This window comes from Miscanthus floridulus, chromosome 19 (assembly GCF_019320115.1).
Source record: "Miscanthus floridulus cultivar M001 chromosome 19, ASM1932011v1, whole genome shotgun sequence".
Taxonomy (NCBI): Eukaryota; Viridiplantae; Streptophyta; class Magnoliopsida; order Poales; family Poaceae; genus Miscanthus; species Miscanthus floridulus.
Window position 1 is genome coordinate 33,855,511 of NC_089598.1, and position 72,089 is coordinate 33,927,599.

General features: G+C 44.2%; 1 protein-coding gene and 2 pseudogenes across 1 annotated transcript; 2 read left to right on the top strand and 1 right to left on the bottom strand.

Moving 5' to 3' along the window:
* Positions 1-11,250: 11,250 nt before the first annotated feature.
* Positions 11,251-11,981, bottom strand: LOC136525856 (probable glutathione S-transferase GSTU6; annotated as a pseudogene).
* A 12,585-nt stretch (positions 11,982-24,566) lies between these two features.
* On the top strand, positions 24,567-28,578 carry LOC136525289 (probable galacturonosyltransferase 9; annotated as a pseudogene).
* Positions 28,579-28,735: 157 nt separating this feature from the next.
* Positions 28,736-34,578, top strand: LOC136527238 (uncharacterized). The gene is made up of 5 exons (XM_066519883.1): positions 28,736-28,890; positions 29,212-30,176; positions 33,068-33,184; positions 33,297-33,745; positions 33,986-34,578. The coding sequence occupies exons 2-5, from the start codon at positions 29,217-29,219 to the stop codon at positions 34,386-34,388; spliced, it is 1,929 nt and encodes a 642-aa protein (XP_066375980.1). The 5' UTR covers positions 28,736-28,890; positions 29,212-29,216; the 3' UTR covers positions 34,389-34,578.
* Positions 34,579-72,089: the final 37,511 nt, after the last annotated feature.

A 72,089-nucleotide genomic window follows, 5' to 3' on the forward strand; every position in this document is an offset into this window, starting at 1 on the left:
GCACCTTGAAAGATCCTTAATGGCTAAAGGGGGTGAATAGCCTAATTAAAAATCTATAAATCACTAGAGCAAAATGATTAGTACAACAAATGGCGATAGCAAGTTTTGCTCTAGCTCAACCGAGTGAAGCAAGCCACCTATCCAATCAATTTTAGTGAATTATAATCTCTATGGCACACAAAGGTCTAAGTTGCTAATTCTACACTAGTGAGAATTACTACCTAATTGACTCTAGCTACTCAACTAAGCAATTCTAGCTACTTCTACCACTACACAAGTATATCAAAGAGTAAATACAAGAGATAGAGGTAGATATACCACACATGGCAAGAGATGATCAATCATTATATGAATACCAAGGGAGAAATCCAATGCACAAGAGACAACCAATTTTTCTCCCGAGGTTCACGTGCTTGCCAGCACATTAGTCCCCGTTGTGTCGACCAACACTTGGTGGTTCGGCGGCTAATAGGTGTTTCACAAACCTAGCCCAACAATTGGGCGCCACAAGAACCTAGCAACAAGTGATGTAGCTCAATGACACGCGCAATCCAATAGAGTACCTTTTGCCTCTTCGCTGGGAGAAGGTCAAGAACCCGCACAAGCAACCGATCGGAGCTGCAGATAATCACCAACTCTGCTCAATGATCCTCCAATCATCGGGCCATCTAGATGTCGGCAAACACCAAGAGTGACAAGATCACGACCAGCCCAAATCACCCAACTAGTTCCATAAGATGATGCAACTCAATGCAATGCACTAGAGGCTCACCAATCTCACTCAAATGATGAAATCAATTGTGCAAGTGAGTGGATTATGTTTGCTCAGCTCCCAAAGAGTGTGCACAAGTGTATGAGGTGCCAAGAGAGTGGCAAAGGCTGGCCACCTCCTCTATTTATAGCCACACAAGCAAATAGAGTTGTTACCCCTTTGGAGCGGTGTACACCGTCACGTCCGGTGACACCCCAACTATCGTTGCTCGGCCAAGGCCAGGTGGGCACTGCCCTAGGGGTGGCGGTGCCATCGGACAGGGCATGGTGGTGCCACCCAGGCACCAACACTTGCTCTCCAAGTTGCAAACTAAGTCATGTTTCGATCCACGGCAACTCGAGCAACTCTCCACAAGCGATGCTAACTCTCAAAGTGTTTTTTCAAAAACATGTTAGAGCCATGTTAGCATTTCTCAAAAATATTTTCATTAAATATTTTTGCTCGCTCTCCGAAGTGCACTAGACCTAAATGCAATGCATGAAGTCCAACACCTAGTGGCACTAGATGACCGAAATGTCTAGAAGAGATCCTCTCTTAATAGTACGACCATCTATTCTAAACGTGATCACACTCTTTATAGTGTCTTGATCACCGAAATAAAATCCCTATTTATACATTTGCCTTGATCTCTATAGGGTTTTATTTTTCTCATTCTTCTTTTTAAGTTGGCGCACTTGGTCTATCACATGTGGCCATCTCATCGTTTCATGTGACCGTCACCATCACTTGAGTGCCATCATGCTCCACAACTTGGGTGTAACAACCTATCTCACACATCACTTAGATAGCAAGGTTAGTACACATAGGTTTCATCAATTATCTAAAACCAAACAAGGGCTTTCACACCTCCCAGTGGAAGCATTGCACCAGTGCGGCGTGGAAGGCCGGCACGACCTACATTGTCATTATCACTCGTGTTACTACACCTTCAGCAAGGCATGAGCCTTGATTTTTAGTTTCCATTTGGGTTATTTCCTTCAACTTTCAAGCACTTATGGCAGCTCTAGTGTCGGTGTCGAACCATGTGATCCTATAAAGCTGAACAAGAGCAGAGTTCGCTATCTCCATCGTGAGCATCGTCTCATGGGACCCAGATATAATTAATGGTAATGCTCTATTCGGGCATCCGATCGTTCGGATGGCTACATTCGGGGGCTGCGGCACCAGCCCAATGGCCCAACTAGCGTATCCTCATGTCCACTTGCCTCTAACCTTACCCTGCTGCTCCATTCTCCAGAAGGCTCTCCACTGCAGCATCGCAATCGTGCTCCACCATGAACACGCTCGTAGCACCGCAACTGTGGGGTTCTTGGCCGCTGGCCTCGCCAGCGCCCCCGGAGTCCGTAATCCATGGTGCCCCGAGACTAGCCACCGCCCTATCGTGGCCCCATGGCTAGTCCGCAACTGGCCCCTGCTTGGTCCACGCTAAAGCTATTGTGCCCCCTAGCCGGTCCACCGATAATGCGAAGCTCCATTGCTAGGCTCGAAGAAATGGAGGACGGCTCTGCTCCAGCCGCTGCCCCATCGCGCCCCTTGGCTGATCCGCAGCTGCCCCCTTCCCTGTCCGCTCCAAGGTTGTGGTGTCCCATAGCCGGTCTACTGACGATGCAAAGCGCGCTCGACGGCTATTGCGCCCCTTGGCCGGTCACTCTGCGCTATGTGAGCTCTACACCGATGAACTTTACACGCCGATGAGCCTCCATTTCTCCCAAGCAGCAAAGAGTTGTTGCGCTGAAAGTGCATGTTGCAAGCGCACATTTCAAATGTCTCAGATGTTTTAGAGGTATGTTGCAAAAGTATATCGGAATGTTGTATTTGTTACATTGGCTTGTACACGTATGTTGCAAGCATTTATTCCCAATGTTTCATCTGTTTTTCTAGACGTATGTTGCAAGTGTATTTATCTGGATGTTACATATGTTTCACACATATATTGCAAGTGTTTTATGCGGATGTTGCGTATGTTTTGCAGTGGGTTTCAAGTGTTTTTCATGGATTTTTTGCAAGTGTTTCATGTGTCTTTTTTTTTTGTACGTTCTAAGTGTTGTATCTGGATGTTTCAAAAGTAGATCTAGTGTTGTACATGTTGCTATAGCTATACACACATATTTTAAGTGTTTTTATTTGTTTCAACATACATTGTAAAGTTTTTTATTTGAATATTTTAAAAGTATATCTCAGAAAAACACATGCTGCTGCTACCGGTGCGCCGCCATAGGTCACCATTGAGCCGCCGCTGTCTGCTGTCCGACTAGCAAGTCCGTTGAATTAAAGAATCGATTTTTATCCAAGTGATGCTGGGCTGTTCGCATGCGTAGATGAGCGGTTGCTGCGCGAAAAGAACTTTTAGGGCCTTTTTGGATGAAAGGAATTTCAAAAGAAAATTTGCAGGAACTGAAAACGGAGGAAAGGAAGTACGTGTGAGCGTTTGGAACGGAGGAATTTGGAAGTTCCTTTCCTTTGGAATACTGTAGCGCTGCTGTGATTTCGTAGGAAATAAAACATCTGCTCAAAGCTCTGGTTTTTGCTTTCTTCGTGTGTGCCCGAGGCAGCAGCGCCTGCGTTGGAGAGAGAGACGAAATAGTGCAATCCAAACAGCTCAAAGTATTTATTCCTGTGTTTTCGAATCCTATAGGTTTTCCCTTTTCACTCTACCATATTCCTACGTTTTTTTTCTTTCCTCTGTTTTGTATTTCTGTATTCCAAACAGGCCCTTAACCCCTCAATGTGAACCGTCTGCATAGTGAGTTTTTTTTTTATACTAGGCTCATAGGCCTTTCACATTACTGATTGCTCAACAGAAACGATAGCCAACAAGTTTTGTACAAAGTTCTCAGTTCGCTTTTTTCCTTCCCCGGGTTCGATTCTAGCAGACGCTAGAGCTACTCTTATAGGCGGTTAGGCCCAGATTGCATTAATTTCTTAGCACGGCCCTAAATGGGCTTTAGGCCTCGTTTAGATTGCGAAAAAATTTCAATCCGATGAATAGTACTACTTTCGTCTTATTTGATAAATATTGTCCAATCGTGGACCAACTAGGCTCAAAAGATTCATCTCGTGATTTCCAACTAAACTGTGTAATTAGTTATTTTTTTTACCTACATTTAATACTCCATGCAAGCGGCTAAAAATTGATGTGATGGAAAGAGAGTGAAAAAATTTAGAATTTAGGTGGCATCTAAACAAGGCCTTAGTCGAGTCGCTTTGAAACTCTCCTACTCTCTCCCCACTTTAGCTGATCACGGCACGGTAGTTCCAATAAAAAAGCTAATCAACTCTTCTGTGCTGTCTCATTTGCTTGCTGAGTTCTGTCCGCTAATTGTCCAGTACTTGTCAAACAAGAACAAGCTAGAAGACTTGCAAGATTTGGCAAAGCACAGCTACACCTACATCCACGTATGTTGAGAGATTAGAGAACAAAATTCCGCCTTGAAGGGCAAGAAGGTACAGTCAGCTAGTACTAATAGTAATAGGTCACTGACTAATAAGCAGACACCCCACACGCATTCCTCAGGGTCATAGCTCAACTGCTGATGCCCGCAATGTCGGAAACGACGGAGGTGAGACTGCACGGCGCATGGGGCAGCGCGCACGCCACCATGGCCCGGAACCGGAACGCGCTGGCACTCAAGGGCGTGCAGTACGACTATGTGGAGGTATTCTGCAGCTCTATGCTTGTGATCGGACTCTGGAGGAGCAGCGTCATGTCATTTGCACGTGCATGTCCTGTCGCAACTGTGTTCGTGAGATCTGTTTCAAAATCCGACTAACGTGTGGGGACTCACCCTCTTCCTTTTCTCTTAACCGTGCCCGTCCTTCTCTCTACATACGTAGCGCCACCACCGCTCTAACCCTAACCACCGTCGCCGTTGTGCCTCTCTAGCCGCCGCGCCACTCATCGGCCACCGCGCCTCCCTCGCCGTGCCCGCGCCTCTCTCGCCGCTCATTGCGCCACCACTCTCGCACGTCGTGCCCTCTCCGGCCGCCGCGCCTCCCTCGCCGCGCCCACACTTGTCGTGCCCGTCTTCACCACCGTCGGAGGCTCTTCCACCGACCTCGCTGTCGTTTTTCTTGACTCCGGTGACCATGCACGCCCTTCCTCGGCTTTCGGTGTTGCACATCAACGATCTCTTTGGCCGGCAGTGCTCGATCTCTTGACTCCTTGTTGTGATATCGTTGGCGCCCCTATGCCGTCAGTGACTTACCTTTTCGCAGGGTTTCCTTCTTTCTTCCTCAGGTAGCAAGCCATTACTCATTCCTTTCTTATCCAATTGCTTGCTTCAATAGGACCTTGCTTGCCTCTAGAATATAATGTTGCTTATGTATACTTCCTATTCTATCTTGTCCAACGAGTTGGGCAGTGAGGCAGTGGAAGTTGAGCAGTGACAGATAAACTCGGGGCCAAGCACGCGAGTAAGGATTGAGGCCAAGCCTCAGCAAGTGTTAGTTGGGCAGTGATTCTCAATGCTAGGGGGAGTCAGTGACAGTTGTCCTTTGTCAGTGGCAGTGGCCCGTTGCTAGTCAGTTGAGTTCTTTGCAATATCAGTTATGGCTCATTGCAAGAATGCCGGGGGTGGCCCCGGCGATGATGAGAGGCGTCCGCCTCGCCTGATAGATCAGGAAAAGGGAAAGGGGCCAAAGAGGACCACCACAAAGAAGAAGCGCAAGAGAGGTGACATAGAGCCAGAGAGCAGCAGCAGTGGCCGTCGCCGCATATCGTGCTGAGAGAGGTGGCAGAGGAAGTGGTATTCGCATTGGCGATCAATTGTCACTAGCTCAGAGGACCATAGTCGAGTATCTAGAGGCCAGTCTTGGCATTCCACGTGGTACTATCATGCTTGGAGGTCAGCGTGTATCTCTAGAGGATGCACCAGAGGGTGCTATGGTGGAGGAGATTGAGCCTCAGGAGGAGTCCAAGCAGCACCAGGAGCAGGCAGAGCACCCAGAGCAAGTAGAGTAGACAGAGCAGGCAGAGGAGCCATGGCTTCGACGTTCCTGTCGTACTCACACCTAGGTGTCACCGAGGCCTGAGACACAAAGACGTGGTTCTCGTCCACCTCCTAGACCATAGGGTCTGCCTCTAGTGGTACACTTGGACTTGCGGGCAGCCACAGCTAGACAGATGCAGCAGCTCCATTTTGTGGAGTTTGAGCAATGGTTTCTACCGAGGCAGGATGAGCGTGCTTCAGAGCAGTTCTACACAGTGCTACAGGAGGACTTCTACAATGCCTACCTCAATAGTGGTGTGGCATTGAGATCTCAGAGAGTATGCTCCTTAGAGGCTATAGTTGCAGTTGTAGGAGAGCCGATCCGTCCCTACCTCAGCTACCTGCTAGGTCTGACAGATCTCCTAGGATGGACTAGTCGGTACGTTCCGCCATGGGTTAGAGAGTTCTATGCTTCTTTATGGATTGACCCGAGGCACATGTACATTCACTTTGCCTTCAGAGGCCATGACTATAGGCTACAAAGCTCGAGGGTTAGAGAGATATTGAGGATTCTGGAGTCTCCTATTCGGATTCACGATATCTTTTATGGAGAGACAGAGCCACCGAGATGCCCTCACGGTGGACTGATACCACCCACAGACATGGTCAGAGCTTGCTTCATTGAGCCGCTTGGAGAGGGATCGAGCCGCACACCGCGTGACCTTATACCTACAGCTCATATCCTTGATGCAGTCATGAGGAGGTCTTTGCTCTCGAGGAGTGGCTATCGTGAGGGGTTGACACGTATTCATCTTTGGCTAGTCCACCACTTGATCACTTAGACTGTGTTTGATATTTGGGATGTGATGCTCTCAGATATGGAGGACACCTTAGCAGAGGGTTCCAGAGGCCATCGTCAGTTGCCATATGCTCACTAGATCACATTTCTTATCTTACAGGTAGTTTCACAGATGTCCCCAGAGACAGTGGCTGAGTGAAGTGGTGTTACTACAGAGTTCCCATAGTACGACATGAGCCAGCTATTACGTAATAGTCGTGGGAGGACTCCTATCCAGCCAAGCCATACACCAGAGGTGCCAGAGATTGTAGCTGAGCAGGACAAAGCCATTAGGGCCATTGCTAAGATCGAGTTAGAGCATCTAGAGTCACAACAGGAGGACATGGTTGAGAGCGACCCGACTGATAGCTTAGATGAGGACTACCAGCCCATCCCGCATATGCCACCACATGCACACGACAGAGAGGTCGGTGGCTCCAGCTTAGCTCCACCACAACCACAGCCACCGTAGACAGACCCCGCCTTGATAGTTATACTTGAGCGCATGCGGCAAGACCAGGCTCTTCAACATAGGAGACATCAGCTGCCATTGCTCAGGTGTAGGCATGTCAGGATCAGTTCCAGTAGCAGTAACAGGCCATGCAGCAGCAGCAGGTAGTCATTCAGCAGCAGCTTCTTGGTTTCATGTAGCATGTCTTTTTGGCTATAGGGATTACTCCTCACCAGCCATGTTGTAGCTCGGTCAGCCTGCTACTACTACCCCAGTGACTCTAGCTATACATCCCAGTGGGCTTCAGAGTCAGAGACAGCCGGTGGCATAGTTTGTCTCGCCTACCGAGCAAGTGTCTTCGTGGTTTCCTTCATCAAGGATAGAGTAGGCTCAGCACTTCACTCCTATTGTTATGGGCTTCACTCCTACTCAGTCCACGTCAATGCTAGTGATGGACACCCCTGTCTCCAAGAGTCTGGGTGCTACTTTCTGTGAGCTCACAGGACAGCCTATACCACCTGAGTTTCGAGTCCTTGCTCCTACCACAGCCACTCCGATCATAGGGACTACTAAGACGATTCCATCTTCTGTTGCTTCGTCCAAGCCGTCTCTGACAGTCACTCCCACCCTTGAGGTTTTAGTGATAGCAACAGCGGCAGTTATGGCTCCACTTCCTATAGTGACACCTTCTGAGCCACAGGGTCAGGATACTACCATAGCTTCAGCGTTACCACAGATCGACCAAGCTATTGAGTCCATCGAGTAGGCCTAGACCGCTTCACCTCCACTTCCAGTGACAGAGGGTCTGACCGCTCAGAGTTCAGGGTCCGAGGATGATGCAGCTCAGTTTTAGATCTCTCATCGCACCTCATCGCCCGACTTGTCTGCTTCTACCTCACCGTCCGACTCTTAGGTTTTGGTGCTTGACGCCAAAGGGGGAGAGGGAGCGAGTATGTTAGATTTAGGGGGAGCTTGTGAGATGGACTCGATCTTTTGTGTGTGATACTTCATGCATTCACGTTTACTCTCATGCATTGTGTTATATGTGATATATGTGTGATTGTGAAACTTATGTGACATGTGTGCTCTCTACTTTGATATATATGTCATATCACTTTGTTATGCTCATTTGCTTTGCTTCCGCGTTTTACTCCGATACAAATGAGCTTTACTTTGTGTACTCATACATATTTCATATCTTGTAAGTACATTGCGTTAACTTGGATCATATAAGCATGCCTAACCCCCTTTGTTCTTATTGCCAATTGCTTATATGAACCAAGCATGTTGAAAACCTCACTCATCTCTTATACATACTCGAGATTGTGTTGTCATCAATCACCAAAAAAGGGGAGATTGAAAGCATCTAGACCCCTAGTTGGATTTTGGTGATTAATGATGACCAGTGTTCGCCTAAACAGATTCAACGACCGTTTAAACGGCCAGTAAACGGTAAACGGTGGTAAACTATTTTGTTTAGGGGGTAAACAGAAATTAAACGGTTGACCGTTTAAACGGTAAAAAAACGGTCTAAATGGCCTAAATGGAACGGAGATAAACACCATTAAACGGGCTAAACAGCTGTTTAAACGACTGTTTAGACGAACACGAGGTAAATCTAGTTCAATTTTGTATGAATAAATTTGTATACTTGAGTTTATTATATTTATAAATGTGTACACTTGATATGTTACATGCATAAATATCTATATTTGGTTCTTTTCACATGCATAAATATATATGCATACCAAAAGAATTGATTTTTACTCGGATAAATATGTATAAATGCTAGAATACTTGATTTTTTACATACACATATATAATTATATGTATTTTTAAAAAGTACAAAACTGTTTAGACTGTTTAATTTCGTTTAAACACCGTGTAAACAGTTTAAACGCTAAACGAAGGGCGACCGTGTAAAGACCGTTTACCGTTTAGGAAAACATTCATGATGACACGAGATTACTGTGACTAATGGGTGTTTTATAGAGGCAACTTGAGTTAGGTCATGGTAATGATGATTGTTTGGGCAATTACGGTTTTCATGCCCCTATCGATGAAAATCGTTTTGATTTTCAAAGGATGGACGACAAGGTTAAGGACAGATTAGTTCTAAGTGTCGTTTGGCGTTGGAGATACACTTAGAGTAGTTTAGGACGTTGTTTTTCATTTGGCCATACTATTAAGGGGGGTATGAACTAGTAGCTTGACCTAGGTGAGTCTAATGGGTTAGGTGTGCTACACACTTATCAAACTTAGCACTAGGTAGCTCAGGAATAGCTCAAAGATCAATTGGAGTCAACCTCATTCACAAAGGATTTTGAATTAGAAGTGAATGGAGGGTCAAATATTGACCGAACGCCATTTTAGTGATGACCGGACTCACAGGTGCTGCGTCTGGTCAGTGATCAAGGCGCACAGCAGAAGCCGAGGAGCGACGGGATGCTGCACAGTGATTGGAACCGGACGCGCCTCTAGTCGTATCTGTAGCAGTAGGGCCTCTCTGTCAGGGAGGACTGGACACTGAACAGTAAACGACCGGACACTGAGTTTCCAGCATCAGGTCAACATCAGAGAGGGTCTAGAGACCAAAATTCCTGACCGGACGCTAGCCAGCGTCAGGTCACTCCAACAGCCTTCTCTAACAGGTTGACACCACGTAGCCATTGGCTACTGACGGGACGCGTCCGGTCACTTCGACTGGTGTGTCCGGTCACCCCGAAAACTGCTGAGTTGGACAATAATGGTAATGTTTTAAAGTGGCGAGTATATATACTTCTTCTGCTCGTCTAACTTAGCTCTCTTGCCCATTTGTTCAGCTAAGAAACACTTTTGGAGTGCAAGGGAGAGCAAGAGCCTAGTAGGGTGATTGAGATTTGATAATCCAAGATTAAGGACCTCATTAGTGCATAGGAAGTAGCAAGTGTGCATCCACCTTTCTTATTAGGCTTGTCTTGGTCAAGTGAGAGTCTGTGCTTGTTACTCTTGGAGATCGCCATCACCTAGATGGCTCGATGGTGATTGGAAACTTGGTGATTATCCGACGGAGCTTGTGGATGACCCAAGTCATGGTGTGAGCGGTTGTGGGCAATTCACCGTGATAGAGTGTCAAAGAATCAGCCCATAGAGAGCACTTGATCCTTGCGCGAATCAAGGGGAGCTACACCCTTACGTGGGTGCTCCAACGAGGAATAGTGGGGAGTGACGACTCTCTGATACCTCGAAAAAACATCGCCGCGTTCCTATCCTTCTCTTTACTTTGAGCATTTACATTGGAGCAATTCAATTCATGTCTTTACATTATTAGAATTATCATGCTAGAGTAAGATTGGAACCTAGGGTGCAAAACTTTTGTGCGGTAGAACAATAGAAACACTTCTAGGCAAAAGGGGGTGAAATGGGCTAAGTGTAGGGCTCAATTATTGAAAGAAATTTAGAATTAGCTCAATTCACCCTCCCTCTTGGGCATCTTGATCATTTCACTCAACTCATAGCTTCGTGGAGAGATTCATCAGCGAGCTAGAGTTGATAATGCCTAGCAAGGAGAAGCAGGCGGTCAAAGGCCCAGCTGTGCGCTCGATTAAGCCAGTGAGGGGATTTGTGAAGGTCAACGTGGATGCGCCGACCTCCTGACCTCTAAAAACTCGAGCAAGGCGTCTGCAACTGCTATGGCCCGGGACGAAGATGACAGCTTCTTGGGTACATTTGCGTTGGTTCTTGAGAGCTACACCGACATGGAGGCGGTTGAGGTGGTAGCCTGACGCGATAGTCTGACCCTTGCTATTGATCTTGGCCTTCAAACCTTCAGGGTGGCAAGCGACCGTGTCAATGCAGTGAGAAGCATCCATGGAGAGGGTTGTTGAAGGTATGGTCCCTTAGTTTTGGAGATCAAGTCTAGGAGGAAGAGCTTCACAAGAGCGGAGTTCGTTCATGAAGGAAGACGCTCCAATTTTAATGCTCATTGTCTAACTATGAGGTCTGTTAATTTATCATTAGGAAGAACTTGTTGCTCCTATGGAGTTTGTACTTCATATCTTTTTTTTTGAAAGGACTGTACTTCATATCTTGTTGAATAAAGAAGGGCAACTCTTTCTCTAAAAAAATCTAATAAATCCTCTAAAAAACTAAAAAAACTATAAGCAAGAGCAAGGGTCCTTGACTCCTTGTTATTTGAGAAACCACACACACAAGTGACACGACTGACACATTCGTGACGAACAACAGTCTACAACACGGAGATAAATCAAGTGTGCACACGTCACGCGGGTGCACCGCGAGGCCTCGCCTTCCGCGGGAGGAGCCGGGCCTGAAGGTGCTCGTGCGGCACGGCGGTCCCGAACCCAGCGGCGAGCTGGTCAAACGCGGCCACGCTAGCATGCACGCGCGGCATCGTCCAGGGATCCACGATCTCCTCCCCGGAGACGGCGGAGAGCACACGGGTCCCCGCGGCGCACGAGCCCAGTATGACGTCGAGCAGCCCGGGGCTTCGCCCTCACCCGTGCACGAACGGGCCCTCGCCTCTTGGGCAGTCCTCCGCTATCCCGGCCTCCATGACGGCCATCCGCGCCTTCATCTCCCTCACCAGCTCCACGCGCTCCGCCTCCCCGTCCGGCGTCCGCGAACACCAGCGGGCGCGACAGCGGCGACACCTCGTCGTGGAAGAACCGCGCCCAGAACCTGGCCGCGGCGCACGCGCGGGGCCTCCCGCGGGAGCAGCGCGGGCGGGTACCCGCGGCTCTCGGGCCACGTCTCGTCGACGTACTCGATGATGACGAGCGACTCGGCGAGCAGCCGGCCCTCGACGACGAGGACGGGGACCTTCCCGTGGACCGGGTTCTGGCGCAGCAGGGCCTCGCTCTTGTTGTCCAGGTCCTCCTCCACATATTCGTACTGCACGCCCTTGAGTGCCAGCGCGTTCCGGTTCCGGGCCATGGTGGCGTGCGCGCTGCCCCATGCGCCGTGCAGTCTCACCTCCGTCGTTTCCGACATTGCGGGCATCAGCAGTTGAGCTATGACCCTGAGGAATGCGTGTGGGGTGTCTGCTTATTAGTCAGTGACCTATTACTATTAGTACTAGCTGACTGTACCTTCTTGCCCTTCAAGGCGGAATTTTGTTCTCTAATCTCTCAACATACGTGGATGTAGGTGTAGCTGTGCTTTGCCAAATCTTGCAGGTCTTCTAGCTTGTTCTTGTTTGACAAGTACTAGACAATTAGCGGACAGAACTCAGCAAGCAAATGAGACAGCACAGAAGAGTTGATTAGCTTTTTTATTGGAACTACCGTGCCGTGATCAGCTAAAGTGGGGAGAGAGTAGGAGAGTTTCAGAGCGACTCGACTAAAGCCCATTTGGGGCCTTGCTAAGAAATTAATGCAATCTGGGCCTAACCGCCTATAAGAGTACCACGTGGAATGCCAAGACTGGCCTCTACATACACGACTATGGTCCTCTGAGCTAGTGACAATTGATCGCCAATGCGAATACCACTTCCTCTGCCACCTCTCTCAGCACGATATGCGGCGACGGCCACTGCTGCTGCTCTCTGGCTCTATGTCACCTCTCTTGCGCTTCTTCTTTGTGGTGGTCCTCTTTGGCCCCTTTCCCTTTTCCTGATCTATCAGGCGAGGCGGACGCCTCTCATCATCGCCGGGGCCACCCCCGGCATTCTTGCAATGAGCCATAACTGATATTGCAAAGAACTCAACTGACTAGCAACGGGCCACTGCCACTGACAAAGGACAACTGTCACTGACTCCCCCTAGCATTGAGAATCACTGCCCAACTAACACTTGCTGAGGCTTGGCCTCAATCCTTACTCGCGTGCTTGGCCCCGAGTTTATCTGTCACTACTCAACTTCCACTGCCTCACTGCCCAACTCGTTGGACAAGATAGAATAGGAAGTATACATAAGCAACATTATATTCTAGAGGCAAGCAAGGTCCTATTGAAGCAAGCAATTGGATAAGAAAGGAATGAGTAATGGCTTGCTACCTGAGGAAGAAAGAAGGAAACCCTGCGAAAAGGTAAGTCACTGACGGCATAGGGGCGCCAACGATATCACAACAAGGAGTCAAGAGATCGAGCACTGCCGGCCAAAGAGATCGTTGATGTGCAACACCGAAAGCCGAGGAGGGGCGTGCATGGTCACCGGAGTCAAGAAAAACGACAGCGAGGTCGGTGGAAGAGCCTCCGACGGTGGTGAAGACAGGCACGACGAGTGTGGGCGCGGCGAGGGAGGCGCGGCGGCCGGAGAGGGCATGACGTGCGAGAGTGGTGGCGCAATGCGCGGCGAGAGAGGCGCGGGCACGGCGAGGGAGGCGCGGTGGCCGATGAGTGGCGCGGCTGCTAGAGAGGCACAACGGCGACGGCGGTTAGGGTTAGAGCGGTGGTGGCGCTACGTATGTAGAGAGAAGGACGGGCACGGTTAAGAGAAAAGGAAGAGGGTGAGTCCCCACACGTTAGTCGGATTTTGAAACAGATCTCACGAACACAGTTGCGACAGGACATGCACATGCAAATGACATGACGCTGCTCCTCCAGAGTCCGATCACAAGCATAGAGCTCCAGAATACCTCCACATAGTCGTACTGCACGCCCTTGAGTGCCAGCGCGTTCCGGTTCCGGGCCATGGTGGCGTGCGCGCTGCCCCATGCGCCGTGCAGTCTCACCTCCGTCGTTTCCGACATTGCGGGCATCAGCAGTTGAGCTATGACCCTGAGGAATGCGTGTGGGGTGTCTGCTTATTAGTCAGTGACCTATTACTATTAGTACTAGCTGACTGTACCTTCTTGCCCTTCAAGGCGGAATTTTGTTCTCTAATCTCTCAACATACGTGGATGTAGGTGTAGCTGTGCTTTGCCAAATCTTGCAGGTCTTCTAGCTTGTTCTTGTTTGACAAGTACTAGACAATTAGCGGACAGAACTCAGCAAGCAAATGAGACAGCACAGAAGAGTTGATTAGCTTTTTTATTGGAACTACCGTGCCGTGATCAGCTAAAGTGGGGAGAGAGTAGGAGAGTTTCAGAGCGACTCGACTAAAGCCCATTTGGGGCCGTGCTAAGAAATTAATGCAATCTGGGCCTAACCGCCTATAAGAGTAGCTCCAGCGACTGCTAGAATCGAAACCGGGGAAGGAAAAAAGCGAACTGAGCACTTTGTACAAAACTTGTTGGCTCTCGTTTCTATTGAGCAATCAGTAATGTGAAAGGCCTATGAGCCTAGTATCAAAAAAAAAAAAAAAAACTCACTATGCAGACGGTTCACATTGAGGGGTTAAAAGTTCTTTTCGCGCACCAACCGCTCATCTACGCTTGCGAACAGCCCAACATCACTTGGATAAAAATCGATTCTTTAATTCTACGGACTTGCTAGTCGGACAGCAGAAGCGGCGGCTCAATGGTGAGCTACGGCGGCGTACCGGCAGCAGCAGCATGTGTTTTTCTGAGACCTGCTTTTAAAACATCCGAATAAAACACTTTACATGAAATAAAAACACTTAAAATATGTGTATAGTTATAACAACATGCACAACACCAGATCTACTTTTGAAACATCCAGATGCAACACTTGTAACGTAAAAAAAAGACATACGAAACACTTGCAAAAAATCCATGAAAAACACTTGAAACCTACTGTAAAACATACGCAACATCCACATAAAACACTTGTAATATATGTGTGAAACATATGTAACATCCAGATAAACACACTTGCAACATGCGTGTGAAAAAACATTGGGAATAGATGCTTGCAACATACGTGTACAAACCACTGTAACAAATACAACATTCTGATATACTTTTACAACATCCATACAAAACACTTGCAACATACCTCTGAAACATCTAAGACATTTGAAATATACGCTTGCAACATGTACTTTCAGCGCAACAACTCTTTGCTGCTTGGGAGAAATGGAAGCTCATCAGCGTGTGAAGTTCATCGGTGTAGAGCTCACATAGCGTAGAGTGACTAGCCAGGGGGCGCAATAGCCGTCGAGCGCACTTTGCGTTGTCAGTAGACCGGCTATGGGACACCACAACCTTGGAGCGGACAGCGAAGGGGGCAGCTGCGGATCAGCCAAGGGGCGCGATGGGGCAGCGGCCGGAGCAGAGCCGCACTCCATTTCTTCGAGCCTAGCAATGGAGCTTCGTGTTATCGGCGGACCGGCTAGGGGGCACCGTAGCTTTAGCGTGGACCAAGCAGGGGGCAGTTGCAGACTAGCCATGGGGCCACGATAGGGAGGCGGCTAGCCTCGGGGCACCATGGATTACGGACTCCGGGGGCGCTGGCGAGGCCAGCGGCCAAGAACCCCACAGTTGCGGTGCTGCGAGCGCGTTCATGGAGGAGCACGATTGCGATGCTGCAGTGGAGAGCCTTTCAGGAGAATGGAGCAGCAGGATAAGGTTAGAGGGAAGTGGACATGAGGATACGCTAGTTGGGCCATTGGGCTGGTGCCGCAGCCCCCGAATGCAGCCATCCGAACGATCGGATGCCCGAATAGAGCATTACCGTTAATTATATCTGGGTCCCATGAGACGATGCTCACGATGGAGATAGCAAACTCTGCTCTTGTTCAGCTTTATAGGATCACATGGTTCGACACCGACACTGGAGCTGCCATAAGTGCTTGAAAGTTGAAGGAAATAACCCAAATGGAAACTGAAAATCAAGGCTCATGCCTTGCTGAAGGTGTAGTAACACGAGTGATAATGACAATGTAGGTCGTGCCGGCCTTCCTCGCTGCACTGGTGCGATGCTTCCACTGGGAGGTGTGAAAGCCCTAGTTTGGTTTTAGATAATTGATGAAACCTATGTGTACTAACATTGCTATCTAAGTGATGTGTGAGATAGGTTGGTACACCCAAGTTGTGGAGCATGATGGCACTCAAGTGATGGTGACGGTCACATGAAACGATGAGATGGCCACATGTGATAATGACCAAGTGCTCCAACTTGAAAAGAAGAAAGAGAAAAACAAAACCCTATAGAGATCAAGACAAATGTATAAATATGAATTTTATTTCAGTGATCAAGACACTATAAAGAGTGTGATCACGTTTAGGATAGATGGTCGTACTATTAAGAGAGGATCTCTTCTAGACAATTCGGTCATCTAGTGCCACTAGGTGTTGGACTTCATGCATTGCATTTAGGCCTAGTGCACTTCAGAGAGCAAGCAAAAATATTTATCGAAAATATTTTTGAGAAATGCTAACATGGCTCTAACATGTTTTAAAAAAACACTTTGAGAGTTAGCATCGCTTGCGGAGATTTGCTCGAGTTGTTGTGGATCGAAACGTGACTTAGTTTGCAACTTAGAGAGCAAGTGTTGGTGCCTGGGTGGCACCGCCATGCCCTGTCCAGTGGCACCGCCACCCCTAGGGCAGTGCCCACCTAGCCTTGGCCGAGCTACAATAGTCGGGGTGTCACCAAACGTGACGGTGTACACCGCTCCAAAGGGGTAACGGCTCTATTTGCTTGTGTGGCTATAAATAGAGGAGGTGGCCAGCCTTTGCCACTCTCTTGGCACCTCATACACTTGTGCACACTCTTTGGGAGCTGAGCAAACATAATACACTCACTTGCACAATTGATTTCATCATTTGAGTGAGATTGGTGAGCCTCTAGTGCATTGCATTGAGTTGCATCATCTTGTGGCACTAGTTGGGTGATTTGGGCTGGTCGTGATCTTGTCACTCTTGGTGTTTGCCGACACCTAGACGGCCCGGTGATTGGAGGATCATTGAGCAGAGTTGGTGATTATCTACAGCTCTGATCAGTTGCTTGTGCAGGTTCTTGACCTTCTCCCAGCGAAGAGGCAAAATGTACTCTATTGGATTACGCGTGTCATTGAGCTACCTCACTTGTGGGTAGGTTCTTGTGTCCCCCAATTGTTGGGCTAGGTTTGTGAAACGCCTTTTAGCCGCCGAACCACCAAGTGTTTGTCAACACAACGGGGACTACTGTGTTGGCAAGCACGTGAACCTCAGGAGAAAAATTGGTTGTCTCTTGTGCATTGGATTTCTCCCTTGGTATTCATATAGTGATTGATCATCTCTTGCCACATGCGGTATATCTACCTCTATCTCTTGTATTTACTCTTTGATATACTTGTGTAGTGGTAGAAGTAGCTAGAATTGCTTAGTTGAGTAGCTAGAGTTAATTAGGTAGTAATTCTTGTGCTAGCTAGCTCACTAGTGTAGAATTAGCAACTTAGACATTTGTGTGCCATAGATATTATAATTCACTAGATTTGATTGGATAGGTGGCTTGCTTCACTCGGTAGAGCTAGAGCAAAACTTGTTATCGCCATTTGTTGTACTAATCATTTTGCTCTAGTGATTTATAGATTTTTAATTAGGCTATTCACCCCCTTTAGCCATTGAGGATCTTTCAAGGTGCCCATCCTGCCAAGCCAATCCAAGGCTGCCTTCGGTGTGGAGGAGGAAGCGGGGCTCGTCATCGCTTTGAAAGCACCATCTCGTCCTCATTGTCACACCGCGCCTCAATCCACTGCCGGCAAGACTACTGCCGGTGACATCGTTGAGCCCTAGATTCAATGTTGGCATGCACGTGGCCATAAGATTGAGCATGGTGAACAGGGGCAGATCTAGTGGTGGGGCAAGGGGGGCTCAAGCCCTCCTACCGCCGCTGATCCCATAGAGTCCCTCTAGAGCCCCTCCAAGATTTTTTTATCATGGCTGCTTTGAGGAGGAGAGGCTGGAGGTTGAAGATGATGATAAACTCGCAACTTAAGCCCCCTAAACTTTTATCCTAGATCTCTGGCACTACCGGTGAAGCTCATATCAAACCTGCAATTCAATTTCAGCAATCTTGAAGTGCTTAGTCTAGTAAGCCAGTTACAGGGAACACGTACTATTCTATTGGCGTGCATGCATGAGGACCCTGGATGGTTTTGATGTGGTTTTGTGGTAGCCTTCGCAGCACTAACCCAGTGTTCCCGACGGAATCATCGCCTATGTCTACCACTCTCGGAGTTCAGTATTTTGACTTTATGGCCGTGTTTTGTTTTGGGCCTTGAGTGTGTAATTTTAGGGTCTATTTCCTTTTGCGGCAATGCTGCCACAACCAAGTTACCCAGAAAACGCTTTCCAGATCCTTCTACTATGCTTTCAATGATAATATAAATCTGAGTCCTTATAAAAAACAACATTGAACCATGCAAAAGCTCACATCAATCATCAATGCTAGCATCTCTACCTTTAGTCACAAACATTCCACAATTGATATAGAACTCATTATTGTTTAGTAGCAATGGATGTAACAAGGTACAGTACTTAGACAAGGTTAGAAATATGGGAAAGTCGTCTTCAGTCTATGACGCGAAAAACTAAAAACCACAACACAAAACAACACACTGGAGGCTCGTGAGCATCATTGAGAAGCTCCAAACTGAAAAACCACAACACAAAACAACATACCGGAGAAATCGCCTTCACATTATGATTCCACTCACCGGCTGAGTGGACTTTGAAGGGGTTTAGTATCTGCAATTTTGGGTAAGTATCTATATTTTTTGTTGTAGAAGGGATTTTCACCCCATGATGCTCTTTCAGCCTTAGCTCTATTTTCAGCATCCGCCTCCTCCAGAATTGATCCCATTGTGTTTCTTGACTTTGAAGACTCCGTAGACTGCTATTAAGTAATTATCAAGTGGCTGTGGTGGTGATTAAACCAAGGGACGAAGAACAACTATTTGACATACTAGGTTTGTGCCCGTACGTTGCTACGGAACAACTAAACTTTATACTAAAAGCACACGGATCACACGATAAGATAACAATATTGTGAAATTAAATATCAACATTAAAGTGGCATTTAATCCAAAAAGCAAAGTTCATGAAATTAACATAGTCTCAGAGAGGACGACGTTGCAAGCTCACCAACTCTATTGTACAGACCTTCCGTGCGTTGCAACGGGAGCTTCTGTGGGCCTTTGAGAGTCCTTTGTGCGTACAGAACACATCTCTGTCTTTGTGTTGACCCTTCTCTCCGTCACCTAAATCCTCTATCATTTTTAAAAGAAAATAATAAATCCTCTATCGGTTTCATTAAGGTCACTACAACGGTGGAGGAAAACCACAACTGAAACTATGCCATGGAATTCAAAAATTTGCAAGTCGAAGAAAATTAAAAGAAAAGTAAGAATTAGACCATAGAACAACGATTATTCTTTTAAGAGAAAGATATATATTTGTTTGAATAATTAGAACTTAGTACACATGATTTGTTTACAGGATGAGAACGATCGTAACAGAGATGCAAATCTTACATGGCTACAGACCTATTATTTACACAAGAAATGAAGAATACTAGCCAACAGGAGACATAAATCACGAAAGGATCCCTTTCTATATTATGTATATTTAATATCCTAGAGTAGTTAAATTGAATATAGGTTCGTGCCCCTGCGTTGCTACGGGACAGCTAAACTATTGTACTACAAACACACGGATCGCATGATAAGGGTGAAATTGAAGAAACTGATGGCACCACACAATGCCGCATAATGAGTATTCTGATTTTCTCCAATCGATGTATATATCAAAATCAAGAGATAAAGAAATGAAGCATAGGAGCACGGTAGCCACCAGCAAAAGAAAAATAAAAATTGAATCTGTTTGATATATTTTTCTTTCTTTAATATTTCCTTTTTACTAACTGGTCTTTTGTGCACCTGCATTTGATATACCACATCAAAACTATGAGAGGTAAACTGGTATGCTAAATCAGTAGGGGAAAAACTATATATCAGAAAAGTGGCCCAAAATGAAATGCACACTGAAGGTATTTGAAAAACAATTGGCATGTCGAAGCCTATTTGAAAAACTCAGATCTTTCCATTGTGCCGACTAAAGGTTCACTCCAAATGATTGTTGTGAAGATAACATGTATAGTTGCCAACTAAATTAATTCATGTTCTTGTGCTAATTATCAGATGCTTAGTCTAGTAAGCCAGTTACAGGAAACACGTACTATTCTATTGGCGTGCATGCATGAGGACCCTGGATGGTTTTGATGTGGTTTTGTGGTAGCCTTCGAAGCACTAACCCAGTGTTCCCAACGGAATCATCGCCTGTGTCTACCTCTCTCGGAGTTCAGTATTTTGACTTTATGGCCGTGTTTTGTTTTGGGCCTTGAGTATGTAATTTTAGGGTCTGTTTCCTTTTGCGGCAATGCTGCCACAACCAAGTTACCCAGAAAACGCTTTCCAGATCCTTCTACTATGCTTTCAATGATAATATAAATCTGAGTCCTTATAAAAAACAACATTGAACCATGCAAAAGCTCACATCAATCATCAATGCTAGCATCTCTACCTTTATTCACAAACATTCCACAATTGCTCTAGAACTCATTATTGTTTAGTAGCAATGGATGTAACAAGGTACAGTACTTAGACAAGGTTAGAAATATGGGAAAGTCGTCTTCAGTCTATGACGCGAATAACTAAAAACCACAACACAAAACAACACACTGGAGGCTCGTGAGCATCATTGAGAAGCTCCAAACTGAAAAACCACAACACAAAACAACATACCGGAGAAATCACCTTCACATTATGATTCCACTCACCAGCTGAGTGGACTTTGAAGGGGTTTAGTATCTGCAATTTTGGGTAAGTATCTATATTTTTTTGTTATAGAAGGGATTTTCACCCCATGATGCTCTTTCAGCCTTAGCTCTATTTTCAGCATCTGCCTCCTCCAGGATTGATCCCATTGTGTTTCTTGACTTTGAAGACTCCGTAGACTGCTATTAAGTAATTATCAAGTGGCTGTGGTGGTGATTAAACCAAGGGACGAAGAACAACTATTTGACATATAGCATGCTAATGCATTTGGGGAAGTTCCATTCACATTCCCCGCCAATTCCCAACAATGGTACAAGGGAATGGGCAAAACCACTCAGGGATTATTTGGTTGCACTCAAATTCACCTTAATCCACATGGGTTGAGATGGATTAGAGAGGAAAATGAACCAATTTTTTGTTTCAGTCCCTTCCAAGCCACTCTACTGTAGGGTCTAGATGGCGAACTAGAGGGGGGTGAATAGTCCTTTCTTAAACTTAATCGCGCCGGCTAACCGAAACAAATACGGAATTACAACTATCAGTCTAGCTAAGACTTCACCCCTCTATCGAAGTTCACAATCACATTATATAGATCCTAATTAGGCAACAAAGGTGCCGGCTAGCTAGAGCTCACCTAACCAATTCTAGAAGCAAGGTCACACAAACCTGTGCCACTAGTACTTTAAGCAACGAGGGAGCTCCTACACATGCTAGTAAGCAAAAGCACAAAGCCACCTAAGCTCACTAGCAAAGCTCAATAACAAGGCAACCAATGCCAAATTAGAGAGCACAAATACTTAGCTACACAAACTAAGCAATGCGACTAACAAGGTTACACAAACCAAATTAGCCACGCAAGGAAGCTACTTCTATGCTACGCAAGCAAGAAGGTAACTAGTGAGCTACACAAGCTAACCAATTACAAGAGCAACTACACAAGCACAATGTATATGAAAGTAATTACAAGCTTGTGTAAGGGGACTGTAAACCAACGGGAAGAACAATGTTGACACGGTGATTTTTCTCCTGAGGTTCACGTGCTTGCCAACACGCTATGTCCCCGTTGTGTCGGCCACTCACTTGATGGTTCGACGGCTAATTGGCATCACCCGCCAAGGCCGCACGTCAGGCACCGCAAGAACCTAGCCCGAAAGTGAGGGTAGCTCAATGACACACTCAACTAGAGTTGTTCTTCGCTGCTCCCACGGGGTGAGCACAATGCCCCTCACAAAGCTCTTCTCCGGAGCACCGTACAAGCTTCTTGTAGGCTTCGATGGAGACCACCACCAAGCTGTCTAGGAGGTGGCAACCTCCAAGAGTAATAAGCACCATCGGCTTACAACTCAATCATCTAGTGCCACTCGATGCAACCTCATGATGCAATCGCACTAGAATCGCTTTTTCACATAATGGAATGATCACTATCAAGCATATGTGAGATGGAGGGCTCCCAAGCACTACCACATAAGCCACCAAGGCTCTAGTGTGCTTAGTTCTACTAAGCTCATGGCCAAAGGCCGACCAACACTTCTATTTATAGTCCCACGGGCTAAAATAGCCGTTACCCCTTCACTGGGCATTTTTCGGGACGACCGGACGCGTCGGTCAGATCGACCGGATGCACCCTGTCAGCGTTCGGTCAATGGATGGCTGCCACATTATCCCTGGCTTCAAATACTGAGTGCCCAATCTCAATGGTTAAGTTGTGACCGGACGCACCGCGAGGATGACCAGACGCTGCTATGCCTGAGTCCGATCATTTCCAAAGAGCTCCCCGAGCCTCTATTTTGCGACCGGACGCGTTCGGTGCTGCACGACCAGACGCACACCAGCATCCGATTAGCTCAGTGCCCGTGCACCAACTCCAGCATTGCCTACGTCACCATACGTCACCGCGACCGGATGTAGGCCCAATGCGTCTGATCACTTTTACCATGTAGCGTTCGGTCATTTGACCGAAACCGCACCCAACTGCTATCACTGACCGGACGCGCCGGTCCTGCTGAGCCCAGCGTCCGATCAATCACAGTGACCTCCTTTCGCCTTCGTTTCTTCACCGAGTTGATCCATTTCAACTCCAACTCCTTTGCAAATGTGTCAACACCACCAAGTGTACACCACCATGTGTATGTGTGTTAGATTTTCACAAACATTTCCCAAAGGATTAGCCACTCAACTTGCCACGCCACTTGATCCTAGCGATGATGCAAAGTTAGATCACTCAAGTGGCACTAGATGAACAATATGCAAACAAGTTTGCTCCTCTTGATAGTACGGCCATCTATCCTAAACCCGGTCATAAACTTCTCTACACACCTATGACCGGTGAAATGAAATGCCCTAGGTTATACCTTTGCCTTGTGCATTCCATTCCATCTCCTCCAATGTCGATGCAACACATACACCAACACGATCAACAATGATATGATTCACTCCATATCATCACGTGACCGTATTGGTTCATCGATCTTGACTCCACTTGCTTTTCACCGTTGCATTTGTCCATCGGTGCCAAGTTTTGCTCAAGCTTCACCGCCATGCGGTCCATCACTCCAAAGCCTCCGACTTGCCCTTCATGCTTGTAATCGGTCCATCAAGCTAAGTCATGTCTTGATCTTCTCCACCTTGATCACATGACTTCATGTCATGTCTCATGTGCAATAAGCTCCTTCATCATCACATGTGTGAGTTTTGCAGCATCTTTGAGCCATCATCACCGTCATGGTATATGTTGCTCACACATATGTACCTATGGACTAATCACTCATGTATCTCACTTAAACACATTAGTCCACCTAAGGTTGTCACTAAATTACCAAAACCAAACAAGGACCTTTCAATCTTCCCCTTTTTGGTAATTGATGACAGCTTTACAAAGATATGGAAATTAAGCTCATTTCAAGCTAGCACTTCACACAAGTGTAAATTGCCAACTTGATTTGGATTTTATGCCACTTATCCAACATTTAAGCTCTATGTTAAGATTTAGATAAGCATCATAAAATCCAACTTGGTAGTGATAGCTCCCCCTACATGTGTGCTCAAATGATTTGATTTCAAGTTTGCACACATGCATAAATACAAAATTTGTGGGAATGTTATCACAACTAAGTGATGCTAAGGTGTATAGAATAACCTTTGAAGCGTGATACCAATCGAAGTTGCACTTTTAACACCATCCTTAGTATCATGAGTAGCTGGACAACAAAAACACTAGAAACCCCATGAGATCAATATTATAAGCAAGGTTCTAGTACCACGTGTAAAAATATGAGTCTAGCTACCATCCTATGTATGCTAATTATCAAATCATCATTCAAATTCTACAACTAGCATACACCACACAAGCATGCATATTTAATTTTAAAAGCTTATGCAATGCAAGCAAGCACATGAATATGCACATATCAAATGCAATCAATCAAAGTTCATGAGCTTACTCCCTCTACTTGTGTGCTTCTCTTGTCCAAGAATTTTGATCCTTCTCAATTCCTCAATGTTGCTCCCTCTTTGTCCATGTCCATATCCAACCTCTACTTCTTTGTCTCAATCTCTCCCGAAGCTTTCATATCTTTATACAATCTCTACCCCTTTGTCATCAATTTACATAAAAGGTGTGCTTCTCATTGATGCAAAGGTTTGCATTTGGGGTAGATGGTTGATGCTTGAATCTTGCATTTTTTATGAACATCACTTGATTGTTGAAATGACACCACTTGTATAGCTTCTTGAGATACCACACATAGGATCTTTGACTTGATACTAATTTGTGGGACACCTCCCCCTATGTCATAGCCATGCCAACCCCTCCGCATTCACCGATGACCCTGACCCGTCCCCCGAGTTCAATGACCCCGTGTTGTACCATTACGCCATCTTCTCCGACAATGTGCTCGCCGTCTCCGTCGTGGTGGCCTTTGCTGCGCGCGCCGTGGCCAACCCCTCACGCCACGTCTTCCACATGGTCACTGCGCCCATGTACCTACCTGCATTCTGGGTCTGGTTCGCGTGGTGCCTGCGGCCGCTTGGCGTGCACGTCTAGCTCGTTGCTTACTCTGACTTTCCATTCCTTAATGCCACCAACTCGTCGGTGGTCAGGCAGATCGATGCCGGCAACAAAGACGTCGAGTTGCTAGATTGCTGAAAGGTCCTAATATGGCTAGAGGGGGGTGAATAGCCTATTTAAAATTCTATAAATCAACTAGAGCACTTTGATTAGTATGACAAATAGCGAAGTGCAAACTTGCTCTAGCTCTACAAGGGTTGCAAGCCACCTATCCAACAATTCTAGTTGCAATGATTACTAAGCACACAACTTGCAAAGTTACTACACACTAAGAGCTCTCAATCTTGCTACTCTAAAGAGCTCCACTAGATGAACTTAAAATAACAAAGCAAGCTCTCAATTCTAATTACACTAAAGAGCTTGCCACAACTAGTTTGCAAGAATATAAATGAGTGAGTAGGGTGATTATACCGCCGTGTAGAGGAGTGAACCAATCACAAGGTGAATATTAAATCAATCACCAGGAGAATACCAAATGGCAAGAGACAACCAATTTTCTCCTGAGGTTCACGTGCTTGCCAACACACTATGTCCCCGTTGTGTCGACCAACACTTGGTGGTTCGACGGCTAAGAGGTGTTGCACAAACCTCATCCACACAATTTGGACACCGCAAGAACCTACCCACAAGTGAGGTAACTTAATGACACGATCAATCCACTAGACTTACCTTTTAGCGCTCTGCCGGGGAAGGTACAAATCCCCTCACAATCACCGGAGATGGCCACGAACAATCACCGACTCATGCCAATCCTCCTCCGCTGCACCAAGCCATCTAGGTGGTGGCAACCACCAAAAGCAATAAGTGAATCCCGCAACAAAACACGAACACCAAGTGCCTCTAGATGCAATCACTCAAGCAATGCACTTGGATTCTCTCCCAATCTCACAATGATGATGAAACAATGATGGAGATGAGTGGGAGGGCTTTGGCTAAGCTCACAAGGTTGCTATGTCAATGCAAATGGCCAAGAGAGTGAGCTTGAGCCGGCCATGAGGCTTAAATAGAAGCCCCCATAAAATAGAGCCGTTGTACCCCCTCACTGGGCACAACACGGGGTGACCGGACGCTCCGGTCAGTTTGATCGGACGCAGGACCCCAGTGTCCGGTCACCCGATGCTTGCCACGTGTCATCGGCTTGAAATGCCGATCGGCTGATCTCAACGGTCAAGTGATGACCGAACGCGTCAGTTAGAAAGTGACCGGACGTAGGACCCCAGCGTCCGGTCGTTTCCAGTAAGGTTCCAAACGTGAAATTTTACGATCGGACGCGTCCGGTCATGCTCGATCGGACTCACTCGGTGCCCGGTCACTCAACGTTTCCTCTATGCGCCTCACGTCAGCGTACGTCAGCACTGACCGGACTCAGACCATGAGCGTCCGGTTAGTTTACACGCCAGCGTTCGGTCACAAGACCGAGACTGTGTGCTTGCTGTTGTCACTCACCGAACTCTGAACCCAGCGTCCGGTCACTTCACCATCAGCGTCCGGTCACTCTGTGAACCCCTATCTTTTCTGTATAGGGCGCTGGTGTCACCATCGGACTATCCGCACTCTATGGGCAGACACTCCGCCGGTGAAGCTTCTAACCCTTGCTCAAATGTGCCAACCACCAAGTGTATCACCTTGTGCACATGTGTTAGCATATTTTCACAAGCATTTTCAAGGGTGTTAGCACTCCGCTAGATCCTAAATGCATATGCAATGAGTTAGAGCATCTAGTGGCACTTTGATAACTGCATTTCAATACGAGTTTCACCCCTCTTAATAGTACGGCTATCTAACCTAAATGTGATCACACTCGCTAAGTGTCTTGATCACCAAAACAAAATGGCTCCTACTATTTATACCTTTGCCTTGAGCCTTTTGTTTTTCTCTTTCTTCTTTTTAAGTTCAAGCATTTGATCATCACCATGCCATCACCATCGCCATGATCTTCGCCATTGCTTCATCACTTGGAGTAGTGCTACCTATCTCATAATCACTTTGATAAACAAGGTTAGCACTTAGGGTTTCATCAATTAACCAAAACCAAACTAGAGCTTTCAATTGCCTAAGGTTCTACCTCCCAGATATGTTCCCGTCGCTGCGGAGGGTGGTCCTTTTGGAGGACGATGTGGTGGTGCAGAAGGATTTGGCAGCGCTTTGGCAGGTCGACTTGGACGGGAAGGTGAATGGCGCAGTGGAGACGTGCTTCGGGGGGTTTAGGAGGTACAGGAAGTATCTCAACTTCACACAGCCCATTGTGCGGGATCGATTCAATCCTAGTGCTTGTGCATGGGCATATGGGGTAAACGTGTTTGATCTTGAGACATGGCGGCGGGATGGTTGCACAGAATTGTTCCATCAGTATATGGAAATGGTGAGCTGCTCTGAACTCTATTCACAACTTACATGTGGCATTGTAGTATATTGGGGTTGATAAGTGGCTATATATGTAGTTTAGGTCATGTGTGCTTCAACTTCACCTTTTCACTAGCTTGATGTGGATTCTGTTTAATTTTTTTTTTCCATTACCAATATTCATGTGTTGGATTTAAGTACAGGGTGCTTCAGCTTGTAACGTTTGCTATTGCAACGAAGAAATTTGTCTCTAGGCTAATGATTCCAGTAACTTGTGTTATTCATGGCTGTGTACAGATGATTGGATAGCAAATCATTTGTAAAATTTTTAATATTAATGTCTTGATGGATTGGCCCAAACAATTGCATGGTTCAGTCTTATGCACTCAACTACTCAGCTCCTATGTCTTATTGTTTAACTTAAATCATATCTTAGCAAGCCTTGCTTTGATTGTTAGAGTGTTTTCTTTTCTTTTGAGTTTTAATGAGTTTCCTAGTGACCGTCTCAATTTTGTTTTAAATCTTATCTTAATGTGGGTTGTTTTATAGTGTTATGATTACTTCCTCTTAGTTTAATTTGGTTGTTGTACTCCCTCCATTCCAAATTATGTCGTTTTGGCTTTTCTAGATACATAGCTTTTACTCTGCATCTAGATATATGCTATGTCTAGATACATATCTAAAAAAACCAAAATGACTTGTAATTTGGAATGGAGGGAGTATTTAGGATCACCAAATTGAGCTAGTGTTGTGATGTTTACTTCCTCTTAGTTCAATTTGGTTGCAGGTAGGTAACTTCTAATTGCTGGGGTTCAAATGTGATGACGGCCACAAAATTGAGTGTGTTTGTTTTTTCATTCCTTTTTAACAGGAACTAGAAGTGTTTTTCCAGTTTCTGAGAACATGTAAGCCATGCCTTGTCATTTTTTTTTCTGTTCTGGGTCCAGCTGAACCAAAGTCTATAGTTTTTCATGTTTTCTCCTTTTTATCGGGAATGTTAAAGTCCTAACATGGCATATTAATTTTTAGTATATAGTGGATTGGTGCACATTGGGGTCTTGGCAACTTTCTGGAAGAGTTCCTATCTGAGAGTAGGGTTCATGTGCTCTAGTAATGCTTTGCTCTGAAGCCTAAACTTGTTTACTTCATAATCTAACTAACAATATGTTCTGCATTAGTCTCTGATGTGTAATATCTGTATGCAATTATGCGAATGATGCCAATAGTTGCCCACTCTTATCAGAATAAAATTCACCTGATTTTGACCCAAGGGACTGATGTTTGTATATTGTTATGGCAGAACGAGGATGGCGAGCTGTGGGATCCTACATCCATTCTAACAGCTGGGTTGATGTCCTTTTATGGCAATACCAAGCCACTGGATAAGTCATGGCATGTAATGGGTCTTGGCTATAATCCAAGCATCAGCCCTGAGGCAATCCGTAGTGCTGCAGTGATACACTTCGATGGGAACACGAAGCCCTGGCTTGATGTTGCTTTGAACAAATACAAGGCCCTGTGGACAAAGTACGTGGACACTGAAGTGGAGTTCCTAACACTGTGTAACTTTGGTCTTTGAAGAGATTCTAGAGAGCTTCTAAGGACCGTACAACGGTACAAGAGGAATCAGAGAAAATCGGACGATCTTTTATCTCTCTCTCTCTCTCATCAGTAGCTCGCTTGCTCGTTTCAGAACTAGTTAATCCGGTCTTCTCTCGTTATCCCCAGCTACGCACACAGTACTCAGCCTCTGTCGTCTCCCCCAGCCAGTTTCAGCCGAAGAGAACACTTCTGTGCGCAGTTCTCTACACACGCCGCTTCCGCTCGCCGTCTCAAGTCCGGGTCAGAAAAAATCCTCCTTTCCCCCCTATCGCGGCCACTCCACCTCCAGGTATGTCGCCCCCTTCCTCGGCCGCTCCGCATAGGTAGAGTCGACCATAAGTTAGGTTTTTCCCGAATACTTCTCTCGAATCGGTTAGAATCGTAGAATTTTCCCCCAAAAATCCCTTGTTAGGGGCACGATTAATTGCCCTAAAATTCTTGTTCTTCTCTGATCCGATAAAATCGTAGACCCCCTCCCCGAAAAATTCGTTTATATGCTGTGCGATCGATCCACCCGTGCGCAATAACTGTCGATTACTCGGTTGTGGTGGATCCAATTCTGCTTTTGTGGTAATACTTCTCGTTTCCTCCACAAATCTGCACCGAGCAGCGGCCATGGTGAAGAAGCCCAACGGCGTTGCCAAGGCCACGGCGACCTCTGCCGACGCGGCAGCCCGGCCATCCAAGGCGAATCCGTCCACCCCTGGGTCGGTCAAGGCCTCGAAGTTTAAGAAGCTGAAGATGGTCAAGGCCAACCGCGAGAAGCCAGCGGTCGCTGCCGCAGCTGTTGACGAGGTCGCCCCCTTAGGCGCAGGCACTGGTGATGGCAATGCATCTGCATCGGCGGTTTTACCGCAGCCATCCAATGTTGCTGAGGCGTCACCTGTGGTGCAAAAGCAGCCATCCAATGTTGCTGCTGAGGCATCACCTGTGGTGCAAACACAGCCATCCAATGTTGCTGCACCTGTGGTGCAAACGCCAAAGTCAGCCACTTTTGCTGAGGCATCAGCTGTGGCACAGACGCAGAAGCCAGCCACTGATGCTGAAGGTTCAGTGCCTGCACCAATGCCAGCCACTGCTGAAGCATCAGCTTCGTCACCAAAGCCAAAGCCAAAGCCAAAGCCAAAACCAGCTCATGCTAATGCTGATGCTGCAGTGGCAATTTCTGCCAGCAAGGGCGAGGGCGAGGGTGCTGGTAATAGCGGGGGTGATGGCAGGATGAAGAGCAGAAGAAGGAGGTCTAGGAGTGGCAAGGGGAAGGAGGTTGTGGAGGATGGAGGAAGTAAGGGAAAGGAGAAGGGGAAGAAGTCTGTGGGCAAGAAGGAAGAAAGGGGTGACCGTAAGGTTGCAGGGTTTATATTCATGTGCAATGCAAAGACTAAGAAGGAGTGCTACCAGAACCGCTTGTTCGGGATGCCCAGTGGGAAGATTGAAATGGTCAAGAAGATAAGGCCAGGGGTGAAGCTGTTCCTGTATGATTTTGACTTGAAGCTTCTGTATGGTGTGTACAAGGCAGCATCACACGGTGGGCTGAACCTTGTCCACGATGCATTTAATGGCAAGTTCCCTGCACAGGTAATTCTGCTCTTCCATTTCATCGATTCGTTTGCACCAAATGCAGTAGTCAGGCCATGTATTTTGTTTTGATCGGTTGTATGTGGGAGGAACGTGTGAGAATAGGGTTCACATGTGGTTTAAAGAATAGTGGACATGAATAGATATGTTGTTCTGCTGGGGCTATGACATGTATGGATTATAGGTATTGGTAAATTTAGTTCTAAATCTGTGCTGGTAAAGCTTTAGAAATGGCAGTAGTGAGAGGTGTGTACCCTTATTAGAAAAATAGGTGTTTTTAAATGTCATAGACGGATTTCACTATTTATTAAAAATAGTATGTTGCTATGCACTCATGTCCATATACATTGAGAAAATTTGTTGTGTGCCTGGTGTATGTAGTTACAGGGGTTAATTGTGGTTCTGCCTGGCCATTATCAAATAACACTTGGTTCTGCCAATCTGATGGCAATATTATATATATCTATCTCTCTCTCTCTCTCTCTCTATATATATATATATATATATATATATATATATATATATATATAAACAAATTCCTCCCCTTTTGAATTTAGTGCCCCTTGTACCTCTCTAGGCTGTCAGGTTTTTGAATCGAGAATTGAGCAAGGCCTTTATTGCTTTGCTGTTTGCAACTGGTGAATTTCCGTGTCTTTCATGTTTAGCTTTTCTGCATTGGATCAAAATGCTCTAGTTCTAGAGATAGAGATATTTTGGGCTATTCTTTTTTTTTTCAATTGATGAAGGCTGTGGATTTTCTCTCTCTCTCTAGCTTTTCTCATTTTGTCGTTTATTGTACCAAAAATAGAAGGCTATCATACTTTGTGCATTCTTTTAAGCTTTTTTGGATAATTGTACCCAATATGAGCTAGCCCACCTTCATTCTTCTTTTGGGTTATTTTAACCTCATACCAGTGGTATCTGCACCGTGAATTAATGTATTTTGATTGTCTGTAGATACGACAGCTTTTGGCATTGATGTATCCCATTTTAAACATGTTAGGAGCTTTCAGTTTATTAACATCATTGCCTTATGCTGATAGACATTAGCCTGTTGATGCTTTTTTGGAGTTTACATATTGTCCTAGTCTAGTATTGATGCATATGCCCTTACGAGCAACTTATAAAGAGGGGTTGATACGTATCTGGTGTAAACTCTTTTTTGGATGCTTGGGAGGGGTCTTTTCATAGGTATATTTGGTGTCAACTCATTTTTGGGTGACAACATGCTAATGGTCGAGTCAGTTTGGTAAGGCAGCTAATTCCTTATAACAAGGCCTCATAAATTAGCTACCTTTCAAATATGATTCCAATGTTCATGCCAAATTAGCATCTTTAGTGACATCAACCACTAGTAATGTTAGCGGACATTGGAATGTAGTTGTTGGTGAACACAACATTGTTAGGATCAAGATCCTAGGTAGGCTGTATGATAGTGGTAGGATGAACCCAAAAAACTATCATCCTAACAACCTGAAATCTGATTGTAGGCACCTAAAATATGAATTGAATTCTTGAGCAATCATCAATGGAATTGAATATGTTGGGATATGATAGTTGAGTCGGTATGTTATATGGTTGAATGCTTGTAATTCATCTTTAATACTAACTGGCTTTTTGGTAATTTGGCCCTTAATAATTTTCAAAATTGCTTGAATATGAGAAGTTTATTTTTCAGCTTGGTTGCTTTTCACTAGATTTTAGACAAAAAAAATCAGATTTTGAATTCCACTTCTTGGTCATGTCCATACGGTAACCACTTTTACTCAATTCAAACTGGAACTCTTTTTTTAGTTTGAGAACCATTATGCAATACTTAGTTTTTTTACACAATAATGCTCATACCAACTTGTTTTTTTGCATTCCTAATTTGATGATTGGAAGGTTGCCATGAGTAAGATTGTAAAGCGGGCCAAAGGCTTTTCAAGTTTTTTTGGGGGAAATTACCGAGCTGTCTTAAGTCCTTATGGTCTAGCACCTGCAGTATGCCATTCCATATTTGCTCCATGCCCGCTGACCGAGAAATATTGCTATCGTGTAGCTTTCACCATTACTCGGATCATCCCACGTATTATCGGGACGTGTAAGAGATTCTCCAGGTGTGAACATGAGTGGAGAATAGCAGAGGTGTTATGATCCTAGATCATAGGGGTACACTGCCAGGCTAAATTGGCTTGGAGGGAGACTAGACTATTGGGGAACTTTGGATTAATTCCTCTACATTGCTTGATTGAAAGTTCACCATTACTCGGATCATCCCACGTATTATCGGGACGTGTAAGAGATTCTCCAGGTGTGAACATGAGGTCATGAGTGGAGAATAGCAGAGGTGTTATGATCCTAGATCATAGGGGTACACTGCCAGGCTAAATCGGCTTTGAGGGAGACTAGACTATTGGGGAACTTTGGATTAATTCCTCTACATTGCTTGATTGAAAGTAAATACTGTCCCATTCCTATCCTTACATAGATGACGAGACTTGACCCTTAAGAAACTAATCTCTAGGATTAAGGAACAACCTGATCTCTCTCCTGATCTTTATCTCTACATTGCTTGATTGAAAGTAAACCTTTTGACACAGAATTGGATGCTTGGCTGTGGCATCTTTAAATTTTTCCTTTTAGAGTTTTCATGATCAAGAGCGATGTTGTCCCCACTTTGGCCTACCTTCAGCTTTTGTAAAAGCCAACTCATAGGGTTTCTCAGTTCAATCCCAGCTTCCGCTTCCCCACAAGACTGCGGATAGTCTTAGTGCTCGGCAGTAGTTGCCTCTTTTTCATATGGAGAAGCTAAAGCGGAAGATGTTCTAAAGAGGGCTCCTTAAAAGATCATTCTGTTGAATATTCATCATTATTCTTGTATTAAAAACTATGTTATATGTGTAATGCAGGTTAAGTTTAAGATTGATAAAGATTGCCGTCCTCTCCCTGAGAGTAGTCTCAAGCAAGCTATCAAGGAAAATTATAGTGCAAGGAGCAAATTTGACCCAGAGCTCACCGCAAGACAAGTGAGTGTTTTGAACTCATGCTACAAATATTATTTAAATAGTGGTTCAGGGATTTCAAACATAATGCTAGTTTATATCCTATATAATACTATGAATATGTGATATTATGCAGGTCCAAAGGTTACTTTTGCTGTTTAAGCCTGTTAGTGCACCACAATCTGTTCCAAATAATCACCTTGAAGAAAGGCGTCACTATGAAGAACGAAGGAAGCCATATCATCATTTTGAAGAAAGGTTGCCTATTGAAGAAGTGCGTCAGCAACGGTTTGATGAGGAAAGGCTCCCTGCAGTTAGACATGTTCCTCTTGAGGGTCCATATAGGGCACCACGCTTTGCTCCAGTTCAGGGTGATCACCACAGATATTATCAACCACCAGCACTTGCGCCTGAGCCTCGGCACATTCCTCTTGTTCTAGAGCCTCGCTATGTTCCGCTGGCCCTAGATCATCACCTTGGGCATACTGTGCCAGAGCTTCGACATGTCCCCGCTGCATATTATCGCACTTTGGCTCCATCTGGTGATTCATACTATCGGTCTGTTGAGAATCTGGTGCCTGAGCGGTAAGTTATGAACCAACTTACTCTCTTTTTGTTTCAGTTTGCATACACCATAATGTTCTATCAGTTATTCAGTTGTCAATGTATCATCTAGGTTATATGATACTTGCACTATGTGTGTCATGGTGTGTTGGAAGTGAGGCTTCAAAATTTTACATGGTGTTATGGTTCACAAAACGCATTGTATATGCTGACTAGAAGTATATGATATGCTCTTGACTAATTAAAATTCTTTACTTTCAGATATGCAGACAGAACTGTGGCTGATGTAACCACTAGAGATCCAATCATTAGGGATCACACAGCACTGCCAGGGGAGGCATCTGCTCGAGCAGACCGCTTGGATGATCTCTACCGGACTCGTGGTGCTCATGTGGAGGAGCTGTACCGTCCAGGGGAAATTGCTGCTCATGCTGATCGTGTGGGGATCACCACTAGAGCTGATCGTGTGGAGGAACTCTACCGTTCTGATCGACTTGTTAACCGTGCTGTGGACCCTCCTCATTCAGCCTACCGTACAGCTGGTTATGAGACTAACCCTGCTTATGCTGAAACGAGCATCAGGCCTGTCTCTGCAAGGGTTAGTGGACCTGGTGCGCCGGTTTCGTCACACTATTCCTTCACTGGTGGTCCAGTATATCTGTAATGCGTGATCATGGCTCTGTTGAAAGCCTTAGCCAGACTATGAAGACAGGATGTTCGCCTCTATAACTGCAACTGTTTTTTTTTTACCTTAGCTTGAATTCTATATTTTCTTAAATATCCTTCCCTGGATGAATGGCATTCGTTATTAAGACTTGCTGGTCTAAACTGTTGAATTATGTATTTATGCTGCATATCTCTTGCCATGCTTGAAGCTCATTTCTTTCTGTGAATGGATCGGTGCACATATTGGTAGCATCATGGGCTTGTTCTGCACTGCAGATTAGTTGCTACTTGCAAGATTGAAGTAGCGCTACTTCATGCAATGATCATTCCTTAGGATTTGTTTTTACGTTGATCGTAATATACAGGATGTTCAAGGGACGACATCTGACGATTTGCATTTGTGGTCATGAGTTTTTCTGGGAATGGTTTCACCGCCATACGCCAGTTCAAATTTCTCTCACGGGCAGTGTGTTGCTGATCTTGCACCGCATCTGTTTTGTCATGTATCAAACCGGAGAGCTAGTAAGAGGACTGTCCAAGAGGCACTTACAAAGCTCTGGGACGTTTACGAGCTCTGGACGTGCTTGGTGAGGTGATTTTGCAGCATGAAGTAGAGAACTACATCTGGTGTGCCTCTCGACTTCCCGCAAATGTTCTGCAAGTTGTCCTATGAACGACCATGGGAGAGACGTTGGAAGTCATGGAAGAACGTGAAATCCATGGAAGAACGCGAAATGTTTGTTTTTCATGTGGTTGTTGGCTCAGATGTTGGACTGCGGACCGCTATCATTTAGCATGGCGAGGCCTACCCTGCCCTTCTTGACGTCCACTGTGCGATTAAGAGGAGGAATCGAGTAATCACTTGCTCCGTGCTTGTTCCTTCTCACAGGAATTTTGGTTTCTATTGCTGCAAAAGTTTGGCCTACAGACTCTATTCCTAAGAATTGATGATGGCTGCTTTCATGATTGGTGGGTGAGCGCCGAATCCTTGGTTAAATAATCAAATCCGAACAACTCTGTTATAATTCTATAGGAACTTGGATTATTTGGAAACATCGAAATTGGTATCTGTGATGGGGCATCACCAAATTAGCTAGAGCATTATTGCTCTCTAAAGAGGACCTGGACTAGACTTTGGCTGGGGGCTAAAGGAATTTCTCGCATTCTTACCTTTGTGTCAGATGGGGAACAGTAGCAGGTTTAGTTTGGTTGGGTCATGGTTGTTTTTGTGGGCAATCTGTAAAATCCTAGTTGAAATAAGATGTTTTTTTGGTTTTGTCAGTGATCTGTGTAATCTTGTGTTGAAGTAAAGCTCTTTTTCTGGATTGGTGTGTTAGTCTGCAGGGGTGGGCTCTTCGAGAACAGTTTGTTTGAGCAACATTGACTGTCCTCATGCCGGTCTCTCTCGTATATGCACTCGTTCATGTGGTTGTTCCTGTTGTAAAATATATTAACTGTTCCGTAGAAGAAAAAGAGAATGATGAATCATAATCCTAGTCCGTTTGTACGTGGGCTCTTACCAAACTCTTAGACCTTAACAGGACTATATATACGTGGGATAAAGAATAGTCTCCCTATCTCTTGTGTCTATATTATTCTATTTTCATTTACTATGTTGATCATAAGAGACGAAGAGGGAAAGGTCCTAACCGCTGGCAACATGTTTTAAAACACGTTATCATTACGACAAGCTCTACATCGACATCGCCGTTGAAGTTGTCGCCGATCTTCAACACCGACGCTCATGCTGACGTCCCCGTCGCGACTGCTTCAACGACGTCGACATCATGACGTTGTTAACGTAACGGATCTGCTACCTCTACCTGCTACTAATCTGCACAGCATCGACATGTACCATCGCTGTCAAGCAGGCGATTTTATAGCTATGTCAAATACCCTACGCGATATGTATCTACTAATCACTGCCCTACGTGGCATGAGAGGTAGATCAAATTGGCATCCTATATCAAGTACGAAAGAATTGCATCTCGCAGATTGCTTTGGTCCCTATTATCGAACGGGGCTAATATGTACATGAAAGTACATACGCATCTAATATGTACATGCACATTATCTGTACTTGAATCACATACGTACATGTTCTGCCGTTCTGGGCCTTGCATGCCATCCGAACTCGTAGTGCAAGCTCGAAATCGTTCCGAACTACCAGGAACCCACCCACAGCACAGCAAAGCTGAGGCTACACCATCTGCAATAGGCAACTCATCTTTTGCGTTGATTTTGTCTTTGATCTGTAGTCATTGGATCTTGCATTAATTGCAGATTTGGTTTTACGTACATGTAATCCATCATCGATTAGTAAGGCTGCATCTTGCACTCTGGTTAAGATCTCGACCATGAAAAAAATTTGAATCGAGTTGAATTCGAATTGATCCGCACCCAATTGTCATCCCCACGAGTAAAAACAGGCAAGAAGCCAATATCGTGTTTTAACATGCAGTCTGTTCGGCTGGGGCTAAAACGATCGTATACGATCGTGGATTATTACCGCTAGCTGGTTTGATGTGAGAGAAAAATACTATTCTAGCTGGAAATTTACGATCATGTTCTGACTATAAATTTACGATCATTTACGACCCAGCGAACAGCCCGCATCTGCCGCCGCCGTGTTCTACTGTTGTCTACGTCGGTGGGTTAGCCACTTCGTGCACACCGCGTGTGGCCCGCACGCCACCACGTGACAGTAACTTGCACGCTGCTGCTCTCTCGCTTGGAGTCTCGGACAGCATCGGTACGAAGCTGCCGCCGCCGTGTCCTCCGTTGCCTGCATGCCACGGGGCCAGCCGCGGCTCATACACAATCTGGCCTGAATGCCGCTGACTCGTTTGCCCATACATGGCCTGCTCCTCCCCTTGCAGCTGATCAGCGATTATACATAATAGCCTTGAAGGATTTTGTATGAAAGAAAGCAAAATGGCATGAACCTATACTAAATATTACTCCCTCCGTCCTGTAAAATAACGCATTCTAGCATTCAAAATTTATCCTCAAATATAAAGCATTCTAGAAGACAGAAACCCATTTTGCATGAAATACTTTTTATTTATCAGCCAATCACCACTAATCGTGTTGATGATAGCGTCTTATTAGGAAATAAAGTGAGGACACATGCGTCTTTTGTGTTCTCTCTTAATCTGTCCTAAAATTTCTAGAATGTACTGTATTGCATGACAGAGAGAGTATCTAATACTATCAAATAGATTGATTCTGACGGTCATACATCTGTTAGATCAAGCAACTACTAGATTAATTTAGGAACATGTAGTTTCCAGCATGCTAATCTACTATATATTCTTGTCTTTGTCTGGCTTTGGAAATCTTGTAACCAGCGGTTTCAACATGCATGCCGAATTGTTAATCTGATGCTAGCATGCAGCTCATCACCGTGGCTAACCAGCAAGCTTACAGCTACATGTACACAAGTTACCTGAATTTCTGGAAGAAAATTATTTTGACATAAAATCCTTCTATTTGTATACATTTATAGTATTTTATTTATGTTCATGTATACGTACTACGTGTTGTTTGAATGCATTCATTTATATATCACACATCATGAATCATATACCATGTATTTGCAATTGTAAAATTTTGAATTAATATTGAAAGGATCAAGATGTCCAAGAGGGGAGGTGAATTGGGCTAATTCTAAATTTTTGCAATAATTAAGCTCTACACTTAGCCCATTTCACCCCTTGTGTCTAGAATGTATTTCTATTGTTCTCCCGTACAAAAGTTTTACACCCTATGTTCCAATCCTACTCTAGCATGGTAATTTTAGGAATATAAAGACATGAAATGAATTGCTCAAATATAAATGCTCAAAATAAAGAGAGAGAAATGAACACGGCAATGTTTTCCTGAGGTATCGAAGAGTCGCGACTCCCCACTAGTACTCGTTGGGGCACCCACGCAAGGGTGTAGCTCCCCCTTGATCCACGCAAGGATCAAGTGCTCTCTATGGGCTGATTCTTTGACACTCCGTCGCGGTGAATCGCCCACAACCGCTCACAAGATGACTTGGGTCATCCACAAGTTTTGTCGGATGATCACCAAGCTTTCAATCACAACCGAACCGTCTAGGTGATGGCGATCACCAAGAGTAACAAGCACAAACTCTCACTTGACCAAGACAAGCCTAATGAGTAAGGTGGATGCACACTTACTACTCCCTATGCACTAATGAGGTCTTTAATATTGGATTATCAAATCTCAATCACCCCACTAGGCTCTTGCTCTCCCTTGCACTCTAAAGGTGTTTCTTAGCTGAAAAAATAGGCAAGAGAGCTCAAATGGACGAGTGGGATATGTATTTATACCCCTATTCAAAACATAACGGTTGAGGTCCAACTCAGCAAGTATCGAAATGACCGGACGCTCCCAATCAAGGTGACCGAACGCACCGTTTAGTGTAATACGTTAGCGTGTCACAAAGAGCCGTTTGCTCTGACCGGACTTTGGCCTGCGTCCGGCCAGCACCCACCGTACGCGTCCGGTCATCAAAAACTCTCTCTGGAACCTTACTGTTGTTGACTGGATGCTGGCACCCAGAGTCTGGTCATTTCTCTGTTCAGCGTCTGGTCCGTGGTCAACAGCCTGTCCACGCTGCTATAGATACGACTAGCGTCGTGTCCGGTGAGCACTGGTGTCCAGCGTTCTGTTGCACTCTGACTGCTGCTGCCGATCAAATGAATTGACCGGACTCTCCAAGCTGCATCCAGTCACAACCAAACCAGCGTTCAGTCAGTCATTTGACTCTCCATTTACTTCCAATTCAAAATTCTTTGTGAATGAAGTTGACTTGTATCGATCTTAGGGCTATTCCTGAGCTACCTAGTGCTAAGTTTGATAAGTGTGCACCACATCTAATCTAATAGACTCACCTAGGTTAAGCTACTAGTCCATACCCCTCTTAATAGTATGGCCAAAGGAAAAACAAAGTCCTAAACTACTTTAAGTGTCTCTCCAACACCAAACGGCACTTAGAACTAGTCCATCCTTAACCTTGTCGTCCATCCTTTAAAAACCAAAATGATTTCCATCGATAGGGGAAGGACAACCATGATTGCCCAATCAATTTTTATTACCATAACCTAACTTAAATTGTCTCTGCAAAACACACGTTAGTCATAGTAATCTCATGTCATCATTAATCACCGAAACCCAATTGGGGGCCTAGATGCTTTCAATCTCCCCCTTTTTGGTGATTGATGACAATACAACCTCGAGTATATAAAAGAGACGAGTGAGGTTTTCAACATGCTTGGTTCATATAAGCTTTTGACAATAAGAACAAAAGGATTAGGCATGCTTATATGACTCAAACCAACATGGTGTACTCAAAAGATATGAATTAAGCATGAGTACATGAAGTAAAGCTCATTTGAAACGGAGTAAAACGTGGAAGCAAAGCCAATGATCATAACCAAGTGACATGACATATATAAAACAATGTAGAGAGCACACATGTCACATAAGTCTCATCATCACATGTATATAATACAATGCATGAAAGTAAAAGTGAATGCACAAAGTATCACACACGAAAGACCAAAGGAATCGAGTCCATCTCACACGCTCCTCCTAAATCTAACATACTCGATCCCTAACATACTTAGTCCCTCTCCCCTTTGGCGTCAAGCACCAAAACCTAAAGGTCGGATGGTGGGACAGGAGTAGTCGAGTCGGGCGCTGAGGTGCGGTGAGAGACCTAGAACTGAGCTGCATCATCCTCGGACCCTGAACTCTGAAGGGTCTGACCCTCTATAGCTGGAAGTGAAGGTGAAGCGGTCTGGGTCTGGTCAGTAATTGGCGCGGCCTATAACTCTATAGGTGTCACTGTAGGAAGGAGAGCCACATCTACCGCTGTCGCTGTCGTTGAAGCCTCAAGTGTAGGAGTGACTGTCTGAGGTGGCTCGGATGATGCAACAGATGACGGAATCATCTCGGTAGTCATAATAACTAGAACAACTGTGGTAGGGACAGAGACTCAGAACACTAGAGGTATAGGCTACCCTATAAGCTCACTGAAGGTAGCACCGAGACTCCAAGAGACTAGGGTGTCCGTCACTAACGCCGAAGAAGTTTGAGTCGGAGTGAAGCCCGTAACAATAGGGGTAAAGTGCAGACCCTGAGTTGTCCCTGGTGAAGCAAACCACTGAGACACCTGCTCTATAGGTGAGGCAAACTGAGGAGCTAGCTGTCTCTGGCTCAGAAGCCCACTGGGCTGTATAGCTAGAGTCATTGAAGTGGTGGTGGTAGGCTAGCCTATCTGAAATGTAGACTGCTGAGGATCAACCCCAATAGCAGTGAATACATGCTGCATGAAAGCCAAGTAACTATTGCTGAATCATAAGCTGCTGCTGCTACATGGCCTGCTGCTGTCGCTGAAACTCATCCTGTCATGCCTGAACCTGAGCAAGTGCAGCTGCGGTCTCCTGTTCCTGGCGTGCCTAGTCCTATCTCATCTGCTCAAATACAGCTAGAAGTGCTAGGTCTGTGTGTGGTGGCTATGGTGGAGCTAAGCTAGAGCCACTAGCCTCTCTGTCACGTGGATGAGGTGCCATCTGCAGAATTAGCTAACAGTCATCGTCTGAGCTGTCACTCGGATTGCTCTCGACCTTATCTTCCTACTATGCATCAAGCTCTGTAACACCTCGGTGTTAAGCATGCATTAATATTTTGCAAATCATGAGCATAATCATTATTATGCATTCATAAGCATGACATGAAATATAGGATTGAAACATATGTGTTGCATAGTTTTATTTTGATAGATTGGATGCTATATTCTTTTGCCATGTGTGTACCTTGGTTGATCACTTAGACCACTTAGAAGTAATTAGGATGCAATTTGGAGCAAGGTGTATATTCAAAGTTTTCTCAAATTTTGCTTTTGAAAATAATCTTCCAAAATACGGTTTTGAAATTATATTGACCTTAATTTTGTAATTCAAAATCTAGTGGGAATTAGCCCTAGCTCATTTTGACAAAGTTGTGGAGAATAAATTTTAGAACAACTTTTATTTTGGGTCCAACTTTTGAAACTGCTTTGAAAAGGTTCAAAATTTCATTTGAATGAATTTGGAGAAGAAAATAAAAAGAAAAAAAAAATCACATTTTCACCTTAATGGGCAGCCGCCTCCCTTTCGGCCCAGCAGCACAGGCCGGCCCAGCCTGCCTCTGTGCCTGCTCGCTCGCCCGCCCACCCGCGCGCGCGCCGCGCCCGACCGGCGTCAGGCCGCGGTCTCCGTGTGGCCGTCGGCGTACGGTAGCGACGGCCGGGTGGCGTCCGGTGGCCCCCGTGTGCGCCCTCACCTCGCCTTTACCTGCCGCACCGAGCCTCGCCCCTCCCCACTCCACCTCGCTCAGCAGTAGCCGCGCAGCACCGCAGCAGCCGGAGCAGCTCCGCCGCGCCATTGCCACCGCCGAGCTCGCCTCCACCGCTCCGCTTGCGCCGGGACCCCGCTAGTGGGAGCACGGGCTCTGCCTCATCGCGGCGCACCTCCGCACACCCCGCCTTTCACCGAGGTAGCGCCCGTGCCCTACATTGCTCCACCGGAGCTCGCTGGAGCTTGGCTCCGCACGAACAGCCCCGCTCCGCTTCCTCTCCCTCCTCCCTTTCTCGCGCTTCAGGTCCGTCGTGACCTCGTCTTAGTCACGCGCACCTCACTGGGCCTCGCCGTGGCCGGAGTCGGCGTACCGCCGACGAGCCACGCCACCGCGCCGCCATGGCCACCGATGAGCTCGATTTTGAGCTCCTCCAGCCCTGCCGCTTGCACTGCCGCGTCTGCCTTGGCACGGTGGTCACGATGGTGGTGACCTCGTCGCCGGCAACCTCGTCGACAGCGAGATCTCGCCGATCAATCGCGAGCCCTGCTCGGGTTTGACTGACCGGTGGGGTCAATTGACCCTCTAGGTCCTGCCTGTCTGTCTCTCTGGAGCAGTTTTGGGTGTCGATCCGGGTGCATCTAGCAAATAGGGTCGGCTAGATTTTCGTTTTAAAAGAAAAGATTTCCAGAAAATGCTTTTAAAGGCTTCAAAAATCCATAGTTTGCTCATTTTAGCTCCAAATCGAGTGAGACCAATTTTGTTGTATTTCTTAGAAGTAGATCTATAATATAAAAATGTTGCATGTCAGTTTTGTGATACTTTTGTATAGGGTTTTAGTTAATTCTTGTAATTGCTGTTATCTTAGAAAATGTCTAGTAAATAGAATAATTATCAAAAAAATATGGTTCCAGTTTTGTTAATCTCTTTTAGTGATGTACTTTGTAGGAAAAATATATGTCATGCATGTTCTGTAGAGAAATATTGATATGTAGTTCAAGTGCCTTTAATTGATGATCTTTGTTATTTTAATAGAGAGCAAAAATTGTATAAAACATGTGTATGATAATTTTTGTGCAGTGATTGTTTACTGTGTAGAACTTAGGAAAAATATTAAATTTGTTGTTTGATATTTTTCATAATACAAAGTATTTTCATGCTCATATTTATGCCATAGCTTGTCATTTTTGTGTAGGCTATTTTACTTATCCAAATGCCATGAAAATTTTATGGTAGTCTACTTAGAGTAGTACTATGCTACTGTAATTTTCTCAGATTTTTCTGTGCTACCAAAATAGGTGTTGCTGTTCAAACCTAGTTTCAATTAGGGTTTAATTAACCTTTTTAATGCATGTTTAGTTAATAATGTTTGCTTTGGTGTATCTTTGAAGCATCTTAGCTTGCTGTGGTGACTTGGCATGTTAGTACAGTGGTTGTAGTAGTAGTATAGTAGTACATGTTCTTAGATGATATTGGCTACCTTGTAGAAGAGCTTTACATCTACTATGTCCAATAAAGTTAAACATGTTCATCTACATTCCATGCATCATGATCATTACATGTCATCTCTCCGATGCACCTATGCATGAACACTTATACATTTGCATCATACAGGACCGTAGGAAGAGTTGCTAGTAGCAGTTCAGGAAGAGCAGACCGGGATAGATCCACAAGAAATCCAGGCATAGGAGGTGCCAGAGGAAGAGGAGCAAGGAGAGGACTTGCCCGAGTGCGTGGATCATCAACCTAGTTCGTTCGAACGAGGCAAGCCCCAGAGCATTCTAAGTCTCCTACTTTATAAAAGCAATTCTTTCTATATATGAGTTTATATATTGTTGCATTAAGTTGTAGGAGTTGATTGAAACCGTTGATGCATTTATTACTATCCTTGCCTACCTTATTACCTTTTTACCCTGTTAGGTTGGGATCGAATAACTGCTTAGCCTTGCTTAGATTGGTAGCGATCGGTGATTTCCAGTCACCTACATTTATAGGTGGTTACTGGAAGAATGTAGCTATGGAAAGAATGATATCCTGGAATTAACCATGTGTGATGGATAATTGGAGACTGGACGGAAAAGTTGGAGGCAACCAGATAGGGTTCTGGGGTGCTGTTAGTTTTCCGTCTATGTCGATTAAGGACCGATCGTTGCTCGTCCCTCTTGTCATGTTGAACGTATGCCTCACATTTAGCTGGCCGAATAAAGTACCTTTCGACCGTGAAGCTAGTGACACTATTCGAGCTAGGATAAACTCGGATTGGCAGACTGGTGCTGAAGAGGGTATGACGGGGACGCGAAGAGTGAGCCCAAGGTGAGTCCTGGCTGTCGGGCGGTCCCTGGGTAGTGTGGTCCATGACTGTTATCCCATGGCTACTTGGAAAGTGTCATTAGTGATCTGTAGCTCACTTGATCGGTGAGTGTGGTTTGTGTGAGGAATAAATCACCAGCTGGTTAGGAATCGATTCGAATCGCCATCGCTCCTGGATAGTGAGCACTTGACTCGAGCTACAGCATCATAGTAATTATGATGGAACACTGATGGTTATCTGGATGGTATGGGATATGCTAAATCTAAGTTGGTAACTGGATGTTATTGGTTAATCAAGTGATTGCTATAGTATAGGTGCTTACCTAGATGGATAGGTCATAATAAAGATGATGTAAAGTACTTAAAATGGTTTCTTCATGATAGCTTATGCTTTTCGCAAACGAGTCAGCTAGCCCACTAAAGAAAGCCTTGCATAATACTTGGTGTCACTTTATTTTGATTTAAGACGGGTAAGTCTAGCTGAGTACCTTCTCGTACTCAGGGCGTTGTTCCCATTGTTGTTGCAGATGGTCAAATGTACTATGGCTATTGCATTAACTACCTATACCCGGCGATGGGCGACAACTAGGACCAAGGGCAATGGTCACTCCGTATCTCTCATCTGATGCTTTTGTTGGAGATGACTACCTACTGGCACTATATCTGAACCAAAATTGTGTGTGTGGCTTTAAAACTATTTGCTTCTGCTATTTCAGTTTGAACTTGGGTTGTAATAACTTTATGTTCTAAACTCTGATGTATCCAACTGTCATTGTGAACTTTATGTAACATGGGACGGTGATTGCTAAACTTGTACGATCTTGGTTTGTATGTTGATTGGTTTGAAATCCTTCGTGGTTTCACGGACTACCGGGTTATACGGGCTTAAGTTTGCTAAATTATCTGCTTCGGCGGAAGATTTCCTTACTTAATCTCGTATAATTGATCGGTTCTGTTACAGCTAGCATCAGAGCAAGGTTTAGCAGCTTACTGTTCCCATGAGTATTTAAAACCAAAATTGTGTTTAAAACTGAGTTTTAAAACTTAATAGTGTGCCAGTGGTCATATCCTGTATGCCCAGTTAAGGACTCTAGGTGGCTTATTTAAGTACTGACTTGGGGGTCTTTGCATCATATTTCTATTTTGTTGCTCATACGGCGTGCTATTGTATGAGTGCCATTCACTTGAGTGGTAATGTATGGATCCATTGCCTCTACGCCTCGGTAAGTGAGAGTTGTGAGAGCATGATCGGATACACTGCCGATCTAGGGAAGTGCTTATATGATGCCGGATTATTTGCATGCCATACGCGTGTTTGTATGAAGGTATCTAATGTGTGGGGAATTCTATCCTGTGGTGACGATGCCGTTGATAGGACGATGGTTCGGGTAGTTGCTACCGTTGTACACGTATCTAGGGATGCGTGTAGAGCGAGTAGATTACTTTACTGCTTTTGTGCATATTTTTCATACTGTCAGGGTTTGGGCTGAAGTGGATCTTTTGCAGGTACATAACAACGCTATCGTGTAGTATGTATTAGCTACGTTTATGAGAGACCGTTGTATGCCACCGTCTATGCCGCTAGCAATTGTTATTTTTCCTAAGTTTGTGAGAACGTACGGAACGTGCATGCATCATGTTGTTACATATCATTCATGGCATTGTTCCTCCCCTTATAAGTTGATTATCTCATTTTGATAAAAATGACAACTTAACCTTGTTCTCACGTGGGTAATAAAATAATTGCTACAGATGGCACGCACAAAGCAGACCGCTCATAAGTACACCGGAGGCAGAGCTCCCCGCCATCAGCTTGCTCCACATACCCATCAGCACCACATGTTTCTTGGAGAGTTTGGGATGCCTACACTCTTGTGGAGAGTGCTCAGCTATGTAGGCTATCCTGATGGAATGGAGCCCCGCTATTTCTGGACAAATGAGCAGTTGGGGGAAGGTCTCTTGGTTACTATGGAGGCCATTGTTCGTCCCTGAGGTGATGGTTCTGAGTGGACTGGTTGGCGTTATGAGTCAACTAGCAGAACCGCTGAAGAAGCAGCTGACAGGGCAGCCTTTGGGATACTGAGGGATATCATGGATCGTTTTCCTCAGGAGTTGGCAGCCGCTTTAGTTGGAGTCTTTTCGAGGGGCAACCCCTCCACTGACTCATGGCAGCAAGCAAGAGGAAGATCTCTAGAGATTGGTGCAGCAGAAGGATAGAACAGTGATAACCCTGCTATGAGCGCCATGTTCACAGTGATGAAGGCTTTCGATGGAGTAGAAGGTAGCCTGAGATGTATGTCTGGTGCTCTTGGTCAAGCCCGCGATGACCGACGTCAGTGTCAGAGGGATCACGATGCCAAGATTGAGAGGCTCAATGCAGAGATGGCTTAGTTGACTCGTCAGAGGGATTAGGTGACCCAGAGGACTAGAGTCTATGAGAGAGACGTACATGCACTGAGAGAGCAGGTTGAGCGTCTGACCATCACTAATAGGAATGCTGAGCGCATGTTGATCCATGTGCTCCACCAGAGGAATGAAGCCTGATCTACAAAAGATGTTCCGAGAGCTCGACAGGTTGAGCTAGAGCAGCAGTTGGCCAATGCAGAAGAGTACAACGACAACCTACATGAGGAGGTTCATTAGCTGAATAACCAGCTCCACCCTTACGTTCCTCCTGGAGCAGCAGAGATGGATCTAGATGAGGATGAGGATCCCAAAGAGCCTGAGGCACCAGCTGATGATGACAACGATGATGTGGATAGTGACAATGTCAACATCTCCGACTTAGATAGCGACCACGATGAGTAGGCTAGTAGTTGTTGCGCTAGCTACTAGGGTTCCGTTTGCGATGACCTTTTGCATGGTTGGCATGTCTGGCATGTAATAATGAGTGGAAAGACTAAGACCTTGATGTAATGTTGGAAAACTTGGATGTGTTTTTGGCGATATCTGAACGTCAAAAGTCTAGTGTATGTATGCTGGCAATTTGGTTGTAATGGACGTGATGTGTGCGCTTAAGTAATCTAATTAGTGATGTTGTATTAATTGGAATGACTTATTGTGCCCCTATTTTATTGTATGAATTTATTCTCTCTAGTGAATTCAGTACGGCATAATTTTTCATTCACCTGCAATTTCTACAACATCGCCTAATAATTACTGTTGCTGAAATATGCAGATGCCGAACACTCGCCGTACCGTGTATGATGCTACTGAGGCAGGTGGCAGTGCCCCTGGGAATGAGAACTGTGATCCACCACCACCTCCTCCACCGTACACCGCAGAATAGTTCTTCGCACAGTTTCTTGGAAGTCAACACAACATGGAGGGCATGCAGCAGAACATGGAAGCTGCATTGCGCCACATTGCTGACAACACCCGTCGTGGGTTAAACCCAGGTGGACATGAAGCGAATCAGTATAGCAGTTTCAAGGACTTTATGAACACCAGACCACCAATTTTCAAAGAAGCGGTAGAGCCATTGGATGCAGAAGAGTGGAAAAACACCATGGAAGATACGTTTCGTGTTCTAAGGATGACAGAAGTGTTGAAGACTGAGTTTGCAGCTCATCAGCTACAAGGCCCCGTAGGAATGTGGTGGAAGCACCACCGCACCACTTTTCCCCCAAATGCCCACATTACTTGGAGGGAATTCACTGAGGCTTCTCGTGGAGTTTACATTCCACCTGGTTTGACAAAAATAAAGTTTGGAGAATTTCTAGCACTGAATCAAGGCACCAAGACTGTGACATAGTATCTACATGCATTCAACAATCTAAGTCGCTATGCCTCTGACATGGTGAATACCGATACCAAAAAGATCGCTAGTTTCAAGGGAGGTCTGAATCCCAAGATGATGAAGCACGTGGGTACCAACACGAGAACTGGTTTCAATGACTTTGTTAGTGACTGCTTAAAGCAAGAAAAGAACAACAATGTATATGCTACATCCAAGACTTGCAAGAGGGCTTTTGAGTCAGGTCCGTCCTAGCCAAGGGCCCCGATGGCAAATCGTTCTACGTATTGTCCGCCTGCCCCTTGTGCAAGGTTTAGGCCACCCTAGCAGAGGAATCAGAATGCCCAGCAACCTTAGAGGAATCAGAAGCCATTCAGATGGTGGTGCCACAAGCCAAGACCAGACAAGGCAGTTCATCTGGAGCTGCTACTCAAGTAAGAGGACCGTGTTTCAACTGCAATCAACCTAGGCACTTTGCGAAGTTTTGCCCATATCCCAAGAAGCAGCAGAATCAGTACCAAGCTCGTGTGCACTAGACCACCATTGATGACATCCCGGAAGGAAAGCCCATGACAGCCGGTATGTTTTCTATCAACAATCATCCTGCGGTCATTTTGTTTGATTCTGGATCATCTCATTCATTCATAAGTCAAGCATTTGCAAGAAAGTATGAGCAAAAGATAGTTGAATTGGAATGTGCTTATCGGATAAGTTTAGCTGGGGCTGATCTGTTAACTAATCAGATAATCCAGGGGGTAACCCTGAGTATAGCAGACAGGCAGTATAAGCTTAACTTGATAGTTATGCTAGGGCTAGTTCTGGATGTGATCATGGGAATGAACTAGATGAATAAGATGGGAGTAGTAATTGATGTTGGAGGAAGAAGCATTTCTCTCAATGAACCTATTGGAGAAGGTACATTTCAAGTAACCTAACCTCAGAGAATAGATCTAGCCAATACAACTTGTGCAGTCCAAACTACTCTTCTAGCCAAGATTCCAGTAGTGTGCGAGTTTCCGAACGTGTTTCCAGATGAGTTACCTGGTCTTCCACCGGACAGAGATGTTGAGTTTGCCATTGAGTTAATCCCTGGAACACCACCGATCTCAAGAAGACCTTATCGAATGCCTCCAAATGAATTAGCTGAGTTGAAGAAACAACTCCAAGATCTGTTGACTAAGGGTTTAATTCGTCCAAGTTCATCGGAATGGGGATGTCCCACACTGTTCGTGAAGAAGAAGGATAACTCCTTACGGATGTGCGTGGACTACCGACCACTGAATGCAGTGACAATTAAAAACAAGTATCCTCTACCTCGGATTGATATCTTATTTGATCAATTATCAAAAGCTAAGGTGTTCTCCAAGATAGATTTGAGATCAGGGTACCATCATATCAAGATTAGACCACAAGATATACCCAAAACCGCGTTCTCCACCAGATATGGTTTGTACGAGTATCTTGTCATGTCCTTTGGTTTGACAAATGCTCCTGCATACTTTATGTATCTGATGAATTCGGTCTTTATGCCAGAGTTGGATAAGTTCATGATTGTGTTCATTGATGACATTCTAGTATACTCAAAGAACGAATAGGATCATGCAGAGCATCTAAGAATTGTCTTGACTAGACTCAGAGATCACCAACTGTATGCTAAGTTTAGTAAATGTGAGTTCTGGCTGAAGACAGTTCCTTTTCTCGGTCATGTGTTATTTGAGAATGGAATCTCAGTGGATCCTAGTAAGGTACAAGAGGTTATGGATTAGAAGGCACCAAGCACAGTTCATGAGGTTCAGAGTTTTCTTGGATTAGCCGGTTACTATCGTTGTTTTATACCGGACTTCTCGAAGATTGCCAAGCCAATGACAAGTTCACTATAGAAAGATCATAAGTTCGTTTGGACAGAGGAGTGTGAGGCAGCTTTCTGCACCTTGCGGAATTTGCTAATCACTGCTCCTGTTCTGGTGCAACCGGATATAGAGAAGCCGTTTGATGTGTTTTGCGATGCATCAAAGAATGGTTTGGGATGTGTTCTGATGCAAGATGGAAGGGTCATTGCTTATGCCTCACATCAATTGAGGAAGCATGAGGTTAACTATCCTACGCATGATTTAGAGCTTGCGGCCATTGTGCATGCTCTAAAGATTTGGAGACACTACTTGCTTGGGAATGTGTGCAATATCTTTACAGATCATAAGAGTCTCAAGTACATATTTACTCAGTCTGAGTTGAATATGTGATAGAGAAGATGGTTAGAGCTGATAAAGGATTATAATCTGAATGTGCACTATCATCCGGGAAAGGCAAATGTAGTAGCAGATGCCTTAAGTAGGAAGTCACATTCTCTTGCTGTGCAACCGTTGTTTGAAGATGGGTTCAATTTGTTGCATCCTGCTGTGTTGCATAATATCCAGGTTAGTTGTACCTTGGAGAGCAAGATCATTGAGGGTCAAAAAACAGATAAGGGAATATTCCATATCAAGGAGAAAATGAAGAAAGAACCGACCAAGCACGTTAGAGTGGATGAACAAGGAGTGTTATGGTTTAAGGACCGTCTGGTTGTACCTAAAGATCGAGAGCTCAAGAACAAATTGATGGAGGAAGCTCATCACTCTAAGTTGTCTATCCATCCTGGAAGTAGCAAAATGTACCAAGAATTGAGACCTCATTATTGGTGGACGAAGATGAAGAAGGAGATTGCAGCGTATGTTGCTCATTGCGACATGTGTTGTAGAGTGAAAGCTCTTCACATGAGACCCGCAGGAATGTTGCAACCTTTGTCAGTACCAAATTGGAAATGGGATGATATAAGTATGGATTTTATCACCGGTCTTCCCACCACACCCAAGGGGAATGATTCAATTTGGGTGATTGTAGATCGCCTTACCAAATTAGCTCACTTTTAGCAGTCAAGAACGCTTTTCGACCCCCTCAGTATGCTAAGAAGTACATTGCAGAGATTGTTCGATTACATGGTATACCAAAGGCTATCGTGTCTGACCGTGGGTCACAGTTTACTGCTTATTTTTGGGAGCATCTTCATAAAGGTTTGGGTACTAGCTTGGTTCGTAGTACAACTTACAACCCCTAGACAGATGGGCAGATAGAGCGAGTTAATGCTATTCTTGAAGATATGCTTAGAGCGTGTGTGTTATCGTCTAAGGGTTCATGGGAATCATGGTTACCTTTGGCAGAGTTCGCTTACAACAACAATTACCAAGAGAGTATCAAGATGGCTCCATTTGAAGCATTGTATGGTAGGAAATGTAGGACACCGTTGAATTGTGTTGAGCCTGGAGAGAGAAGGTTTTATGGAATCAATTTTGTTGACGAGGCTGAGAAAAAGGTCTGTATTATCCAACAAAACATGAAAGCGACACAGTCACGTCAGAAGGGTTATGCCAATAAGAGAAGGAGACCGCTTGAGTTTGAGGTAGGTGACTACGTTTATCTGAAGGTTACTCCAATGAGGAAAGTACAATGGTTTGGAGTAAAAAGAAAGCTCGCTCCTAGGTTTGTAGGACCGTACAAGATCATAGAGAAAAAGGGTCCTGTGGCTTATAAGTTATAGTTACCAGAAGCGATGGGTTCGATCTTTCCAGTCTTCCATGTATCACAGTTGAAGAAGTGCTTGCGTGTTCCGGAAGAGAGAATAGAACCTCAGGGCATTCGGATCAAATCAGACTTGGAATACCGTGAGCAACCGGTTCGAGTTTTGGACACTAAGGACCGAGTCACTTGGAATAAAGTGGTGAGAACATATAAGATACAGTGGAGTCATCACGATGATGGTGATGCGATGTGGGAAACAGGAGAATATCTGCAAAACGCTTATAAGGATTTTTATAACAAATGGTTCGTAACTCAAAATCTCAGGACAAGATTCTTATAAGGGGGAGGGCTGTAACACCTCGGTGTTAAGCATGCATTAACATTTTGCAAATCATGAGCATAATCATTATTATGCATTCATAAGCATGACATGAAATATAGGATTGAAACATATGTGTTGCATAGTTTTATTTTGATAGATTGGATGCTATATTCTTTTGCCATGTGTGTACCTTGGTTGATCACTTAGACCACTTAGAAGTAATTAGGATGCAATTTGGAGCAAGGTGTATATTCAAAGTTTTCTCAAATTTTGCTTTTGAAAATAATCTTCCAAAATACGGTTTTGAAATTATATTGACCTTAATTTTGTAATTCAAAATCTAGTGGGAATTAGCCCTAGCTCCTTTTGACAAAGTTGTGGAGAATAAATTTTAGAACAACTTTTATTTTGGGTCCAACTTTTGAAACTGCTTTGAAAAGGTTCATAATTTCATTTGAATGAATTTGGAGAAGAAAATAAAAAGAAAAAAAAAATCACATTTTCACCTTAATGGGCCGCCGCCTCCCTTTTGGCCCAGCAGCACAGGCCGGCCTGGCCTACCTCCACGCTCACTCGCTCGCCCACTCGCCCGCGCGCGCGCCACGCCCGACCGGCGTTAGGCTGCGGTCTCCGTGTGGCCGTCGGCGTACGGCAGCGACGACCGGGTGGCGTCCGGTGGCCCCCGCGTGCGTCCTTGCCTCGCCTTTACCTGCCGCACCAAGCCTCACCCCTCCCCACTCCACCTTGCTCAGCAGTAGCCGCGCAGCACTGCAGCAGCCGGAGTAGCCCCGCCGCGCCATTGCCACCGCCGAGCTCGCCTCCACCGCTCCGCTTGCGCCGGGACCCCGCTAGTGGGAGCACGGGCTCCGCCTCGTCGCGGCGCACCTTTGCACACCCCCCATTTCACCGAGGTAGCGCCTGTGCCCTGCATTGCTCCACCAGAGCTCACCGGAGCATGGCTCCGCGTGGACAGCCCCGCTCCGCTTCCTCTCCCTCCTCCCTTTCTCGCGCTTCAGGACCGCCGTGACCTCGTCTTACTCACGCGCACCTCACCAGGCCTCGCCGTGGCTAGAGTCGGCGTACCGCCGACGAGCCACGCCACCGTGCCGCCATGGCCGCCGGTGAGCTCGATTTTGAGCTCCTCCGGCCCTACCGCTTGCACTGTCGCGTCTGCCTTGGCACGGTGGTCACGATGGTGGTGACCTCGTCGCCGGCAACCTTGCCGACAGCGAGATCTCGCCGGTCAACCGCGAGCCCTGCTCGGGTTTGACTGACCGGTGGGGTCAATTGACCCTCTGGGTCCCGCCTGTCTGTCTCTCTGGAGCGGTTTTGGGTGTAGATCCGGGTGCATCTAGCAAATAGGGTCAGCTGGATTTTTGTTTTAAAAGAAATGATTTCCAGAAAATGCTTTTAAAGGCTTCAAAAATCCATAGTTTGCTCATTTTAGCTCCAAATCGAGTGAGACCAATTTTGTTGTGTTTCTTAGAAGTAGATCTACAATATAAAAATGTTGCATGTCAGTTTTGTGATACTTTTGTATAGGGTTTTAGTTAATTCTTGTAATTGCTGTTATCTTAGAAAATGTGTAGTAAATAGAATAATTATCAGAAAAATATGGTTCCAGTTTTGTTAATCTCCTTTAGTGATGTACTTTGTAGGAAAAATATATGTCATGCATGTTCTGTAGAGAAATATTGATATGTAGTTCAAGTGCCTTTAATTGATGATCTTTGTTATTTTAATAGAGAGCAAAAATTGTATAAAACATGTGTATGATAATTTTTTGTGCAGTGATTGTTTGCTGTGTAGAACATAGGAAAAATATTAAATCTGTTGTTTATATTTTTCATAATACAAAGTATTTTCATGCTCATATTTATGCCATAGCTTGTCATTTTTGTGTAGGCTATTTTACTTATCCAAATGCCATGAAAATTTTATGGTAGTCTACTTAGAGTAGTACCATGCTACTGTAATTTTCTCAGATTTTTCTGTGCTACCAAAATAGGTGTTGCTGTTCAAACCTAGTTTCAATTAGGGTTTAATTAACCTTTTTAATGCATGTTTAGTTAATAATGTTTGTTTTGGTGTATCTTTGAAGCATCTTAGCTTGCTGTGGTGACTTGGCATGTTAGTACAGTGGTTGTAGTAGTAGTATAGTAGTACATATTGTTAGATGATGTTGGCTACCTTGTAGAAGAGCTTTACTTCTACTATGTCCAATAAAGTTAAATATGTTCATCTACATTCCATGCATCATGATCATTACATGTCATCTCTCCGATGCACCTATGCATGAGCACTTATACATCTACATCATACAGGATTGCAGGAAGAGTTGCTAGTAGCAGTTCAGGAAGAGCAGACCGGGACAGATCCACAAGAAATCCAGGCACAGGAGGTGCCAGAGGAAGAGGAGCAAGGAGAGGACTTGCCCGAGTGCGTGGATCATAAACCTAGTTCGTTCGAACGAGACAAGCCCCGGAGCATTCTAAGTCTCATACTTTATAAAAGCAATTCTTTCTATATATGAGTTTATATATTGTTGCATTAAGTTGTAGGAGTTGATTGAAACCGTTGATGCATTTATTACTATCCTTGCCTACCTTATTACCTTTTTACCCTGTTAGGTCGGGATCGAATAAATGCTTAGCCTTGCTTAGACCGGTAGCAACTTTATATACTAGGGAAGCGAATGACCCAATGGAAAGCAAGCAGTAGGAAAGTAATGAGTGAATATGGGTTGCTACCTTAGAACAATCCTGAGACGTGCGAAGGGATAAGTTGTCGATCACAGGGACACCACACGGGAACGACAATAGCACCTTGGAGCTAGGGTTAGGTGACACGAAGCAGTACGGTGGCCGAGGAGGCACGGCGCTGGGAAACCATCGGCGCGAGAGGATGGAAACGTGATGACATGGTGGTGTGCGAGGATGGCTGCGCAGGCGAGATGTGTGCGATGGCACGACGGCGCGATGCAGGCGGCACGATGCGTGGGCTATGCGACGGCGTGGCCGCAGCGGCGAAGATGCAGGCATGGGCATGGCGGCGGAGGTGCAGGCACGGGCGTGGCGGTGAGGTGAAATAAATGAGGGCCCCTCATGACAATTACAAAAGAAATGGAACTAATCCACATGAGTTGAAGCGACCGAACGCGCCGGTGAAAATGACCGGACGCAGAAAACCAAAGTCTGGTCGAGTACAGAGAGGTCCACAAATGCCCAAATGGCGATCGAACACGTTCGATGCACTGTGATCGGACGCAGCTATGAATCCGATCCTTTTCTGTTAACTTCCTCGTGTTGACCAGACGCAGATTCAACTTCCCACCTGACACGCGCGGAATACTGTTCATCTTTTGGTCTTTCTTCAGCAACTGTATCTCCTCCTGATGTACTGACTAGACACTGCAATAAGTGAGTCTGGTCCCTATGTCTGGTCCCTCTTCAACTACAGATACTCCTCCTTTCTTTAGGATGCTTTCTCCCAATCAAGTCCCAAACTTTAATAAGACCCAAATAAATACCAATTGGGACTGATATGAGAGACCTCTCTCAAACCCTCAAGGTTTTCTAAAAAATTTGGCTTCGACTATAATTATTTTTAAGAAAATAGGAAACAAAAGGAGCGAGGAGCACCATGTAACCACAGAAGAGAGTTTTATGACCAATAGGAGCTTCAAATGCTCTCCCTATTTGTGGATAAACACACCGGGTGCTGAAAAGATAACCGAAAAGAAACGACAAAGTAACACACATGCACATGCAATGCAATACTTGAAAGTAAGTCTAGTGGCTTGTCAAGTTTGATCTAAGGTTAAGCTTCTTCACACGCTTTATGGCGGTTATCTCAACCATGTTAGACATGCCCTAAGTGCATTACTAAAAATTAAACATGTTTTATATTATAGTGCAATGCAAGGGACAACACAAGCTCATTTTTAGTGAAGTTACTAGAGTCAAGCACATTAAGCTCATTCCTCAACCGACAAAATGTAGCCTCATCTCGTGGTTTAGTGAAAATATCCACCAATTGATCCTCGGTCCTTACACCTTCTAGTGATATATCATTTTTAGCAACATGATCTCTAAGAAAATGATGGCGGATATCTATGTGCTTGGTGCGAGAGTGTTGAACCGGATTATTAGCAAACTTTACCGCGCTCTCATTGTCACACAAGAGAGGTACCTTTTCTAGAACTACACCATAGTCTAGAAGAGTTTGCTTCATGTAAAGAATTTGTGCACAACAAGCACCTGTGGCAATATACTCTGCCTCGGCACTAGTGTCTTGGTCCTCCAACAAGCACCCGTGGCGGACCAAGCACTACTACCAAGCACTACTACCAAGAATTTATTCTGGTTCGGGACAATGCCACACTATTTTACTTCTTGGAGGACCAAGACACTAGTGATCTACCAAGCAAATGGCATCCTCCAGATGTGCTTTTTCTATCAATTTTGCAATCGACATAATCCGAATCGGAATAGCCAACTAGTTAGAATCTAGCTCCTTTGGGATACCAAAGACAAATGCTTGGTGTGTGCTTAAGGTACCTAAGGATTCATTTAATGGCAACCATGTGAGCCTCCTTAAGATTAGCTTGAAATCTAGCACACATACACACACTAAACATGATGTCGGACCTAGATGCTGTCAAATATAATAAACTACCAATCATAGAATGGTAGAGTTTGATCAACCAATTTACCTCCCTCATCTAGGTCGAGATGTCCATTAGATGGCATTGGTCTCTTGATTGGCTTACATTCATCCATTTTGAACCTCTTGAGAAGGTCCTTGGTATATTTTTGTTGAGAGATGAAAATCCCCTCTCTCATTTGCTTGACTTGAAAACCAAGAAAGAATGTAAGCTCTCTAATCATAGACATCTCGAACTCCTTTGACATCAATTCACCAAACTCTTTGCAATAGTCTTCATTTAATGAGCCAAATATGATATCATCAACATATACTTGACAAATGAAGATCTCTCCATCAAGATTTTTGGTGAATAGTGTGGTATTGACCTTCCCAATGGTAAAGCCCTTCTCAATGAGGAAACCCCAAAGGCGCTCATACCAAGCTCTTGGGGCTTGCTTAAGCCCATATAGCACCTTGGACAACCTATAGACATGATTAGGATATCCAGGGTCTTCAAACCCGGGAGGTTGATCAACATAGACTAGTCCATTTATGAGACCATTTAAAAATGCACTTTTAACATCCATTTGATATAATTTCATTTCATGATAGGATGCATATGCAAGAAGGATACGAATGGCTTCAAGTCTTGCAACTGGTGCAAAGGTCTCTCCAAAATCCAACCCTTTAACTTGGGAGAACCCCTTTGCAACTAGCCTTGTCTTGTTCCTCACAACGATGACTTGATCATCTTGTTTGTTGCAGAATGCCCACTTTGTTCCAATGACTCTTGCATCTTGTGGTCGCTCTTCAAGTGTCCAAACTTCATTTTGGGTAAAGTTGTTCAACTCTTCATGCATGTCATTTATCCAATCTGGATCTTGAAGAGCTTCTTCTACATTTTTAGGCTCAATGCAAGAAACAAACGAGTGATGTTCAATAAATAAAGTAAGTTTTTGAGAGCGAGTCATTACACCCTTTGAAGGACTCCCTATGATGAGATCTTGTGGATGTGCTTGTATTAGGGGTGAATTTCTTCTATCAACCACTTTAGAGGGAGGTTGTGGAGCATCAACATCTTGAGCTTGTGCCACTATTTGATCATGAGAGACATGAGTATCTTCATTTTCTATTCTCCCATCTTTATCATCATCTTGTCACACATTTGATGAACAAGGTGGATCAATCACTTGTATATCATCTTCATCATCTTTGGGCTTGATGTCTCCAACCGGAATGTTCTTCATGGCCTCCCTCAATGGTTCATCACCTACATCCTCAAGATTCTCATGTGCTCCTTGGGAGCCGTTAGATTCATCAAATTCCATATCATATATTTCTTCAACCAAGCCGGTGGCATGATTAAATACTCGATATGCTTTGGACTTTGATGAGTAACCAACAAGAAAACCAATATCACAACATATTTGGAACTTCCCTAGGTGCTACTGCTTCTTGTAGATGTAGCATTTACAACCAAACACCCAGAAGAATGATACGTCCGGCTTCTTCCCATTGATCAACTCATAAGGGGTCTTGCCAAGAAACTTTAGGAGAAATAGGTGGTTGGATGCATAGCATGCGGTGTTGATGGCTTCCACCCATAGATCTTGAGGTATATTGTACTCATCAAGCATTGTTCTTGCAAGGGTAATTAGTGTTTGGTTCTTTCTCTCTACTACACCATTTTGTTGAGGAGTGTAGGTTGCGGAGACCTCATGCTTGATCCCAACTTTATCACAATATGCTTCAATATTTGTGTTGTCGAATTCTTTCTCATTGTCACTTCTTATCTTTTTGAGCTTCACTTCAAATTTATTTTGTGCTTTCTTGGCAAACTTCTTGAAACATGCGGCTATGGTCTTGTCATGAAGGAAGAACACCCAAGTGTATCTAGAGTAGTCATCAACTATCACAAGACAATAGAGGTTGCCTCCCAAACTCTTGTAAGTTGTAGGTCCAAATAGATCCATGTGGAGAAGCTCTAGCACTCTTGTTGTTGACATGTAAGCTTTGGTTGGATGAGTGTTTGCAACTTGCTTGCTAGCTTGACATGCACTACAAAGCTTGTCCTTCTCAAATTACACATCCTTCAAACCTCTCACCAATTCATTTTTCATTAACTTCTTGAGTGAACTCATCCAAACATGTGCAAGTCTTCTATGCCAAAGCCACCCAAGTGATGTTTTGGTGAATAAGCATGTCTTCAAGTTTGCATCTTCAGAGGTAAAGTCCACTAGATATAGGTTGTTGTATCTAAATCCCTTGAATATAACTTGATCATCATCTTTCTTTAACGCAAGCATTCCTTCTTGGTGAACAAACATTGAAAGACAAGATCACATAATTGACCAACGAATAGCAAGTTGAAGTTCAATGAAGCAACATATAGAACATTTGATATTGACTGATCATTTGATATCGCAACTTTGCCCAACCCTTGTACTTTGTCCTTTGAATTGTCACCAAATGTAATCTTTTCTTGACCATCTACTTGTTCATCTAGTGATGTGAATATACGAGGATCACCGGGCATATGTTGAGTGCAACCACTATCAATAACCCAATGACTTCCACCGGTCTTGTAGTTCACCTACACACACAAGAGATGAAGCTTGTTGTTTACAGACCCAAACTTGATGAGGGCCCTTGACTTTCTCAACTAGTGTCTTAGCAACCCAAATTTAACTAGGCCTATTCTTGTTGGGTGGACCTAAGAACATGACTTTCATCTTTCCACTAGAATCTTTTCTAAGCATGTAGTGAGCATTGAAGACAAAGGGTCTAGCATGCTTGGGCAAGGGTTGTGGTGGTGGAGTTTCACACTCATGAGCAAAGTGACCTTCTTGTCCACACTCAAAGCATTTCTTTGGCTTAGGCTTTGACTTTGTATTGTTGTTGATGTTGAGCTTGAGCTTTCTTCTCTTGATTTGCCAAGAACCTAATACCACTTCTATCCATCTTCATCACAGTGTTCATAAGTAGCTCACTTTGGAGATATTGACCTCTTGTGAACTTGCTCAAACTGGTCTTGAGATGTTCTTTCTCCAACTTGAGTTTCTTGTTTTCTTCTCTAAGTTCATCATGATTTTTCTCTATCTTGAGTCTCTTGTTCTCTTCTATAAGCATCTCATTCTCAAGAGCCATATCATGATCATTGTCAAGATTCTCTATCACAATTGCGTTTGTGGTTGATAGTTTTTCAAGATCCTTCTTGAGCTTTTCATTTTCATTCTTGAGCTTGACATAATCATCATAGTTGTCGGACTCAACCACCTTCTTGCCTTTGCTACTAGAACCTTGCTCAATGCTCTCAATAATCAAGTCATCACATGATGTAGCTATATCAATCTTAACAACATTGTTAGTAGCATCATGCAGCTCATTTGATAATAACTCATGAGAAAGAACAAGATTGTCATGGTTAATCTTGAGATTGGTGTACTCTTCTTTTAGCAAGTTGTAACTAGTGGTGAGCTCATTGTGTATCTCCTCAAGTTTATCATATTTTTCTCTAAGCTCCCTTTTAGAAGTTTTGAGCTTCTTGAGTTTGGATGACACAATTTTATTTTCTTCTCTAAGCTCATCACTAGCTTTTTTGGCTATGTCATACTTTGCTAAGAGTGAGTCATTTACAAGTTCTAGCATCTCATTTCTTGCTCTTGTCTTTCTAATGATTTTAGTGTATTGGTTTAGCAATTTGACAAGATCATCATAAGAAGGTGACTCAAATAATTCATCACTATCACTACCATTCTCATCATCACTAGCATTGTCATCACCACTACTATCATCATCATTTTGTACCTTTCGTTCACCCTTGGCCATGAGGCATAGATGTGTAGAGGATAATGAGGACGGTGTCGGTGGAGATAGTGTGGAACCAATCACAAGGGCGGCCACCTTTTCCTTCTCATTTTCACTTTCATCATCAGATGAGCCACTTAATGATTTGATGTCCGTGAGACAATCACCAACAATATAGGCCTTGCCATTCTTCTTCTTGTGAAATCCATTTTTCTTACCATCCTTCTTTTTGTATGGTTTGTTCTTCTTCTTCTCATCATCATCATCACTTGAGTCGTCTTTCTTGCCCTTGTACTTCTTCTTGTATTTGTCTTTCTTGGGTTTGGGGCATTGATGAGCTAGATGACCAAGATCTCCACAATTGTAGCAATCCATTTTAGAGATGGGCTTCCTTCTACTACTAGTAAAAAAATGCTTCTTCTTGCCATCAAACTTGATACCATTCTTGTTTAGCTTTTTAAGCATCTTGGCGGTTCTTCTCACCATGAGAGCAAGGCTTGCATCATCAATCTCATCATCACTTGAGCTATCATGATCAACTTTTGCGTTGCCCCTCTTCTCTTGGCTAGCCTTGAATGCCAAATCTTTCTTCTTGGTAGAAGAAGAGCCATCTTATGGAGTGATGTGCATTTACATCTTATGTGCATTGATGTTCTCCAATATTTGAGTTGGCGTAGAGGTGGAAAGATCACCTTGATGAAGCACCGTCACAATATACCCATACTTGTTAATGGGGAGGACACACAAGATCTTTTTCACAACATTGGATGGTTGCATTTGAGCGAGTCCAAGCCCATTGACCTCTTCTACAAGAACATTCAAGCGTGAATACATTTCATTGGCACTTTCACTAGGAAGCATTTCAAATGAGTTAAGCTTCTTCATCACAAGATGATAGCATTCCTCACACTCACTCTTGGTTTCCTCAGGGAGCACACAAATGTCCAACCATAGTGAATGGGCGTCTTTGTGGTTCCGCATATGGTTAAAGATATCCTTGCAAAGGCCTCTAAAAAGGGTATTTCTAGCCTTTGCATTCCACTCCTCATAGTGAACCTCATCACCTTAAAGGTTGGCAGGATCCTTAGGTTTTGGGAAGCCTTGTGAGGCGTCTCTAAGCACTCCAACATCTAAAGCCTCTAGATACGCCTCCATGCAAATTTTCCAATAAGGAAAATCATCTCCCTCTAAGACGGGAGGGGGTCCATCCCTGTGGGACATCTTGCTCTAGGCGGTTAAGCCTAATTTAAGGAGCATAAGGCTCTGATACCAATTGAAAGGATCAAGATGCCCAAGAGAGGGGGTGAATTGGGCTAATTCTAAATTTTTTTCAATAATTGAGCCCTACACTTATCCCATTTCATCCCCTTGTGCCTAGAAGTGTTTCTATTCTTCTACCGCACAAAAGTTTTGCACCCTAGGTTCCAATCTTACTCTAGCATGCAATTCTAAGAATGTAAAGACATGAATTGAATTGCTCAAATATAAATGCTCAAAGTAAAGAGAAGGAGAGGAACACGACATGTTTTTTCGAGGTATCGGAGAGTCGCCACTACCCACTAGTCTCATTGGAGCACCCGTGCAAGGGTGTAGCTCCCCCTTAATCTATGTAAGGATCAAGTGCTCTCTATGGGCTGATTCTTTGACACTCCGTAGCGGTGAATCGCCCACAACCGCTCACACCATAACTTGGTGAAAGCTCTAGTTTGGTTTTGGTGAATTGATGAAACCCTAAGTGCTAACCTAGTTTATCAAAGTGATTATGAGATAGGTATCACATTTCCAAGTGGTGAAGCAAATGAAGATCATGACATGATGATGGTGATGCCATGGTGATGATCAAGCGCTTGGACTTGAAAAGAAGAAAGAGAAAAATAAAAGGCTCAAGGCAAAGGTATAAATTGTAGGAGCCATTTTGTTTTTATGATCGAGACACTTAGTGAGTGTGATCACATTTAGGATCGATAGCTGTACTATTAAGAGGGGTGAAACTCGTATTGAAATGCGGTTATCAAAGTGCCACTAGATGCTCTAACTCATTGCATATGCATTTAGGATCTAGTGGAGTGCTAACACCCTTGAAAATGTTTATGAAAATATGCTAACATGTAACACCCTAAAATTTGCCTCTTTGGAAAATAGGTATAAAATGATTTATTTCTGAATTTTGTGCTCATAAAATATAGGAAAATAAAAATTTTCATTAAATTAAAATTCATCATAAGGTTTAGCAACATGTTTATGCATACATGCCGGTGCATTTGTTTCTTTGAGTGGTGTGGATTTGATTCAAATTGAAAATATGCTAAAATGTTTTTGAAGTTGGCTTTAAAGTAAAAGAAAAGAAAATTAGGAAAACAAAGCATTTCAAAAGTTGTATAATTTATTCTTGGAGAACTTACCAAAATTCCCCATTTTTATTAGAATTAAAAAGTGTATTTTAAATCATATACGAGTTTGGTTTGGTTTGCATTTGGATTTGAATTTGAAAACAAAATGGAAATTGAAAATGAAAAAAACCTTTTCTCCTTCACATTTGGCCGAATGACCCAGCTCTCTCTAACTGCACGGCCCGCTTCCTGTCTCGTTTCCTAGCTCGGATGTTTCCCCTCCGCACGGCCCAGCTCCCTCCTTTGCCCGCGTCGGCCCAGCTGCCGAGCTGGCCCATCTCCGCTCCCTCTCTGTCGGTTCGGCCGCACACCGGCCCAGGCCGAAGCTGCGCGAGCGCCCTCTCTCCCTCACTGATCACCCGAGCCTGCCCGTCAGGTCCGCCTCCCACCTCCAGCTCGCACCGAAGCCGGACTCTGCTCCACCAATGAAGTCCGTACTCGCCCCGCCCCGCGTCGTTGCCGTGCACGCCAAGCATCCTAGGCTCATAAATAGCCGGCTGAGCCACACCACCTCCCTACTCCTCCCCCCAGCGCCGCAGCCACCCTCGCCGAGATGCCGTAGCCATGCTATAGCCTAGCGCCGCCCTTCTGATTCCGCCAAGAAGAAGAAGACATCGCCGAGCTAATTAATCGTCCCTCCATCATGGTAAGCACATCCTAGAGCTTCTAGCCGAGCTCTCTAACCCGTACCACCCCATTTCCCCCTCTCTATCGCGCTGTCTTGGTCTTCCCATGCCGTAGCTGCTTCGCCGCCACCATAGGTCGTCGCCCGCCGTCTCCGTTCGCCGAAAGCTGCAATTGATCGTCTAGTCGCATTCGCCTTAGCCCTATATAGCTCCCGGTCCAAATTTGAGTCCAATTTGGTCGTATCAGTCTTCCCCTACATCTCCGGCGAGGAAAGTCGCTGTCGGCCATGTCTTCCGCTGCACCGGTCACTGTAGCCGGCCGGCAGCTTCCTCTTTCTTCCCCTCTATTCTAATCTGAGCTATCCATCTCGGATTCAACGGCTTAGATTAGCCCGTACCTTTTTGGCTGGTACATTTGTGAAAGAGCCCCTGCATATTTTAATATCAAACCCACGGTCCAAAGCGTAGTTTCTTCGATTTAGATCCAAAATACGCTTTCACTTATTTACAGATTTGCCACTGATTTTGTTTTAGCCATAACTTCTCTGTTTTAACTCCGATTTGATCCGTTCAAATTGCGTTAGGTTCGTAATTTCATTATCTACATGTTCATACTACTGTTAGATGTGTTTTCAACTTTTAAAATTCATGATTAGATTTAATCTATTATTTTAATAAAGGAAATCTTGTTTAAACCATATCTTTTGCGTTTTAACTCTGTTTTAGCCCATTCAAATTGCGTTAGATTCATAGCAACGAGATCTACGCGTTAGTAATAGTGTTTATCATGTCACTAATACTAGAATTTCGTGGTTTGAATCATATCTTGATTAATGATTATGCAACTGTGTTTTATAAATAAAATATGATTTCTTTCGCTTTAGTTTTTATAATTCAAACTTAAATTTGACTTAAATTATAATATCTATAGAATATCTTATATATGTTTTTATATAATTAAAACATATGAAGCTAATAGTTTTATATTTTCTCCTATGAGCAAATCTTTTGGTAGATGTATCTTTTTCACCGTAGCTCCGATTAGTGTGCTTTTCACGTCTGTGTGTTCGTAGCGAGACGTAGATTTGTTTTACAAACTTTTCCTCTTGATTTTATGTTTGGTGTACTGTTCTAATCTAGATCTATTGTTTGCTTCGTGTATGATTGTATGGATGCTTGTGTGGTGCTTTATGATTTTGCCCAGTCGGTGACATATACGGGGTGATCAAGAAGAGAGAGAAGGACGTTGAAGATTAAAGCTTACTGAAGGATCGGTGTTTTAAGGCAAGTATAGCATGGGATCTTCCTTGTTGTCCTATACACCTTTAATCATTTAATTCATACTGCATGTGTCTACCTTGACTACCACTAAGGATTTCCTAGTACTTTGTACCTTGTGTCTTGATATCTATGGGGTATTTTATTGGATAGTATGATGCTAGTGCTCAATTAAAGACCATGATCTTGTAACTTGACTAATGTTATATGCAATAAACATTAAAAGATGATTTTTAGCAACATGGAACAAGGGGGCTAGAGCATTGGGCTATTTTATGGTGCTCTAGATTCCTCTCCCTAAGGACTTATCTGTAAGTGATCATCCAGGACTTATAGTACAGCTGTGAGGGCTATATGGCTCTGGCTTTAGCTCAGTATGAGGACCTTTTCTAGCTTGTTAGTGGTTACTTTTATTGGTGTAAGAATGGCTTGACGAATCAGGTATAGGACAGCCTCTACTCTTATGTGTATAGCCGTGATGGAATTGTGCCATTCGACAGGGGGGTTCCTACATCTGTTTGCCGAGTGAATCTAATGACCCTAACTTGTTAGACGAACCTTTGAAAGGCTTCATAGTGAACCCTACCGACCTTCCTTGGAAGTGGGTCAAGAGATTAGCTACCTCGGGCAAAAGGGTAAATCATGACTCACAGTGAAAGTGTACAACCTCTGCAGAGTATAAAACTAGTATATCAGCCGTGCTCACGGTCACAAGCGGCCTTGGAACATTTACAGAATAGATGATGAACACAGATAATATTGATGATGAAGATGCTCACTAATGATTACTGTTTATGCTATTCATTATTCATGTTTACCTGATCATGTGTTTATGGGCTTGTGATAAACTTGTTGCTACTCAATTGCTAAAATTATAACCATTAAAAGCTAATCACAGTAAACCAGTGTCAGCCTTTTGAGCCTCATGAACCCCATGTTGTATTTGTTGAGTACGACATGTACTTACGCTTGCTTTACTTTTTAAATCTTTGGAAAAATCCTGGATGGGTACCAGATTGCTAGAGTTTAGAGGAATTAGGCTTGTGATCAACCAGTCAGTTGCCCCTGTGTATTTGGAGTCTTCGCCTGAAGATTGGAGTTATTTTTCCACTGTCTATACTCTGAGGTTATATTCTTTATACTAATACGCTATGTATTTAAGCATTGTCCTTTGATATTACCCTTATTTGTAGCTATATGTGAGATTTGACTTCCTGGGCTCACATATGGTGCGTATCTAGTTTTGTTCTTAAAACCGGGTGTTACAAAGTGGTATCAGAGCAATGCTGACTGTAGGACGCAAGCCTAGTTAGAAATTGGTCGTCTTAAGGTTTTGAAATTGCTATATAAACCTTGTTCTATAAATCTTGATATTTTCTTCTCTACTATATATCTACCCTTGCTATTCATCTCTACCTTGGTGCTTATTTTAAAGTCTTTGTTCTCATCTTCACCCCTTGATTTGATATGCTTTTAGAACTGTTCCTCACCACCTTCTTGCGTAATCTGAAGATAAGTTTTAGGATTGTTACCCCTAGCTTAATGAAAACGATAGTAATGCAAGTTGAGTCAGTAATTGAATTGTGCATCTTTATTGCCTATTGAATTGTCATTATGCTTATGATTGTTTTGAATCTTTGTAATGATTGCAATGATCTTGTTGGATGTTCCCACAATTTCATTTAGTTTATAGGCCTAAGGTATAAGGATTAGTGAAACAAATAGTTGGGGTGTGGTTTCTTGTGTTCTCTCTACCCTGTCTTTTCGGAGCAGCCTGCACTCTTCGGCTTATATCTCTGATTTTGGACGATCATAAATCATGAGAAAATTCTGGACAACAGTAGACATCAATATATTTCTCCGAGCGCAAAAATGATCCTGATAGCTATTTTGGTTATGAAGACACAAAAATCACAAGCCGATGCATCTGTGCTGTTTGGAACCTAGAATAGTTTCTGTTGTACCCTGTTTTCGACCAAGTTAATGGCAGAATTTGGAAAAGTGTTATGTAAGGAAATTGTGGATAATTTTATAAGCTTTCCAACAGTATAATCTACAATATCATTGGATTAACAGAATGATAGTTACAACCATTTTACGCCACTGTTGTTTTTCTGCTCGTGAGGAATTCCAGATTTCTTGTTCTTGCCCATACACAAGAGTCTCATTGGGATGTCAGGACATCATGATACTAGTTAGATCATCGGGAAGAAGATGCAAGCTACCCTTCTTGTGTCCCCTAGTTTATCTTTTCTTAAGGGAGGTAGCCAAGTTGAAGAATTTGTAAGGTGAAGTATCCTACGTTCTAGTTTGTGCAGCAGAAGCGTGGTGATACCCAAAGATGTGAGAGAAACTCAGAGTCTCAAAGAAGTTTGATTAAAGGTTCAAGGGAGGTTTAGCCAAGATCATCAAGATTTTGGTAGAGCTACTAGAGAAGTTTTTAAGTTAGTTTGGATCAAAGGACCTTAGGTAAATGTTTGAAGAAGTTCAAGAAGAGGTTGAAGTAAAACCAATGTGTTAGCTTTATTAGATCAGGACAAGAGCCTTATATCCACTAGGATGCACCCTGTCAAGGTGTGGGATGTGTCCTTATGCAAAAAGGAAAAAAGAGGTTGAAGCGAGAAAACATGAGATGGAACATCTGGCGTATGATCTAGAGTTATCCATTGTGGAGCATGGAAGTACTGTCTTTTTAGAAGTAAAAGTGATATCTAGGAGGAACACAAGAATCTACAGGACATCTTCACTAAGTTGGTCTTGAGCTTGTGTTACCCTCGTTGGAATGAAATTGCTTATGACTTGGAAAAGTGCTATCACCTGGAGAAGCAAAAGTCACGACTGATGCCCTTAGCAATGGAGAATTGTGCTAAGAAGGTTCGGATGACACCAAGGACTAAGAATTGTATTCCAAGTTTGAGCAACTTGATCGGAATCATTAAATATTTTGAAGGTTGGTAGTAGAATTTTCATCTGACCAAGAGATTCGTCAGGTTTCGTTGGACGGTGAATATTTTAAGAAAGAGAATTGATATTATAGACTAAAAAGGAAAGGTGGCCTAGTAATTGGAGTTACCAAGGAATTTCTCAAGGTACCTATCATAATCTTGGAGTTAGTTTGACAAGTTACTTGGAGTAAGATTTATAGGTATGCAAAGTAAAGTGGGATCCCTATCAAAACAATGGAACTGCACGAGAAAGTAAAGAAGAATTCAAAGGCACTATCTCCTAGTCGACGTCGTGCGAATCTCGAGGATGAGATTCATCTTAAGGGGGTAGAATTATAACACCCTAAAATTTGCCTCTTTTGAAAATAGGTATAAAATGATTTATTTCTGAATTTTGTGCTCATAAAATATAGGAAAATAAAAATTTTCATTAAATTAAAATTCATCATAAGGTTTAGCAACATGTTTATGCATACATGCCGGTGCATTTGTTTCTTTGAGTGGTGTGGATTTGATTCAAATTGAAAATATGCTAAAATGTTTTTGAAGTTGGCTTTGAAGTAAAAGAAAAGAAAATTAGGAAAACAAAGCATTTCAAAAGTTGTATAATTTATTCTTGGAGAACTTACCAAAATTCCCCATTTTTATTAGAATTAAAAAGTGTATTTTAAATCATATACGAGTTTGGTTTGGTTTGCATTTGGATTTGAATTTGAAAACAAAATGGAAATTGAAAATGAAAAAAAAACTTTTCTCCTTCACATTTGGCCGAATGGCCCAGCTCTCTCTAACTGCGCGGCCCGCTTCCTTCCTCGTTTCCCAGCTCGGCCGTTTGCCCTCCGCACGGCCCAGCTCCCTCCTTTCCCCGCATCGGCCCAGCTGCCGAGCTGGCCCATCTCCGCTCCCTCTCTGTCGGTTCGGCCGCACACCGGCCCAGGCCAAAGCTACGCGAGCGCCCTCTCTCCCTCACTGATCGCCCGGGCCTACCCATCAGGTTCGCCTCCGACCTCCAGCTCGCATCGAAGCCGGACTCTGCTCCACCAACGGAGTCCGTACTCGCCCCGCCCCGCGTCGTTGCCGTGCACGCCAAGCATCCCAGGCTCATAAATAGCCAGCCAAGCCATGCCGCCTCCCTACTCCTCCCCCCAGCACCGTAGCCACCCTCACCAAGCCGCCGCAGCCGCGCTACAGCCTAGCGCCGCCCTTCCGATTCCGCCGAGAAGAAGAAGACATCGCCGAGCCAATTAATCGTCCCTCCATCACGATAAGCACATCCTAGAGCTTCTAGCCGAGCTATTTAACCCATACCACCCCGTTTCCCCCTCTCTCTCGTGCTGTCTTGGTCTTCCCGCGCCATAGCTTCTTCGCCGCCGCCATAGGTCATCGCCCGCCATCTCCGTTTGCCGAAAGCTGCAATTGATCATCTAGTCGCATTTGCCTAAGCCCTATATAGCTCCCGGGCCAAATCCGAGTCCAATTTGGCCGTATCAGTCTTCCCCTACATCTCCGGCGAGGAAAGTCGCCACCGGCCATGTCTTCCACTGCACCGGTCACTGTAGCCAGCCAGCAGCTTCCTCTTTCTTCCCCTCTATTCTAATCTGAGCTATCCATCTCGGATTCAACGGCTTAGATTAGCCTGTACCTTTTCGGCTGGTACATTTGCGAAAGAGCCCCTATGTATTTTAATATCAAACCCGCGGTCCAAAGCATAGTTTCTTCGATTTAGATCCAAAATACGCTTTCACTTATTTACAGATTTGCCACTGATTTTGTTTTAGCCATAACTTCTCCGTTTTAACTCCGATTTGATCCGTTCAAATTGCGTTAGGTTCATAATTTCATAATCTACATGTTCATACTACTATTAGATGTGTTTTAAACTTTTAAAATTCATGATTAGATTTAATCTATTATTTTAATAAAGGAAATCTTGTTTAAACCATATCTTCTGTGTTTTAACTCTGTTTTAGCCCATTCAAGTTGCGTTATATTCATAGCAACGAGATCTACGCATTAGTAATAGTATTTATCATGTCACTAATACTAGAATTTCGTGGTTTGAATCATATCTTGATTAATGATTATGCAACTGTGTTTTATAAATAAAATATGATTTCTTTCGCTTTAGTTTTTATAATTCAAACTTAAATTTGACTTAAATTATAATATCTATAGAATATCTTATATATGTTTTTAAATAATTAAAACATATGAAGCTAATAGTTTTATATTTTCTCCTATGAGCAAATCTTTCGGTAGATGTATCTTTTTCACCATAGCTCCGATTAGTGTGCTTTTCGCGTCTGTGTGTTCGTAGCGAGACATAGATTCGTTTTACAAACTTTTCCTCTTGATTTTATGTTTGGTGTACTGTTCTAATCTAGATCTATTGTTTGCTTCGTGTATCATTGTATGGATGCTTGTGTGGTGCTTTATGATTTTGCCCAGTCGGTGAGATATACGGGGTGATCAAGAAGAGAAAGAAGGACGTTGAAGATTAAAGCTTACCGAAGGATCGGTGTTTTACGGCAAGTATAGCATGGGATCTTCCTTGTTCTATACACCTTTAATCATTTAATTCATATTGTATGTGTCTACCTTGACTACCACTAAGGATTTCCTAGTACTTTGTACCTTGTGTCTTGATACCTATGGGGTATTGCATTGGGTAGTATGATGCTAGTGCTCAATTAAAGACCATGATCTTGTAACTTGACTAATGTTATATGCAATAAACATTAAAAGATGCTTTTTAGCAACATGGAACAAGGGGGCTAGAGCATTGGGCTATTTTATGGTGCTCTAGATTCCTCTCCCTAAGAACTTATCTGTAAGTGATCATCCGGGACTTACAGTACAGCTGTGAGGGCTACATGGCTCTGGCTTTAGCTCAGTATGAGGACCTTTTCTAGCTTGTTAGTGGTTACTTTTATTGGCGTAAGAATGGCTTGACGAATCGGGTATAGGACAGCCTCTACTCTTATGTGTATAGCCGTGATGGAATTGTGCCATTCGATAGGGTGGTTCCTACATCTGTTTGCCGAGTGAATCTAATGGCCCTAACTTGTTAGACGAACCTTTGAAAGGCTTCATAGTGAACCCTGCCGACCTTCCTTGGAAGTGAGTCAAGAGATTAGCTACCTCGGGCAAAAGGGTAAATCATGACTCACAGTGAAAGTGTACAACCTCTACAGAGTATAAAACTGGTATATCAGTTGTGCTCATGGTCACGAGTGGCCTTGGAACATTTACGAAATAGATGATGAACACAGATGATAATGATGATGAAGATGCTCACTAATGATTACTGTTTATGCTATTCATTATTCATGTTTACCTGATCATGTGTTTATGGGCTTGTGATAAACTTGTTGCTACTCAATTGCTAAAATTATGACCATTAAAAGCTAATCGCAGTAAATCAGTGTCAGCCTTTCGAGCCTCATGAACCCCATGTTGTATTTGTTGAGTACGACATGTACTTACGCTTGCTTTACTTTTTAAATCTTTGGAAAAATCCTGGATGGGTACTAGATTGCTAGAGTTTGGAGGAATTAGGCTTGTGATCAACTAGTCAGTTGCCCCTATGGATTTGGAGTCTTCGCCTGAAGATTGGAGTTGTTTTTCCACTGTCTATACTCTAAGGTTATATTCTTTATACTAATACGCTATGTATTTAAGCATTGTCCTTTGATATTACCCTTATTTGTAGCTATATGTGAGATTTGACTTCCTGGGCTCACATATGGTGCGTATCTGGTTTTGTTCTTAAAACTGGTTGTTACATAACACATGTGCACAAGGTGATACACTTGGTGGTTGGCACATTTGAGCAAGGGTTTAGAACTTCACCGATGGAGTGTCATCTCGTAGAGTGCGAATAGTCCGACGGTGCCACCGGCGCCCTATACAGAAAAGACGGAGGTCACTGTAAGTGATCGGACGCTGGTCTCGGTAGGGCTGGCGTGTCCGGTCAGTAGAAGCAGCGAAGACACTAGCGTCGGTCTCTGACCGAATGCTGGAGGGTTGCGTCAGGTTCTGCTAACGTGGCAGTGCATAGAGGAGACGCCGAGTGACCGGACACTGGGCGAGTCTGGTCGAGCAGGACCGGACGCGTCTGGTCATGAAAAATCATTTCTGGATGCTTACTGGAAATGACCGGACGCTGAGGTCCAGTGTCCAATCACTTTGAGCTACTGCATCCGGTCATCACTTGACCATTGGAATCGAGCGCTCAGTATTTGAAGAGAGGGGACACGTGGCACGCATTGCGTGACCGGACGCAGAGGTCCATCGTCCGGTCGATATGACCAGAGCATCCGGTCACCCCGTGTTGTGCCCAGTGAAGGGGTACAACGGCTCTATTTCATTGGGGCTTCTATTTAAGCCCCATGGCCGGCTCAAGCTCACTCTCTTGGCCATTTTGCATTGACATAGCAACCTTGTGAGCTTAGCCAAAGCCCTCCCACTCATCTCTATCATAGACTCAACATCTTTGTGAGATTGGGAGAGAATCCAAGTGCATTGCTTAAGTGTTTACATCTAGAGGCACTTGGTGTTCATGTTTCGCTACGGGATTCGCTTGTTACTCTTGGTGGTTGCCACCACCTAGATGGCTTGAAGCAGCGAGGATCATCGAGTGGAGGTTGGTTATTGTCTCTGGCTCCGATCGTGGTGATTGTGAGGGGTTCTTGACCTTTCCCTGGCGGAGAGCCAAAATGTACTCTAGTGGATTG

Bases quoted from the DNA above. Each gene is read 5' to 3' on its own strand.
- LOC136527238 (XM_066519883.1), top strand. From the start codon at position 29,217: ATGGTGAAGAAGCCCAACGGCGTTGCCAAGGCCACGGCGACCTCTGCC. The intron at 30,177-33,067 runs GTAATTCTGCTC...TGTGTAATGCAG, and splicing joins ATGGCAAGTTCCCTGCACAG to GTTAAGTTTAAGATTGATAA. The intron at 33,746-33,985 runs GTAAGTTATGAA...CTTTACTTTCAG, and splicing joins GAGAATCTGGTGCCTGAGCG to ATATGCAGACAGAACTGTGG.